At 42.3% G+C, this 72089-nt stretch overlaps 1 protein-coding gene across 1 annotated transcript; it reads left to right on the top strand.

Moving 5' to 3' along the window:
• Window positions 1-15964: 15964 nt before the first annotated feature.
• On the top strand, window positions 15965-54551 carry Rcl1 (RNA terminal phosphate cyclase like 1). The gene is made up of 9 exons (XM_090329722.1): window positions 15965-16168; window positions 25329-25400; window positions 28805-28980; window positions 32407-32481; window positions 34631-34755; window positions 38543-38668; window positions 40739-40895; window positions 44434-44537; window positions 54184-54551. Exons 1-9 carry the CDS (start codon window positions 16033-16035, stop codon window positions 54332-54334), a joined length of 1122 nt encoding a protein of 373 aa, XP_090185848.1. The 5' UTR covers window positions 15965-16032; the 3' UTR covers window positions 54335-54551.
• The last annotated feature ends 17538 nt before the right edge of the window (window positions 54552-72089 follow it).

Raw genomic sequence — 72089 nt, forward strand, 5'->3', positions numbered from 1 at the left:
GTTACAAGCTGTATTTCATCTTGCCACAATCTTCCTGGAGAAGAGGACCTGAATGAAGGTATTAAAGGAGAGAAAATTCTTGATTCTGTTCCAAAAGTGAACATACAAATGAGTCCGTTTGTTTAAGGCTATCTCTGAGATGCAGATCTATACTGGTTTTCTTCCTACTAACCTCTGGCCACTCAATTACTTCTTTGACCTTTACCCCTACCTACAGTCTTTCCTGCCAGTTCTAGCTCCCAGATACTTTTCTGATGATTCTTGTCCCTATTCAGTGTTTTTAGGTAGCGAGAAAGGCAAGCTAAATGACACATCATTACTTACTATAGGCACATATTCATTGCGCTTGTTGATGCTGTATCATGTGTTTTCTTGAAGGCAGGGTGCCTTGGCTGTTGTTTTTCTAGGGTTTCTTTGTGAGATTAGAATATAACAGGGACTGCAGAGCAGTTTTCTGTAATGTCTTTCAAGAAGGTCAGAGTTCTATGTACAGGAATGAATGTTATTTAGAAGGGTTCATTTTTTTTCAACGCATTACATGTTTGTTTTTCTATTTTTCCTTCCTCATCCTCTCTATTCCATGTCTCAAAACCTTTGAGGCTGCCTATAACAACCTTTGAAGTCTAGGGCAGAGGAAGCTGTCATCCCTGGCACCAGAAAACAGCAAATTGCAGAATGGACACAACACAGAATGTCACCATCCCTGACTACTTTCATCTTCTAGGACAGTGCCCCATGCTGTGCCTGGGGCCATGAGAGCCATAAAAGGAACAGCTGAAGAACACAGCGCTGGAATGCAAGGAGCAGAAGTCATGACATGGCTCTGGGCAGGGAGCCAGGAAACTTCCACCCTATGGGCCTGAGCTCAGTGAACCTGCTGGGTGAGGGGCACTGGTCCTCTCTGAAAGGCCTGAAGGTCATTCTGCTATTGCTTTGATGAATTGCACCCAACTTCCTTCTATTCATAGTAGGTCTTGGCCAACTCCCTTGTTGTTTACTCCTAGGTGAGCTTCTTCAGTGCTTTATATAGCTAGCCTGTGGATTTTCCTACTCTTCCCTGTTCTGCCTCTTTTTGAAATGATACATTCCATGTACTCAACATTTACAGGAGGCTGATACCTGTAAATCCTAGCTACTCAGAGGGTTGAGGTCTGAGGATCATGCCTCGAAGCCAGCTCTGGCAGGAAAGTTTGTCTTTTCTCTCCAACTAACCATCAAAAAGCTGGAGAATGGAGCTCAAGTGGCAAGTGCTAGCTTTGAGAAAGAAGGGGAAAAAGAAAACAACTAAGGGACAGTACCCTGGTCCCCAGAGTTCAAGCTCCAGTATCCGCATACATACAAATGCACACAAAAATTACAGATGTAAATTACTTTATCTGGCATTTTAATAGATGAAATTAAAAGAAGCTGCTAAGGAATGATGGGGGAGAGGGGACTCACTTCTGTAATCTTAGCTGCTCAGGAGGCTGAGAGGGGAAGGATCTCAGTTGGAGACCAGCGTGTCCAGAAAGTTCCAGAAATCTATCTCAAAAATAACCAGCAGGGGGCTGAGAGTTTGGCCTAGTGGTAGAGTGCTTGCCTAGCATACACAAAGACCCAGGTTCAATTCCTCAGTACCACGGAAATGGTGCTGAGGCTCAAGTGGTAAAGCTCTAGCCTTGAAAAAGTCCAAAGACAGTGCTCAAGCCCTGAGCTCAAGCCCAGGACTGGCAAAAATAAATAAATAAATAAAACATGGCTGGAGGAGTGCCTCAAATGTTACAGTGACAGCCTAACAAACACAAGGCTCTGAGTTCAAACCCCAGTTTAAAACGAAAAAGATAACTACAAAGGGATGAGTATGGTGGTGTGTAACTGTAATTATAGCTAGTAGCAAGTCAAAAATCAGGGGACTGCAGTTTGAAGGACACCTAATGGTCCTGGGATTAGTATGACTTTCTAATGTTAGTAAGATCTCATTTCAATTAGTAAGCTGGGCACGGCGTTGTTTACCTCATGTTCCAGCTGCTGGGGAGGCCATAGGTAAAACAATGGATTGAAGGTCTGAGGTCAGATATGGACAAAAATATAAGATCCTGCCTAAAAATAAATAAGTAAATAATGTGAAGAAAGGGGTAGGGGTGTGGCTCAAGTGGTATAGTGACTGCTAACAAGCTTGAGACCCTGTGTTAAATCCCAGTTCCGCCAACAAAAGAAAAACTAAAAACGAAACAGAGTACCCTGAGCTTTGCTTTGCTTCATTTTGAAAACTTAGCTCACTGCTCTGAAATGTGGCCTTCTCTAAAGTCCTAGGACACCAACACAATTCAGCCAATGTCTTTGACACTATCAAGGGATGGTTGTTCATTTGTTTTTCTAATTCCCGGCTGTCATTTGATAGCTCATTAGTCAATTCCATCTACGTTTGTATGTGTCCGAAGTCATCTCCAAGAGGAGTGAGATTTCTCTGCAGCCTCTCCTCCACTTCTGTGCTCTTGTGATGGAGGCCTTGGCATTCAATGTCCCCAAGGCATGCCATGTTGAGAGTGAAGATGGGTCAGGAAGAAACAAAAGAAAGACTTATCCCCCAGGAGAAAGATGAGCTCGACAACATGTGTCCTGGCTTCCATGTCATCTCTTCTATACATTGTGACACCTCTAGACAAGGAGGAGACACACGGAAAATTTCTCTCTCCCCAGATTTGATGAAAAACTACAAAGCAATTTGTACTTTTCATTTGCTCTTTTTTTCTATATAATGGCATCTATTCATTATGCTAGGTAGATGATATAGCCATACACACATATGCATGTGTAAAAACATTCTTAGGCATTTGTTAGAGCAATATTCCACTTTTCTGTGTCAATTTGTGCATTAATCTACCTCATGTTGTTACCATACAATGCTCGAGAGTGTTAACTTCATCACTGCAAAGAAAGTCACTGACTCGCAGCACTAAAGTTTGGGACATTGACAAAGTACCAACATCGGGTGAAGAGTTTCTAGTTGTGCCCTCCCATTGCAGAGGCATGAGAATGGCAAATGCAAGGAGGGAGAGGGAAAGTTGAGGAGAATAGAAGACAAAGAAAGAGGAGAGAGGGAGAGAAATGAGGGAAGAAGAGAGGAAAGGGGAGGAGGGAGAGAGAAATCATGCTTCAAAACCCCCTTATAAAGGCACTAAGCTCCCTCTCCTGGAACACGGTACTTGTATGGCTTAGCTGCTTCTCGAAAGCTCCATTTCCTCAAACCATCAAAGAAAACAATTAAGTGTAGACCTATAACTCTAGCACTCAGGAAACTGAGGCAGTAGGATCCTGAGTTTCAGGCTAGCTAGATCTACAGCATAGCAAATCCCTTTCTCAAAATAAATAAGTAATTTAAATAAAAGGCAGTTTTCAACACAAGTTTTTTAAGGGGACAAATATTAAAAATTCATTCATATGGCTGGGTGCTGGGGCGTCTTCCTTTAATCCTAGCTACTGAGGAAGGCTGAAATTTGAGGACCAATGTTCACAGGGTAACAAAGTCCATGAGGTTCTTATCTCTTATTAACCACCAAAAAGCTGGAAGTGGTACTGTAACATTAACCTTCAGCAAAAGAATTCAGGGATAACACCCTTGCCCTTAGTTCAAGCCCTAGGATTGGCAGATGCATATGCACGCGGACACACACACACACACCATTAAAGTAATTTAATACCCAGGAACCTAGACCTTAGTCCTTCTACCTATTTCTGCCCCACAAAGATTACAGCCATGAACTGCCGTGCCTGGTTCCACAGAAAACAACCTCTGATCACCATTCAAGCTGTTATCATTCCGTTATCAGCGAGGTCGTTCTCTGCCCCTCACCCCAACTAGTCACCACAGGTTCTAAGGTCTGCAGCTCCCCTCCACCCCCAGCAGTGAGCACCGAGTTGAGATGAATGAGTGAAATAGGCCAGGCCTAAAAAAGGACCAAGTTCAAATGCCAAGGCTGTTGTGATTCCAGGTGCCAGTAGATGGCGCTGAATGGACAGAAATGCTTCCACGTAGGGCTGGAGAGAGGAGGAAATGGTGGTGGTTTTACTGGAATTCAAACATCGATTGCAGCATAATTAAATACATGTTTTTCCCCCCTTTCTCAATGTGTCTGCCTTTCTCTCACTTGTACTGCCTTTCTCTCACTTGAACAAGAAAATGCCACGAAGGAGGCTGCGCACAGAAGAGGGATGGGTGGATCAGGAAAGGAGGGCATTTTTAATCATCCCTATTTCCATCCTCAGTAATGGAAAGTTGCTTGCAGCAGGCACTCCCTCTTGTGAAATTACTTCAAATGAGCGTGTCATTTCTGCAAGAGGGTGGAACCATCCTGTAATTTCTGTTAGTCAGCCACTGTTTCCTTTATGGAGTATCAGAACCACCCAATTAACCTTTTAAAATCTTCCTCCCCTACCCCTCAAACTCAAGTCTGCAAGCTTGACTGCCCTGAGCCAAAATCAATCCCCCCCCCCCCCCCCCCCCCGTCCTCTCTCCCTCCCTGCCAAATATAAGTAGCATGGCTAAAAGCTTGGGGCCCCATAGACAACTCCTCCTCTTTCCCACTCCCCCTCCCCCTCCAAGGGCATCAGCCTGCAAATGACTGATAGGACTGGCCTGGGCCACTGGGCAGATTATCAGGCCAGGCCACAGCCAGATCCTGAGCTGTTTTCTTCCTCAGCCACAGGTCCTAGAGGAGGAGAATAGGGAGGAGGAAAGTTGGAGGACACAAAGGAAGAGGCAAAAAAAGTCAGCTCCCAGCAAGGACCAGATATGCAGAGACACCGTGAAAACACACCACATTTAAGGGCAATGCATGGTAGAAATCGCTATCAAGTTGAGGACTAAGAATAAATAAGGGAGGAGGTTTTCCAGAGCAACAAGAGAGAAGAAACAGTCTGCTTCCCCTTCTTTTCCTTCCTTGAACAAACTACTAGGAAAAGCGATTAGATGAGGGCCAAGCAAAGCAGGCAGCCATGAGGGACTCAGAGTGAACTGTTGGACTCTCCCTAGAATCTGACCCACACTGAAGAGCCAAACATTTGGAAGGAGTCTGACATGGCTAGGTCAGAGTTCAAGTAAGCAGAAAGCGGACGTCCAAAGATGGGGATACAAATGTATTAGTGAGCACGGAATCCAAGTTTCTTCCTCCTGGCAAGCTGAAAATGAACTTAGAAGCTAGGTTCATCCCAGAGTTTTGGAGACTGAGATGGGAGGATCACAGGTCAAGGCCAGCCTGGGAAACACACTGTAAGACCTTGTCTCAACAAAATGAAACAAACTAAAAACAAGTAAATGAAAGAGAGAAAGAACAAAGGGGGGGGGTAAAAAGTATATTTGGGCTCAGGAATAACAGCCTGACTTGTTGGAGAATGCTACTGAATAACCTGGAATAGATTAGATGTATCTCTTAGAATTCAACGAGAGATTGAGCACAATTTGTAGGTGAAAAGGAGCCAAAGTACAGAATTTATAAATAGTTAAATGCCAGGCATGTTCTGTGTTTTCCTTTTTTCTTGACTTTACAGTGGTATTTGGTACAAATCACCCTCAGAAATGTTCTTTCCTTGGCTCCTAGAATACCATATTTTCCTAGTCTCCATTTACACACACCCCTCCCTCAGCTCCCTGCATTCTCCTGACATTTCTAGTTTTTCTTCCTTCTATTTGAGAGCTCTCTTTCTTTATCATCTCATTTAATGCTATGTATGTGCTGATTCCTTAATGCATGTATCTGTAATCTAACCTGCAACTAACCTCCAAGCCCAAGTTTATGTCTACTTGACACTTGGAGGTATCAAAATTAGTATATCAAACCTATACCTGGAATATCTCTGAGACATGTGTAGTCAGACATTGAGCTGACCCCACCTAATTCTTCTTTAGGATGTGTAATAGGCTTAACTTTTGTTTTTTAACTGTTAGATCTTACATGCATGCTGCCATTTTGACATGATGGCAGCCATCTTGAGTTGTAAGTACAGTAAATGCTCCCGAGTAACCCTTACTGGTTTTCCCTGCATGGTTTTCAACATATTAGAAATGAGCAAAACCATTTGGGTTGTATGTGGACCTTTCTGACCAGATTTTGGTGCCAGTTTCTGGCTCTTTGATAGGAGTGTAGGATAAACCAAGTTTTTCCTGCCTTGAAGAAAACCATTTTATGGTTTTTCAGGTTGATCATGGGGCTTGAACTCAGGTCCAGGGCACTGCCCCTGAGCTTTGTGCTCAAGTCTAGTTCTCCACCATTTTAAGCCACAGCTTCATTTCTGGTTTTTATGTTGGAAATAAGAGTCTACCTGGGCTGGCTTCGAACCATGATCCTTAGATCTCAGCCTTCCAAGTAGACAGGATTGCAGATGTGAGCCACCAGTGCCCAGCTAACAGAGTCACTTTTTAATGTCCCTATTTATATTCCAAATTATAGGCATCTACCTAGTTTAAGCTACCATCCAGGATGGTGCTCTGACAGCAAATAAATCCCCAGCAAATTGCTTCCTGACTTTAGACTCTATTGAGAACATTCATTATTCCTGAGACTTGAACCAGTTGGTCTGTAGACAGAAGTATATCATTAGCTCTTCTAGGCCTCTGGACTTTACCCTTGGATTAGAATTAAGCCATATACTTTCTTGAGTCTCCATCTTGCTGACACACCATGAAGTCTCAGAACTCGATAGCCCCCACAAATATATAGTGAGTCCTCTACAATATTATACTTTTCAAAAATTAGGGTACTCATTTGTCAGGGTACTAAATTTCCACTTAGGTGTACTTTCATTGTTTTCCAAACTCACTGTGTGGATTCTGAATATCTTTGGGGTAAGCCCTTGCCTTATACATGCCCAGAAGTTACTAAATGTTCTCATAAATCCTTGGAAATTTTCCTCAGAAAAATACACACACGTTGATCTTCCTTAGAATTTATTACAGCTGGTTGCCACTCAGTGGTTTCTAACTGCCTTGGTCCCAAAAATCACAGCTGAAATTAAGACAATAAGCCCATTGTTCTAATACTTCTCCCTGAAGGCAAAATTGGGGGATCTAGCCTTTTTTTGTTCATCTTATATATAGTCCCAGACCTAAGTTAGCCATTCTTCCTGCTCTGGTTTTGATCTCTGAGAGGACTGTCACCTCAAGTTGCATTACTATGCTAGAATCCCATTTTGCCAGCAACCAGCTTGGGAGATAGGGAAGTAGAGGGCAAGGGTTGAGAACAATGACTACTCAGTGGATTCTTCTGGGTTATTAGACTGAAGGTCTACCAGCATTACAAACGCACTTCCAGGTGAGTGCTAACTGATAAGAACCCTCTGGGAATAATGACACTGTAGAATTGTTTTTTTAAAAAATGGTATATTTCACCAATCAATGCTTTGAGTGGTGGTGTGTTCGGGTTTTACAGCATGAATAAGAAATAAGAAAAAGAAAGAAATAGACTTGAGACAGACAGAACATGCATGTGGGGGGGGTCGGTCATGGGGCTTGAATTTGGCCTGAGCACTGTCCCTGAGCTCTTCGGCTCAAGGCTACTAACCTACCTTTGAGCCAAGCCCACTTCCCATTTTCTAGAGGTTAATTGGAGATAAGAGTCTCAAGTCCTTTTGTGCCTGGGCTGGCTTTGAACCTTGATCCTCAGATCTCAGCTTCCTGAGTAGCTAGGATTACAGGCGTGAGCCACTGTGCCTGGCTCATTTTTGTTAAAAACAAGCGTAAAAGAATGCATACTGGGAGCCTGACACTGGTGGGTCACTCCTATCTCAGCAGTTTGAAGAAAGCCTGGGCAGAAATGTCAGTGAGACTCATCTTTAATAAACCACTCAGAAAAAGCTAGAAGTGGTTCTGTGACTGAAGTGGTGGAGCATAAGCCTTGAGCACAGAGAGCCTCAGGGACAGAGCCTATGGCCTGAGTTCAAGCCTCAGGACTGGAAAAAAAAAATCATGTTGCCTTCTGCAGAAAGCCAATAAAATTATACATTCAGAAGCCACACTCAAAGAAACATAGGCCCAAGAGTCTCCCTCATTTGTCATAATCAGTAGAAACCTTGGGCTCTCCTAGCAGAGATTTACAATAGAACAACATCTAGAGACATTAGGCCAAGTAGTACGACACTAAATGTAAGGACCTCCAGGATAAGGAAACAAAAGCCATATAATGAGTGACTGTTGTCCTAAATGTACTATGTTATCTCTCATCTCTTTTGCCATCCCTTGGTTAACTCATATTGTTACAATTTTCCACCTTGTTATCTGATATATTTTATATGTGCTTAATTGGTTATTTGAAATTGGATAGGGAAGGGGGGAATCAAGATAAGGGGGGGAGGGCCAGAGGGAAATGAGGACCATGTCATGAGAAAGGGTATCAATGTCTGTGAAGTTATGCATCTTCTATCTGGTGAATATAATGTAACCCTTCTATTAATCACAATAAAAATTATTTATTAAAAAATTATACATTCAGTCTTAGCTTATATTTTAAAACAAAGCTAACCTCAAAACTTAAAAACATTCAGTCTGCTCAGTGTGGAGGAGAGTGTGAAAGGATAGGGAATCTAGGTTTCTCTCTCTTTATTTTGCACTCTCTCTCTCTCTCTAAATATATGTATATATACACACACACACACATATGTATAGATAGGTAGATAGAGACACACACAACTACACACACATATATACCACAAACCATATATATATATATACCATATATATGTATATATACCACATATCATTATATATGTATATGTGTACATATGTACCACCTGTTTTACAAATCTTACAAAATTTTGAAACAAAGTTAAAATGTATAAATAAGACTCTAAAAATAAGAACTAGGATTGAACAAATAAATCAAACCCTAAATTGAGTAAATGTCATAGCCACAGTGACAGGACTATACTAAGTGCCTGGAAATTACAGTCCATCCCTTGGGGACTACATGCTAAGGACAAACTATTTTCTACAATCATATGGTTAGTGGAAGTTTTTGTGGTATTGTACTGAGCCTGTATTTTGTGGATTTTGTTTTTACCTAATGCAAAACAGTAATGATGTTAGAATCTTTGGAAACCAGGATTTTTTGATATGGGAAAGAAAAAAAATTACAGGATGCAAATATAGGAACAATAAGATTAATTTAAAACCTCAAATCTAGTGGCACTACCAGCTTATCGTATATTTTATCTTAAAGGAGAGGAGAATGTTCTGGTGCTGTTTACTGAAAAAGTCTTGAGATAAAGGTAAAGTAACAAGGAGTACCAGCTGGCAGTCCCAGATTCATCATTCCCATTAATAGAAATCAGAGCTTTGAGAAAAGAGACTGATTTCAGATTAGGAGAAGAAAAACATGAGCTAGGAATACCATGGCATTCACAAAAAGTATCAAGAAAGTTATTATGGAATACCAGAACCATACCCCCCTCAAAAAAAAACCTTAGCCAAATTGAAGAGTCTTCCTCTGGATAGAGGAGAAATAACTTGTAAGAATAAGAATATTGTGTCTTGAGGCATACCTCAAATGATAGAACACTTGTTTAGCAAGTACAAGGCCCTGTGTTCAAATTCTAGTCATACACATACAGAGCTGCAGTATTTTAAAGAATTGAAATATTTAAAATATGTTTAAATTTGGGCTGGAAGCTTGGCCTAGTGGTAGAGTGCTTACCTAGCATGCACGAAGACCCAGGTTCAATTCCTCAGTACCACATACATAGAAAAAGCCAGAAGTGATGCTGTGGCTCAAGTGGCAGGGTTCTAGCCTTAAGAAAGTCCAAGGAGAGTGCTCAGGCCCTGAGCTCAAGCCTAGGACTGGTTAAAAAAAAGCTTAAATTCATGCTCATAAAGACTTAAATACCCCGGATCTCCAAAGGACTGGTTAAAAAAAAGCTTAAATTCATGCTCATAAAGACTTAAATACCCCGGATCTCCAAAGGACACTTTTGCACCATTATTTATTTTGGAAACTGGTAGATATAAGAAAAGGAATAAAGGAATAAACAGAGGTCTTGCTCCTCCCCTGCTTTTATAAGCAGTACTTTACAAACAGAAATGCCCTGGCAAGTAGAACTAGAAATAATCAAATTAGAACATTACTATTTTGCAACTTGTAATAAGCAGATGGAGCTAGTAATGATAATAAATGGCTAATCTCTCAACAATGAAGACAGACATGTCCATAATTTTAGAAATGAATGAAACAGTTGAGCTACAAATGTATAAAACAGAGCAAGCAACCCAGATCCTGATTCAACTGAACTGCAAAATAAAATGGAAAGCCCTTCTTATACTAACGGTATGTCTTCCCCTATTCTGTGTTGCTATAGCAAAATACCAGAAACAAAATCAAGCATAATGAAAAAGGGTTCCCTCAGCTCATATTTCTAGACCTCCAAAGACAAGATATTGGCTTCCTTTTGAGTCCTATGATGGTGGGATGGATGGCACTGCATTGTAAGAGTGGGAGCAGAGAGAGCCAATACCAAGAAGGAAAGCAAGAAAGCTGGGGAGAAACCAGACTTGTTCTTTTTTTTTTTTCATGATATTTGCCAGATAGATGGTGCATTAATTCCCATACATTGATACCCTTTCACATGTCTTGGTCTCCATTTCCCTCCCCCCTACCCTCACCCCCAGACTTGTTCTTAAAGAAACAAATCCAAGGTGTGGTGGCTCAAGACTGTAATGCTTGATATGTGGGAAGTGAAGGTCAAAGGATCATAGTTCAAGGCCAACCAGTTGCCACTTTCTAGACAGAGAGAAAAAAACCATGTTTGTGAGATTCTATTTTGACCAATGGCTAGGCATGGTGTCAAACTCAATCACCCAGTGACACTGGGAAACACAAATAGGAAGACAGTAGTCCAGGCCAATCCAAGAAGAAAGTGAGATAATATGTCAACATAACCAACCCACAAAAGAGCTGCCTGGATAACAAGTATGTGAGGCCCTGAGTTCAAATTCCAGCATCACAAAAACTTAAAAAAAAAGAATAAAGATGAAAGTTTCTTTGCCTATCTGGAGCCTTTTATGTTTAAGTACAAATTTTAGAAGGGTTTTTCTATTTCTATGAAGAATGTCATTGGGATTTTCATGGAAACTGCATTGAATCTGGAGATTTCTTTTGGCAGTGTGATCATTTTCATATTAGTTCTGCCAACCCCCACATAATGGGAGATTATTCTAGTTTCTAGTCTCTCTAATTTCTTTCTTTCTTTTCATTATAGTTTGTCTTGTACAGACCTTTTACCTCCTTGGTTAGAGGTGTGTGTGTGTGTGTGTGTGTGTGTGTGTGTGTGACATTAGAGCTAAATTTTAATCGAATGTGAGTTTAAATTCTTACATTAAATCAAAACCATGAAGTTACTGATTGGCTCAAAATGGTCTGAAGAACCAAAATTAATCCATAACAGAAACTTGGCATTAGATGTAAAGGCTCTATTTTATTTTTTTGAGAAAAATATACAAAGGTTCTATGAGAAAGCCAAGAAGGAGGGACTCAAACATTTCTAATGGCAGGCAATTTTCTTTTACTATTATTTTTTTTTAAATGAGAAATGGGCCAAAGGACTGTTGGGATACTTCCTAAAACCCCAAGACCTTGCTGTGTGGAAGCAGAATACCCCAGGTAGTGCACTTGTCTCCTTCCGATGAAGGAAGAGGGTGGGCATTCGCTGTGTCTTCTGTGTCTTATTTGTATCTTCATCATCCTTGGCATCATGTTTTGTTGCTCCTAGAATGATGGAAGAGTTGGAACAAAGGCATCCCATTTTCAGCTACCACTTTGCAAGGACATTTTCAAATGATTCGAGACACCTTAGGGAAAAGTAAATTAAGAACACACTGGTGACTGGCTACTGGGGCCTGACGCCTGTCATCATAGCTGCTCAGAAGGATGAGATCTGATGATCTCAGTTCAAAACTAGCCAGGGCAGGAAAGTCCATGGAACTCTTACCTCCAAGTAATTATCAGAAAATTGGTAGTAGAGCAGTGGCTCGGAGGAGTAGAGTGCTAGCCTTGAACACAAAGCTTTTAGAGACAGTGCCCAGGCCCTGAGTTCAAGCCTCAGTACTGGCTTACACACAAAAGCAAGAATTCACCTGTTTGTGACTAGTACATGGACTGCAATCTGCCATGTATGTCTTTTTCTTTTCTTTTCTTTGTCAGTCCTGGGCCAGCTCTGTCAGCTATATCTTCTGGTCCAGTTGTATCTAGATTCAGCATAATATTGACAGAGTCGTTGTTAAAGATTCTTCAAGGGTTCATTGGTGGTGTATAGACAGCTTTTCTCCCATCATCACACAATTGATGCCAGGCTCTGGGGTAGCTGGCTTATAAGCTACTTTGGTAAGAAGTAGCTACAGGCTTCAGACGGCAGGGGATGCTGGGTGTATAGGCTACTATGAAAGCAATTCAACCCCTGCTGACCTAAAGCTGAGGAAAATTGTCCTTGGTTAAGTTTATTCCTAGGGTTGTTTTTTTTTCTTCTTCTTCTTCTGGGGTATTGTATATAAAGGCTCTGTCGACTGGCATTTTCATTTTCATTTTATTCTAGGAATTTTTACATATTCCTTCTGGTTGCTTAAAAAAATCCATGATCATTAAAAAGTGTTTTGCTCAGTATCCATATGTTTGTAGTTTCTGTGGTTTCAGTTGATATTAATTTCTGGCTTTATTTCATTAGAATTGAATAAAACAGAAGAAATCATTTTTTGGTATTTTTAAAGACTTACTATGGGTAAAATGTTATCTATTTTGGAGAATGCTCTGTGAGCTGCTGGGAGAATGTTTATTCTGGGTAGATTATTAGGTAGACTATTCTGTAATGTTCTGTTAGACCATAAATCAAATTGAATCTGATCTATAATACCTTTTACTCTGAACTCATTGTCTTGTCTGATCCTCTCCTCCACAGTCATCTCATAACCACCTCCCACCCACATCCTGTGATTGCATATTCCCAAGTTCCCTGACTTGTATCTGTCTTCAGGTCTCCAAAGTGGTTCAATCTCAAACTCTTAGCCTCCTCTCAAGATGACAACTTTTTTTTTTTTTTTTGGTAGCACTCCTTCTTCTTTCAAAAGGTAGATTTCTTTTCTTTTTTATGGATCACAGAATTTGAACTCAGGACTTGGGCACTGACCTGAGTTTTTTCGTTTAAGGCTAGCGGTCTACCACTTTGAGCCACACTGGTCTTCTGGGTTAACTGGAGATAAGAATCTCATGGATTTTCCTGCTGTGGATGTCTTCAAACCATGATTCTCACATCTTGTCCTCCCAAGTAGCTGGGATCACTGGTGTGTCCAGGTATGGATTTCCTCTTTAATTCTAACGTGCTATGCAGTACTCATTCTTGCCAGACCAAATCCCTATATTATATTTAAACTGTGGGTTTCTCCTGTGCTAGGATTTTTTTTTTTTTTTTGCCAGTCCTGGGCTTGAGCTCAGGGCTTGAGCACTGTCCTTGGACTTTCTCAAGGCTAGCACTCTACCACTTGAGCCTCAGCACCACTTCCGGCTTTTTGTTATGTATGTGGGGTACCAAGGAATTGAACCCAGGTCTTCGTGCATACTAGGCAAGCACTCTATCACTAGGCCAAACTCCCGGCCCCCTGTGCTAAGATTTTTAATCTGTTGTTACCAGTGCCACCTGGATTACCCCATGGTTACAGCTCCCAGATTCTCTCATGGAATTATGCCCTACTGTGTACTTTTCTGTTTCCATTTCCCCATGCCTTTTAGCTCTCCTATCACTTCTTTCTTGATTTCTGATGCTTTTTTTTTCTGTCCTTAGAATATAGTCTCACCTTTGTTAACTTGACTCTCCTATTCACTGAGCTGCAAAAAAAAAAAAAAAAAATCTCCCTTGTGTGTGGGTGTGTGTGGGGTGAAGTGGTGGTGGGGTTTAAACACAGAGCTTCATGCTGGCAAGGTAGGTGCTCTACCTCTTGAGCCATACCTACAGCTCTTTGATTCTGTTTGTTTATTGTATTTTATTTTGTGCCAATCCTGGGGCTTGAACTCAGAGCCTGGGAACTGAGCCTGACATTTGTTCAAGGCTAGCACTCTACCACTTGAGCCACAGCTCCACTTCCAGCTTTTCGCTGGCAAATTGGAGATAAATCTCATCAACTTTCTTGCCTGGGCTGGTTTCATACCCAAATCCTCAGAACTCAGCCTCCTCAGTAGTAGGTTTATAGATTTGAGCCACACTACAGAGCAATGACTAGCTGTTTTGTTTGTTTGTGAGTCAAGGGGCTTGGACTCAGCCTGAGTGCTGTCCCTGAGCTCTTCAGCTCAAGGCTACCCTCTGCCCCCTGGGCCTAGGCATTGTCCCTGAGCTCTTCTGCTCCAGGCTACCGACCTACCCTAGAGCCACAGCCCCACTTCCGGTTTTCTAGAGGTTAATTGGAGATAAGAGTCTCAGGTCCTTCAGTGTCTGGGCTGGCTTTGAACCTTGATCCTCAGATCTCAGCCTCCTGATTAGCTAGGATTATAGGTGTGAGCCACAGCACCTGGCTTGTTCTGTTTGTTTGTTTGTTTATTTATTGCCAGTCCTGGGCTTGAGCTCAGGATCTGAGCACTGTCCTTGGACTTTCTCAAGGCTAGAGCTCTACCACTTGAGCCTCAGCACCACTTCCGGCTTTTTTCTATGTATGTGGTATTGAGGAATCGAATCAGGCCTTCGTGCATGTTAGGAAAGCACTCTACCACTAGGCCACACTCCAGGCCCCTTGTTCTGTTTATTTTTAAAGATAGAATCTCATTGTTTTGCCCAGAGAGGTGTGGACATGACTTTCCTATTTACACTTCCCAGTGTAGCTGGATTAACAGGTGTACTTCTTTGCTTGGATTTTTATTGGTTGACACAGTCTGAGAACTTTTTTTTTTTTTTTTTGCGTGAGCTAACCCGATGATTATAAAACATGCCTGTCTTACCATTTCTGAATGTTAGCGTCTGGAGTGTCACTTGGCTGCTCAATGTCTCTTAGGTTTCTGTCAAAATTCTAGCGAGGGCTGCAAAAGATTTATTGAAACAATTTAAATGAAGCTTTAGGAAGATGAAACGTCTCAGTTAGTCAAGTCCTAAATGGTAGGATACACTCAGAAGGTTACATTTATTTCTAACCCTGGAGAATCCTCAACGGGATTAAAGGAGAGCAAAGAAATAGGATTGTAACAAGTAAATGAACAAAAAGGCTGTGGACAAAGAGCTTCTCATCTCTCAAATATCCCCAAGGCTCATCCAAACCAGACACACTCCTAGGCTAGCCAACACCCGGTTTCTGCAAAATGCCCGAAGTAGGCTAAACAGGGACACTCCTCTGCACCGCCTAGGCAGATGCAGCTGCGAATCATCCTTCCTGCACGTGCCTGTGTATCAGAGATCGGCACCGAGCTGTCTCTGAGCCCCCTGCAGAATGGTTCAGCTAGGCAATTCCCATGTCTTCATGTTTATCTTGTAGACTGAATATTCTGTTGCCAGTGTATCACCACCGCACCCGATCAGCCAGCTCCGCGCCAGGGTTCCCAGGCAAGCGGGTGCGCGCCCCGCCTCCCTCCCACTTGGCGCGCTGTTGCCGGGGACCTAGGCTCCGCCCATTTCCACTACTGGCCAATTCAACGCGATCTTGGCACCGCCCAGCTCCAGCCTGAGCCAATGGTAGCACGGAACAGGCACCGCCCTGATCTTGAGATAACCAATAGAAAGCGTGTTCCGCAGCATTCGTCCGCCCGCCCCGCTCCCGCCCTCTCCACCGCAGGGCGGGGGAAGCAGAAGGCGGCCACTCGCTCCGCCCCGCTCCCCTCTGACCCCGGTGTCTGGTCTCTCCGTCTTCCTGTTCCAAACCACGTGGACGCGCGGAGGGCCGGCGGGGGCTGCGGGACTGAAGGGCGGCCGCCCGGGGCCGTCACGGTCGTCGCGGGAGGGGGGTGGGTAGGAGGGGGAGGTTGGCGGGGGTCGCGTCCCTCGTGCCCCATCCGAAGTCGCGGAGTCCCCGGGCTGGGGTGGTCGGTGCCTCGGCGTCCGGGCGCGCACATGGCGACCCAGACGCACTCCCTCAGCTACGCGGGGTGCAACTTCTTACGACAGCGGCTGGTCCTGTCCACCCTGAGCGGCCGCCCCGTCAAGATCCGGAAGATTCGAGCCAGAGACGACAGCCCGGGCCTCCGAGGTACCCAACCGGAGGTGGGCGGCCCGGGGGAGGAGAGGGGACCGGGAGGGCGGGGGCCGGCGCGCGGGGGAGGCCGTCGAGGGCCCCCGGGCGACTTCGGGGGCGCTGGTGGTAAACAGCTACACGTTTTCCAGCCTGACGTGTGGTGGCCACAAATCTCAGCTCCCTCTCGCGTCGCCTCTCAGTGCTTTTTCTTTTCTTTTTGCTTCAGCCGTAAACCTCACTCCAAAAGGAGGGAAAACGGTGTGTGGGATCGAAATGTGATCACGGAGCTGAGAAAAGGGCAGCGGGAGAGGGACGGGGAGGAGAGAAATACCACTGGTTGGCTCCAAAAGCAACACTGACCGCCCCTGCGCTAGCATTTCTTCTTGGTTGACCCTCGAGCCTCTCTCCTTGGGTGTGAATTTTAAGACTTAATATATATATATAAATATATATATATACACACACACACATATGTGTTATATAGTATCTGTATTTGTTTTCATCGGAGACTGTGATTGATAGACCCAGGAGAGAAGCTTTTGACATAGGTTTGTCACTTTGTAGGCCTACTTGTCTTCACTTCAGGAAAGCAAGACACTGTAGATTTTTGCAAGCTCACTTCTTGCCCCATAGAGGTAGAGACCAGCAAAATAATAATAATAATAATAATAAACCACATGTAAGTGTCAATACTACATCATAATAGCTTTGGTTTTTGGCTGGTCCCTGGAATGATAGGCCTATGTCTTTAAAAACTTATTACTGCTTTTTTTTTTTCCCCCCAACAGTGAGTGAATCATTTAAAAGGAAAAAAAGAAAACCAAGGGTGTGTGGTTAGTCCTAGAAATTTCCTTGGGTCAGTATATACTCAACTTTTCTCTGGCTCCTGTATTAGGTGGCTATCTGTCTGAATACATTTCTTTTGAATAGTTCTATTTTTTTCTCTTTCTCCCTCTCCCCTTCTCCCTCTCCCCCTCTCTTACCCTCTCACCCCCTCCGTCTCACTCTCTCTTTCCCTCTCCCTTCCTCTCCCTTCTTCCTCCCTTCCTCCCTTCCTCCCTTCCTCCCTTCCTCCCTTCCTCCCTTCCTCCCTTCCTTCCTTCCTTCCTCCCCCTGTCTTTTTGGTGCCAGTACTAGGGCTTGAATTCTGGGCCTAGGAGGTGTCAGGGAGCTTTTTTGCTCAAGGCTAGTGGTCTACCATTTTAAACACTGGTCCACTTCCTGCTTTTTGCTGATAATTTGAGATAAGAGTCCTGCAGACCTTCCTATTCAGGTGGGCTTTGAACCTCAAGTCCTCAAATCTAACGTATGCAGTAGGGAGTAGCTAGGATTCCAGGTGTCAGCCACCAGCGGTCTACTATTTCTGCCTTTCTTTAAAGGAAGGTAGACTGTCTTGTCAGTTGATGAAGGTAGAAGACTGGGCAGGAAGGAACCATGAGATCTCATGTATAGTGATGAGAGCCCTGATGACAGGAAAAGCTTGTCCATGTAATTCCTGTGCTCTACTACTTAAAAACTGGATGTGGAAAGCTGGGTGTGGTAATTAACACCTGTAATCCTAGCACTCTGGAGGCTGTGACAAGGATGCTCAAATATATGCAGCCTACCTGATCGATCTTCTCTTAGAAAGAAGGGAGGAAGAGGGAGGGGAAGATGGGAAGGAAGGAAAAGCTGAGCAAGTTAAGGAGAGACCACTAAGAGATGTGTGCAGTGTTTCTCCTTCACCATTTATCACTCTTTCTTTCAGTCTGGCCCTAGTGAAAAGTAATTGATTAGTTTTCAAATTGATATTTTTCATTTTTCAATTCCAGATTAATCTAGAGACTTTGTCCATAGAAAGCATACAAAAAGGACTTCTATTTTCTATGAACGCTGGGGAGGTTTTTGTTGTTATTTGAAATAGAGGTGCCTTAGGATGGAGACTTTTTTTTTTTAAATAACAAATACATTGCTATGCAATAGAAAGTTGTGAGCCCTTGGTAGCTTGATGTAAGATAGAACCAACAGGTGTGTTGCTAGTTGTCTCTTTTAGACTCAGATTATGAGAGTTGGAAACAACTCAGGTAATATCCAGTAAAATCTTCAGTGAAGTCTCTGGTCAGATAAAAGGATCACATCTCCCCAAAGTGCAAAAGCATCTTCCATGACGTGGACTTCAGGGGATAGGCCTTTTATGGGAGGTCTTCTGCCTTAGGACCATTCTTTCCATAAAACTTTATGGAACCTGTATGTGCAAGGTTTTTTGAAAGGCATGAGATATGCTCTTCAGGAGTTTGCCATCTGTGCAGGAAGAATTTGAGTAACTTAAAGTAGAAAAAGCCAAGTCTGGCTCAGGAACTCTGTAGAGTTCAGCGAAGAGACTTTCCTGTAAGTTAAAAAGGAAAACTTTGCGGATCTTTTTCTGTATTAATAGGTAGGATGGAGTGAGGATCCTGATAGGCGAAGGAAGCAGTTCTTAAGTAAAGATGTTCTTTATTTTCTTTATATCACCATGGTAAAAGTTGTCATGGTCATAACAGCTTGATGATTAGGAGTTTGGGTTTAGTATTAGACCTTGGATTGAATCATGGTCTCGCTTTTGCTTTTAGTTCTTGGACCTTAGATAAATCCTTAGGCTCCACTTCTTTTCATTTGTGTAGGGTAGGATTATGATGAAAGCTAATACTATTGTAGTGGGTGAGATGAGTATGGTGGGTTAAGCCTGTAATCCTAGCTGCTTGGGAGACAGAGTTAGATCACAGTTTGAAGACTGCCAAGCACAAAAGTTTTGAGATTCCATCTCACTCAGTGGCTGGGAGCAGTGCTGTACCTTTGTTATCTTGGGGAAGCACAAGTAAGAGGAACACAGTCCAGACTGCCCAGAGCATAAACTGAAACCCTACCTTGAGAGTAAGGAACACAACAAGGGGCTAGAAGTGTGGCTCAAGGAATAGAATGCCGGCTTTGCACACATGAGACCCTGAGTTCAATCCCTGGTACTGATGACTATTAGATGTAGTTTGTTCTTCCTGGGTAAAGTGCTGCTCTGATATCCTGAATCTGTTCCTGTTTCTGTATGGAAACTACAAAAATTTAAAGAGAATTTTATCTTTTCATTTAGAAGACTAGTTCTGGTTATTGTATGTACTTTTTATAATGCAGTAGTTCTCAGCTAGAGGTGTATTTGTTCCCCAAAGAACATTTGGCAGTATTTAGAGACCTTTCTGATGATCTCAAACAGAAGTGTTTTGCTACTGGCATCTAATAGGCAGAGACCAGTATATTGCTAAATATCCTACAAGGCAAGATAGTCTCCCATCATAATTCTGTTCAGAATGTCACTTTTGCTGCTGTTGAAAACAACTGTATTTTAGTAGTTAAAGCCTTTGTTTTCCCATATCCTTATTTAGGAATAGCAGCCTGTGGTATTTAGTAAGACAACTGACCAACAGTTAGGTGTGGTGGTGCATATCTATCTCAATAGGTAGGAAATTTGAGACATGAGTTCAAGACCAGTGAGGACCACATACAAAATGTGAGGACAGCCTGTGCAGCTTACTGAGAGGAGAGATGCTATTGCAAAGCAAATCAAAACAAAACAAAACAGTAGAAAACTGTGAGGAAGTAGATAGACAGGTCAGACTCAGAGTTCATGTCATTTGTTAAAGAAAACTATCCAGAGAGGTTGTAATTAAGATGGTAATTAAGGATTAGAGACTTGCTGGGCGCAGGGTCTCAAGCCTGTAATCCTAGCTACTCAGGAGACTGAGATCTGAGGATCAAGGTTAAAAGCCAGCCCAGGCACAAAAGGAACTGAGACTTATCTCCAATTAACCTCTAGAAAACTGGGAAGTGGGGCTTGGCTCAAGGGTAGTGTGGTAGCCTTGAGCTGAAGAGCTCAGGGACAGTACCCAGACCAAGTTCAAGCCCCATGACCCACCAAAAAAAAAAATTGAATATTAAAATTGATGCTGGAATACTTATGGCAGTTGACATATTCACATTGGGCATGGTGGTATACACCTATAATCTCATCCCTCTGGAGGCTGAGGCAATAGGGTCTTGAGTTCTAGGCCATCCTGGGCTACATAGTGAGAGCCAATTATACTGTATCATTATATTCTACTTGACATTAAAGAGGAAATGTCATTTTGCTGAAGATCAGACACCAAGATATAGATAGCTTCTGAGTTAAACATACATTGAGAATTCTGTCAGCTCCCAGTGGAGGCATATTTTCCTCGGTCTAACTTCCATTTTTTAAAGTAACCTTTATTATACTTTCCTCATCAGCATTATAAAGCACTGTCCCGAGTACTTCTGTCTCTGAATATCATAAGGCCCATGTCTTGAGGAATTCATTTGACTCACGGGACTGTATGGAAGGTCAAGTCTAAATAGAAAAGAATTCCATGAAAAAAATTGTTTCTGGGAACTGGAGAAGCAGTGGACTTGGCAAGCCCACTGGTTTAGATGCTATATGACTGAGCTCAAACTTGAGATCTTCCTGCCTCAGTGCTAGAATTGTCCTTTGAAGTGTTAGAATTACTGACAATCCTTGTTTTTAAAGTAAAGATTGCTAGGCTTTACTTTAGCTGACTCTTTAAGACATCATTCTTGTGTTTTATCCTTCCTCATCTGGGAAAGGAGGGGGGGAAAGCTCTGGGCATGGGAACTAGTATTTAAGGACTCATCAGGTTGAGGGTCCCAATAGTTAAAAGCATATTTAAATATGAGAACATTGCTTAAAATAATAACTGTGAAGTGGATATCTGTGTAAACTCCATCCAAGTTACAAAGTAGAACCTTGCCAGCTTTCATACCTGTCAACCACTGTTGGCTACCAAGTGGTAGCCATGTCCTCACTGAAGGCATGGCATGCACTTCAACTCTGTACCTTTATTACCTGTGTATTCTTTCCCTCCTTCCCACCCCCTGCCAGTCCTGGGCTTGAGCTCAGGGCCTGAGCACTATCCTTGGACTTTCTCAAGGCTAGAGCTCTACCACTTGAGCCTCAGCACCACTTCTGGCTTTTTTCTATGTATGTGGTACCGAGGAATCGAACTTGGGTCTTCATGCATGCTAGGCAAGCACTCTACCAATAGGCCAAACTCCCGGCCCACCTATGTATTCTTACACAACATCGCAAACTTGTTTTGGGGTCGGGAACCTCCTTTTTCCCTCATTTTTTAGATCTGTGAGATTTTCTACCCTGTGAGCTTTCTTGAAGGGGAAAGGGTCCACATGTAAGGAACGTGAGTGGGGAAGGAACTCTGCATCTTGGCTTAAAGAAGTTTTAGGACCTGGCTCTTACTATTATTTGGTGAATTTAAGATCTATTTTGTGCCACGTGATGGAGCTCTATTTTCACTGTTGGTAGGACTAAAACTAGCTGGAGTGTGGTTCTTTGAAATACTACATTGGAAATGCTTGTTGACTGACCTGGGATGGTCTTGTGAAGGCCTCTTTAGGTGTCTGTTCCCTTCCTATTCTAGTTCTTGTTGAGCATTTCTGACTGTTGATGCTTAAGTGTCCCTGTGGATTGCAAAACAAAGCAAAGCATTTCTAACATAATACTTTTTTTGCTTTGCTGGTTTTTCTGTCCTCAGCTGTAATGGGTATGTGTTTTAATTTTAGTCTGGATTTGTAAATATTTGTTCCTTTCTCATTTAGGTACCTAAAAAGCTTGAAAAATAAGGTCTTCCTTCCTCCCTCCCTCCTCCTTTCCTTACCCTCCCCCTTCTTTCTTTCTCTCCCTCTCTCCTTTTCCCTCCCCTTATTCCCTCCTTCTTTCTCTTCATCTCCTTCCCTTTCTTTCTCTCACTCCTTCCTTACCTCCCTCCTCTTCTTTCTTTTCTTTCCCCTCCCTCCTTACCTCCCTCTTTCCTACCTCTGCCTTTCTCTCCCTCCCTTCCTCCTTCTTCCTCCCATTCCTTTCTCCCTCCCTAATTCTTTCCCTCTTTCTTTGGGTGCAGAGTACCTTCTATTTACTATAAACCTAACTAGGTTGAAGTAGTATTTTGATGGAGATTATGTCTAGTTTTTTTCTTATCATCTTAAGGATATAGACTATTCTGTAGAAAAAGACCAGAGACATAATCTTAGTTCAGCTCAAAAGTGTAGTTGTCTTAAAAAATTTTTTGTAATGGGATTACTTATCCCACAACCTATTATATGCATATAATAAATGTCCAATTGACCAGCCAGTGATCTTAGTATATACAGTTACTCTGAATATGTTCCATGACCCCCATGACACTTTAAACTGTGTCTACATAGTACTCAGGAATTCCTTGTTTCATTATTGTTTTGTTTTATTTTACCTTTTTTCTTTCTTTTTTTTGGGGGGGGGGGTTCCATCGTGGAGCTTGAACTCTGGGCCTGGTCTCTCTTGAACTCTGCTGTATCTGAGCTCTTCAGCTCAAGGCTACCACCCTACCATTGAGCCACAGCACCACTTCCAGTTTTCTAATGGTTAATTGGAGATAGAGTCTCACGGACTTTAGTGCCCAGGCTGGCTTTGAACTGAGATTCTCAGATTTCAGCCTCCTGAATAAATAGGATTACAGGCGTGAACCTCAGTGCCTGGCTGCTTTTTTTTTAAAAAAAATTTTATTGTCAAGGTGATGTACAGAGGGGTTACAGTTACATACATGAGGTAGGGGTACATTTTTTTTGTTGAACATTGTTCTTGAGATGTAGCCTAAAGTTGCTTAGAACTCAACTATGTAACCCAAGCTAGCCTTGAACTCATGATCCTCCTGCTTCAGCCTCCCACATGTTGGAATTAAGCACCACTACACCCAGCTGTATTCCCCTTCCCCCATGCATACTTAATGATAGTCATCTTCTCTTTGGTTTGTCCAAATTTCTAGTGTCATACCCTTGTGCTCTGGGGATATTTTTAAGTAAAATAAAGATTAATTGAACAGAAGTACTGGAGTACCATGACTGAATCTGCTATAACTGAAGTGTCTCCTAAGTGGCAAATGGGTCTAGGAAGGATGTATGGTTTGGATAATGCTGGATAAGGAAAGATTCCTATCGTAGACAGAAGGGAAAGAAATGGTTTACTTCTGAAATTTTCCACTTTGCGGGAAAGTAAAATTAAATGGCAAACGTGGGGGAGTCTGTCCATTCCATTCTAGTTTCCTTAAAAAGAAGTGTTGATTAGGATCCATTAAGTGGACTGAAAGATCCTTCAGTGGGTCACTGCTTGTAATTTAAAACTGATCGTGCTTTTCTAGAAGCCAGTGTTTGGCTTCGTTTAGAAATAGAGCCAGGCACTGGTGGCTCATGCCTATAATCTAGCAACTTAGGAGGCTGAGATCTGAGGATCAATCACAAATCAAAGAGAGCCTGGGCAAGAAACTTCGCAACCAAACTCTGAATTCAAGCTCCATGACTAATGCGCACACACACACACACACGGGGGGGGGGGGGGGGGGAAGAAGAAGGAGGAGGAGGAGGGAGGGAGGGAGGGAAGAAGGGAGGGAGGGGGAATAGAGAAGATAGACTAGGAACAAGCTAATGGCATGATGTGGTTAAAGTATGGACTTAGTTTAAGGACAATTTTAGTCCTAAATCCTACCTGTCACTTGCTGGCCAGGGTAGGTTTGTTGATAGTGTGCACATGACATTCATTACCGATGAGGCTTAAATGACAGAAAGGCTTAAGTATTAGCCATTTTTATTTATTTAGTTTGAGGTCTAATGGAGTTTCTCTGACTTCCAACCTAGTGCTCTTTGCACAGATTGCAGAATTTACTTTGGCAAGAAGCCGTGCTAAGTGACAGACTAGGTAGATGAGAATTGTTTAGGTGACCATTGAGATCTGTGCTGGTTTATTACAGGAGGGGAACCTGTCTGGAAGTGTCAGGCAGTTCCAGTGTTCTTAATGACAGGAGAGCTGGCCTTCCTGTGCAGCAGTATGTGTGTGTATATGCACTGAGCTTGATGGAATATATGTCAGAGGACATATTATTTTGTTACAACCATTAGTTTGTCCTGTTCCATTTAATCTTTCAGAAAATAGATTCTCTTGCATTCTTGTTTCCTTCTTCCCTCCTTTTCTCTTAAAGAACAAGTACTTTATGCTGAACTGTCTTATTTATAAATGCAATTGAAGGAAGTTTGAACAACGAAGTATAGCCATTTTATATAAAGTTAACTTCACATAGTCTTCAAGTGAAGCTTATGATTAAGTTCGTTTTTTGTTTTGTGCATTTAAATAGAGTGGTGGACACTGGTGGCACACACCTGTAGTCCTGGCTACTCAGGAGGCTGAAATCTGACGGTCACGGTTTATAGCCAGCCCAGGCAGGCATGACTATGAGACTCTTATCTCACTCAAATTAACATCCAGGAAAACTGGAAATGATATAGTGGCTTAAGTGATAGATCACTAGCCTTGAGCAAAAAAGAACCCAGGGCCTGTCCCTATGGTCAAGTGCCACAATGACAAAACCTCATTGTTTTCTTAAAGGGCTTCAATATAATATTACTCTTACGTATTTGGGGGAGTGGATATTGTTGGTTGTGGAGCTTGAACTTGGGGCCTGTCCTGAGCTCTTTTTGCTCAAGACCACACTCTACCACTTTGAGCCATAGTGCCACTTTCAGATTTTCTGAGTAGTTTATTGGAGATAAGAGTCTTAAGGACTTTCCTTCCTAGGCTGGCTTTGAACCATCCTCAAATCTCAGGCTCCTGAGTAGCTAGGGATTACAGGTGTGAGCCAGCAGCACTCTGATGCAGCACCTTCTTCCTATAAAACAAAAAAAAACTAGTTAGAGAGTATATCTTCCTGTCTGTGAAGCACCATTTAATTTCTACTTAATGGCCTTCCATTTAATTTCCCCTTTCAATTTGGAGCGGGGGGGGGGGGTTAATTTAAAACTTAATTATTTTCTGCTGTTTCTATCTTATTTGGCCATCCTGAGGTTAGCATTCCATTAGGTTGCTGGTGGAGTTGCTATTTTGTGTGAAATATGAAAGCTGTAATATTTCTAGCAGTTCCACTAACCACATATTCTAGATAGTGCTTCTCACTGTTTCAGATTCCTCAGCCAATTCCAGAAGAAAACCCAGATGTGATGCTGGAAGTAACCTATCCTTTCCTGTAGACTCTGAACCAGATGTGCTGTCTGGAAATGATTCCTTAACCTCACACCAATGCATTTCTCCTTTTTCGCACAGATTTTGAAGCTAGCTTCATAAGGCTGTTGGACAAAATAACTAATGGCTCTCGAATTGAAATAAACCAAACAGGTAAGCTCATTTTCGTTCCAGTCCTGTAAACCCCCTCCCTTCCATTTCTCACTTTTTGGCAGCATTTGAACTCAGTCTTGTGCATTCCAAACAGATGTTCTACCATTTGAGCCACTCCACCAATTTGCTGTTTCCCTTTTTAGTGGAATAAATGCTGTATTATGTTGAGAATTTTGACTAGTCACTTTGTGCACATAAGCCATTGTCTGATAATACCTGTGGAAGTACCTTTGGGATTAACATGAGAAGTCCATGAATGAATAGTATAATTAAACTTATTAAAATACCAATTCAGGTGGAAAGGCCTAATTAGTTTCTACTGTTGTTATGTGATTGTCCAGAGGTTAACATGAAATCTCCCAGTTTAAGTGGCATTCACATGATTTAAGGAAGGCAAATAACTGAAATTTGTCAGATGACTGACAAGTCAGTACCTTTTCTTTTCTTTTTTTTTTTTTTTGGAGGATTGGGGAAGGGGCCCCAGGAACCTATCCTGGGGCTTGAACTGAGGGCACAGGTACTATCCCTGACTCTTTAAAAGTTTATAGGAGATGAGAGTCTCATGGATTTTTCCTGCCAGGGTTGGCACTGAGCCACGAGACATCAGAGTCTAACTATTCCTACTGAGTAGCTGAGTTCAAGCCCAAGTATTAGCACAAAAGAAAGAAAAATATGTATAGCATTTCAGCACTTCTCAAAGTCCATTTATTTGTGCTATCATATTGAGTTCTTACAGCAAATTTATATGTACTGAAATCTATTTTTTAAATACATTTGTACAAATAGATGCATAAAATGTGAAAATGCCTTCACTTCTCTTTATTTGTACTTTTAAAATATTATTGCTATTGTAAAGGTAATATTCAGAGGTTACAGTTGATAGGTAATGGGTACATATTTTTTTAACAGTATCACTTATTCCCTTATTTTCTCCTGGTTTTTCCTTTCTGACTGCCCTCCCTGACAAGTTGTATTATTTGTTTTTGACATAGTGGCTAGTGAGTATCACTGCTGTATTTTGTTCAGCCTTTGTCCCAACATTTCTGTTCTCTCTTGCCCTACCCCAAACAGAAATTTAGGTACAAGGCAAAAGGTACAGAAATAAAAAACAATGACAAAGGAGGATGTTTATTTCAATAAACATCATTTTATATGAGTATATACGTACAATTATTGAACGTTTGTGATCCTACGAATAACTTCCTTTGGACTCACTGTGAGTGTCTATAGTCCTGTAGAACTTACCATGTCCAGGTTTTTTTGTTTTGTCTTGTTTTTTTTTTGTTTTGTTTTGTTTTGTTTTTTGGTTTTTGTTCTTTGTTTTTTTTCATATATTTTTATTGTAATTAATAGAAGGGTTACATTATATTCACCAGATAGAAGGTGCATTAATTCACATACATTGATAGCCTTTCTCGTGTCTTGGTGCCCATTTTCCACCCCCACCCCTCACTTTGTTTTCCCCCCTTCCCTATCCAATTTCAAATAACCAAATACAAATATATTCAATATATCAGATAACAAAGTGAGATACTGTAACAATATGAGATAACCAAGGGACAGCAAAAGAGATGAGAGATAACATAGTACATTAAGGACAACAATCACTCATTATGTGGCTTTTGTTTCTATATCCTAGAGGTCCTTTCATTTAGCATCATGCTATATGGCCTTATGTATCTAGGTTTTGCTCTATTGTAAATCTCTGCTAGGAGAGCCCAAGGTTTCTACTGATTATGATAAATGAGGGAAACCATTGAGCCTATGTTCCTTTGAATCAGGCTTACTTTTTATTTATGTTTTTTTAAAGACCCTTCTGGGATAGCCAGTGTTACAGCATTAGCTTACATGGGCACCTGCATAGACCCAACCAACCCATCGATAGGATCATGCTTTTTGTGTTGTTCTGCAACCAGAGTTCTTTTCAGTAGCATGAGTACCTCAGAACTTTCCTTGCCGCTGGAACTAGTCTACCACCATACTTCTGTGGGCTTTTTGGGTGGGTAATAAATAATTGATGTAACTACTACTTACGATACACCTCTGTGTGTGTGTGTGTGTGTGTGTGTGTGTGTGTGTGTGTGTGTGTACGTCCTGGGGTATGAACTCAGGACTGGGCACTGTCCTTGAGCTTTTTCAAGGCTAGAACTCTACCACTTGTGTCACAACACCACTTTCAGCTTTTTCTGTGTGTGTGGTATCGAGGAATTGAACCCAGTGCATGTTAGGGACGCACTTTACCACTAGGCCATGCTCCTGGCCCTTATGATACATTTCTTATATTACAAGAGACCATGGCAAACTTCGTATGGTTGACTCTATGAACTTTATACCTGTGTTCTACAAGTCTCTGGCCTTTCTCATATGTTGGCTTCTTTCCTGGGGCTTGAACTTAGGGCCTAAGCACTGTCACTGAGCTTCCTTTGCTCAAAGCTAGAAACTTACCACTTTGAGCCACAGCTCCACTTTCAGCTTTTTGGTGGTCAGTTGGAGATAAGAGGCTCACTGACGTTCCTGCCTGGGCTGGTTTTGACTGCACTCCTCAGATCTCTGCCTCCTGAGTGGCTAGGATTGTAAATATGAGCCATGGGCACTGGGCCAAGAGTAAAAAAAAAACAAGAAAACAAAAAGTTCCTTAGTGATTAAGAAGGCAGATTATTTTATTTTCTGGTCATATATGCCATATGTAAGACCAGTAAGAAACTTTTTAGATGGTGGCAGAAGTGTGGTTCAATTGGTATAGCATCAGACTTGAGCTGAAAAAGCCAGCAAGGCTAAAAAGGCCTGGGTTCAATCCCCAACACTAGCACACAATTAAAAAAATATATAATCAGAGAAGAAAGTAAGTACAGATAATGAAGAACATCCACCAATGCCATGAAATAATCTGAGATCTTTCCATTTACTAATACTAAATTGAGATGACTACAACGAATGGCATGGAATGCCATAAAGTCCTGGCTTTTCCTGGGGATCTTGTTTGGCAAATAGAAAGTGTGAATACTCATTTCAAGGGCCTAGAGGATACAGGCTGCTGGTAGAATGATTTAAGACCACCTATGGTCAGCACTGAGATAGTGCCACCAGGAGGCGTGGGTACCTACAGGAATCCTGTTCTGTGCCCTGCTGTGACTTTGGCAACTTAGATGGCTTAGGAAGAGTTTTAATTTATTACTGTCTATTAAATTACACTCACGGTTTATTACTGTTACAGAGGCTTGACAGTAGTGAGTCAGCTTTTGGAGTGTGGCTCTCAGGAATGGCATTTTGAACTCAGTTGGATGCCCTTGTCAGATTTTCCTCTGGCAACAGCTCACTGCCTTCATTGCCTTGTGACACTTGGTTTTGTTCCTGCTGTATCTGCTTGTGTTTTTGTTTTTGTTTTTTTTTTCTTCCTCTTTAAGGAACAACACTGTATTATCAGCCTGGCCTTCTATATGGTGGATCTGTGGAACATGACTGTAGCGTCCTTCGAAGCATTGGCTATTACTTAGAAGGACTTCTTTGCCTGGCTCCATTTATGAAGCACCCATTAAAAATAGTTCTTCGAGGAGTAACTAATGACCAGGTGGATCCTTCAGTGAGTATTGAGGCCGAACTGTGGAGTGAGTCCCCACCCCCTTTTGTCTATTATTCCTTCCCAGTTTCTTAGTTTTGTTTTGAGCATGCTCTTTCTGTTTTTTACCTGACTCTTAGAGGTTAATGCACTTTAGGTGACTGGTAATCATCAGTTTGGGGAGGGTTGCTAGCATTCCATCAAGGCACCTTCCATTGTTATGTCTAGGAACCTTCAGAGCAGCTGCTGGCCATTTCACTATGTCTGACATGAAAGATGGCTCTGCCTGGCTGTACTGGGTGAATGGAGATTTCTCTAAGGTCGTGTGAGAGCTCAGGCTAGAGGGCAGCAGATCAAAGTTTTAAGTGGGAAATCATATTTCTTGGCAGTGCCACAGTATCATCTTTACTTATCCAGGTTTCAGTTATGAGCTCAGGGCCTTTCTTCATCTTTGGAGAGCGGTTTCAGAGTTAGAAAAAAGAAAAAGAAAGGCATAACGATAGGGAGCTTTGGTAGATTGTGGATATCAGTATGCTTCTTATTAAGCATGCTAAATTTTCTGCATATAGGGGGACAGTAGTTTAATATCGAATTGCAATTTTCATCTTAGTCACCACAGTTGATTTTGTGCCAGTCTTGGACATCCCCTAGGGAGGGATACTTCACGGTATGAGGAGGTGTAAAACTGACGGCCCTGAAGTCCTGAAGGAAGGGGAAACCTTGCTTTTACCACTGCAGACACATGTCGTGGCCCATAAAATGGACAGCTTCTGAGGTCACCTGTGAAGTGTGTAGTCCTACCTGGGATGGGCCTAGGAGTGGCCCAGTGAGCCCCAAGCTAAAACTGCTGTTCTTTACAAAGATACCCACTGAGGTCTAAAGGTAGTTAAGATGTTTTGTAGAGTTACCTCTATATTCTTGGAAAATTAACTGAGTAAACTCTCCCTTCTAGAATATTGAAAACAGTGAAATATCTGAAATTTTTATCCTTAGGGGAATGTTGCATGAGTGGTTTATAATTTTAAATTAAGTGATTGCTTTTTCCCCTTAGCATTTTCTAGATGGTTCCAGAAAATGGGCCCTTTGATTAGAAGTGCTGTGGTCCATTTTAAATTGCATGGTTTTTAGATCCATTTTTAGATTGCACGGAGTGCCATGTACCTTCTGTGATGGGAAAACTCGCACATTGTATCCCACTTTTATATTCTAATGGCCGGTAATCTTTAAAAATGGTTTTGATTGGCAGTTAAATAAGTTTTTTAAGTTTCACATGTTAACACAGTGACACATCACTTAAGTTCAAAAAAGGTATGTTTTAAGCACAGCATTAAAGAACAAATCTGGGGTTTTTTTGCCATCTGCATTTATTACTATGTGATTGAAATGATACCTGACTGTATAGCCTTGTTAAACATGCCCTTGAACTTCCCCTGCCTGTAGAAATAGAAATAATGCGTATTAGACTGGTGGTGTGTCTAGATAAAGAAGAACATCTTCATCCAGTGTTATCTTCACTTCAAGCTTCCTCTGTGGGTTTCCGGTCAGTTCATGCCCCTCGCTATGCTCTTCATTCAAGGATGAATACCAGGAGTGATTCTGACCTTAGAAAACTTCATTACCATACCATGGGCAGCTGTAAACACAGCTGGGGAGTGAGTAAGGCAGAGTTACCCTGGGTCCTGATAGAAGTATGAGAAAAAGGGCTGAGTGCCAGTGTCCTAGTCCATCTTCCCTCGTTTACTTTGCTATAACAAAATATCTGAGATTAGGTAAGGTATAAAGCAGAAACTCTTTTTCTCCTCCTCCCCCCGCTCCCCCTTCCTTCCTCCCTTCTCCCTTCTTCTTCCTCCTTCTTCAATACTGGGGATTGAACTCATTCATGGTCTTGCACTTGTTGGACAATTGCTGTGCCACTTGAACCATGCTTCTAGTCTACAATTTATTTCTTATACTTCTGGAGACTGGGAATTCTCCCAGATTCTGGTGAAAGCCTTTGTTCTGTGTCTTAATGTAGTACCAGGGTATCACAATGGTGAGACAAAGCATCCTTTTATCAAATGCATCTTTTTCTCAGGAGCCCACTTCCAAGATAATCACCTTAATCTATCTCTTCACAAGATAACTTACTGACATCTTAAAATTGCCACATCTTAAAAATGTTATAATGGCAAATATTTTTCAGCAGGAGTTTTGGAGCAGACCTTCAAACCATAGGGTTACTAGAGGAACGAAATCTACAGTCAGTAAGGGTGTGTAGGGTAATTGTGTGGAGATTGATTTAACATGGTGCACTCAAGATTATTACATGCAAGTTATATAAGGACTGGATATGATGTTCAAATAAGGATGAAATTGCTTAATGATGCATCAGAACACATCACTGTTAAGTGATGCTTGCTTAAATATGGGATGTAATTAGTTTTAATATTTAATTGAAATCTTAACCAGAAAAACAAAATCTTTAATAAGTTTTCCTGGTTACTATTCCTGCTACAACTGACTTAGTCTGAACATGTTTTCAGGGTTTTACAAGTTTTTATGATACTGGTTTATTTTCTGATACCTGTATATTTATGTAGAGCCTGTCTTCTGCTCTAAAGCCTTGTGGCATTATTATCTATTGAATTACCATCTTAGGATTATTGGCAGCTTGGAGACAAACTACAGACAAGGAAATTCAGTTAGTTGTGATTTTCTTGTTTGCGACTGGGCATAAATTAGCAGCAGAGCCAGGACGATGGGCTTGTCCTGTGACACCTGTCCACAGTGCTGCCTGATAGGTTTCAAAGGGAAATGTCCCATTCCTTAGGGAATAGGTATAGGAGTAATTCTCTTTCCCGGATGTAGTTCATCAACATTCATTGGGTTGTTGGGTATATATGATTGAAGTGTCATGTGTGTATCCTATGAGGAAGACCTAAGAAGTGAATAAGAAAGACATAACAGAAACAGGTAACACGGTCTGAAATGAAGTTGGGCATCTGTGCTCCTTCATGTACCTTGGGGTTTGTCCTCGCCGCATTCACCCTTACATTCACATAGAAACACCACCTGTACCTGGATCCACATTGAATACTTCATTTGGTTTGCCTAGGTTCAGTGTGCCCCCAGCTCTAACCATGAAAAGGGCATCTTAGAAAAAGAATAACTAGAGAAGAAAACGAGAACGAGCGAGGGCCAGGTCAGTTTTCTATGTGAATTAATCAGTGTTTTCCATGCTGTGCATGGTGCCTCCCATGTCTTCAAGGCAGGGCAGGTCCTTGTGATCAGTGAGGAAGGTGAGGCTGAGCGGCCCCCCAGCCCCTCCCTGCCTTAGGCCTATTCGGGGCAGAGCAGTTGAAAGCCAGCTTTCTTTCCTTCTTAACAAACTGTGGTTGCTCAGCCTCACTTGCTTCTGGGACTGTTTTAACAGTGTGAACTTCTTTTTTTCTTTCCTGTAATAATTTCTAGGTTGATGTTCTTAAGGCAACAGCGCTCCCTTTGTTGAAACAGTTTGGGATTGATGGAGAATCATTCGAGCTAAAGGTATGAGCTGCTGGCTTTCTGTATAAGTATCAAACGTTTTTTTAACTTATTTGAAAGAGAGAGAGAGAGAGACAGAGACAGAGACAGAAAGAGAGACAGAGAGAGAGAGATTTGAAGTCACCATTTATCAGAAGGAGAGAGAGATTTGAAGTCACCATTTATCAGAAGGAGAGGAATATTTGAAGTCACCATTTATCAGAGCACCCAGAACCCTCACAGAGCTTATCAACTAGACAAACCAGACACTACTGATTTCCAACTGAAGGGGACCCTTTAGTAGTAATGACAGCGGCCAACAACCATGTTATACTTTGTGGCATTTCCCTCCTCTTTACAATTCTTCAGCAACAAGAATTGGGACTCTACCGCCTCTCCAAGCATGTAGATCATCCGTGTAACATATGTTCAGGAGCTTCCAGTCTGGATGTTTCTAGAAACTGCAGTATTTCTCACCTTGTACAAGTAATATAAATACTTATTAACTGTTTCTTATTATCTTAAAGGAATTGCCATGTAACAAAGCAGTTTATGAATATGATTAGCATGGTGTTTTTGTTGTTGTTTGTTTTTGTGTTAGTCATGGAGCTTGAACCTGGGGCCTGGGCATTGCCCCTGAGCTCTTTTTGCTCAAAGCTACCACTTTGAGCCATAGCACCACATCCATAAGTATTATATATCTTTTTTTTTTTTTTTTTTGCCAGTCCTGGGCTTGAACTCAGGGCCTGAGCACTGTCCTTGGACTTTCTCAAGGCTAGAGCTCTACCACTTGAGCCTCAGCACCACTTCCAGCTTTTTTTTTTTTTTTTTTTGCATTTTTTTTTATTGTAATTAGTAAAAGGGTTACATGATATTTGCCAGATAGAAGGTGCATTAATTCACGTACATTGATACCCTTTCACATGTCTTGGAGTATTAAATATCTTGATCCTTGTCACCCCTTTGAATATTCTCACTCATTGTTCCTTAGCCCGCCCCTTCCCTCACTTTTAATTTTGTAGAGTATAATTAAATTCTTGTCTACATTTTTGATTTTTGTTCTCTTCTTTTCTTCATCCATCTGCCCCTTATCTCTTTACTGAAAGGAAGAAAATCATATCAATCCATTATGCTAATACCATCTCTCTCTCTTTTTTTTTTTTTTTTTTTTGTATGTCCGTTGCAGACTTGAACTCTAGGCCTAGGTGCTATCTCTGAGCTCTTCATCTCAAGGCTACCACCCTACCCCTTGAGCCTCAGTCCCACTTCTGGTTTACTAGGGATTAATTAGAGATAAGAGTCTCAGTGATCTTTTGTGCCTGAGCTAGCTTTGGACTGTGATCTTCACATCTCAGCCTCCTGAGTAGCTAGGATTAAAGGTGTGAATCACTATGCCTGGGGAACTTTCTCTTTCTTTTTTTGCCAGTCTTGGGCTAGAACTCAGGGCCTGGGCACTGTCCCTGGGCTTTCTCAAGGCTAGCACTCTACCACTTGAACCACAGTACCATTTTTGGCTTTTTTCCCCTGTGTATGTGCTACCCTGGAATCAAACCCAGGGCTTTGTGCATGCTAGGTGAACACTCTACCACTAGGCCACACTCCCCACCTCTCCTTTTCAATTCATTTTATTTTTTTTAATTTTAAACTCAAAGCTAGCACTCCTGCCACTTAGCTACAGCTCTACTTCCAACTTCTTTCATGGTTAATTGGAAATAAGAGTTTTATGGACTTACCTCCCTAGGCTGGCTTCAAACTATGATCCTCAAATCTCAGTCTCCTGAGTAGCTAGGATTATAGGCATGAGTCACCGATGCCTGACTCAATTTATAATCTTAAACAGAAGAAATTTGGGGTATAATAGAGAGTTTTGATAGATGAGTGATTTGTATAGGAGAATAGTGCATTTCCTGTGGTTAAGAAACAGAATCTCCTGACAAACTAGGTTGAACAAACAGGTCCAGGTGGTGAAGTGGCCCATTTCTATAGGTAAAGAGGAAGCCTCTTTGATCTGCTTCCTCTTGCAGCTGATTTAAGACACTGCTGTTTTTGAAGGGCTTAAAAGAGAAGAGCCATGGAGAAACTTTCCCCAGTCTGGCATCCGAGGACTCCACTTTGCTTTGTAGTGCCCTTGTCTCACCAGCCCCTTCACCTCCCACTCTTCCATTTTGTCCAGATTGTACGACGAGGAATGCCTCCCGGAGGAGGTGGTGAAGTGGTTTTCTCTTGTCCTGTAAGGAAGGTCCTAAAGCCTATTCAGCTCACGGATCCAGGAAAAATCAAACGAATCAGAGGAATGGCGTATCCTTTGTATTGGGTTTTCTTCTTTTCTGTCTCATTCAGATGGGAATGACTCAATTAATAGCTTTATTTCTTCCTAGCACGGTTTCATTTGAGAGTATAATCTTGGGAATGTTTTTAAAACAGTGAGATCATAACTATGAATTCAAATATAATGCTTTATTTATGATTGTGTGTGTGTGTGTGTGTGTGTGTGTGTGCGCGCGTGCGCGTGTGCGTGCGCGTGCGTGCTGGTCCTAGGGTTTGTACTCAGGGCCTGGGCACTGAGCTTTGTGTTGAGGGCTATCACTCTACCACTTGGAGCTATAGTTCTATTTTTGGCTTTTTGGTGATTAATTGGAGGTAAGAGTTTCATGGACTTTCCTGCCTGGGATGACTTTGGACCTTATGGTTGTTGCCTTGTGTCCACCTTACAAAGAATTTCTCAATGTTTTTCACCTCAGTACCACAGGCTCTCCTGGAGGCTGGCCACTGTACTGGGGTAATTGCACCCTTCATTCCAAGTCTTGTGAAGGATCCTTTGAGGGTGCTCCCGAGACATGGCTGCTTTGGGGGTTTTGTAGAGGAGTACCTACAGTTTGGAAGACCAGTCACCTGGGCCCTTTAGGTACAGCTTGGTTTCTCCTGGCAATAGAATTGGAACCTTGCATCTATAAGAGGTGAGCCAGCATAGCCCACACCCCTCCTTCCTGAGGCCCAGATAGAACACCTGAACGATCCATGGTGCCTCTCACTGGTAGAAGCTTCCTCTCAGCTTGCCAGGAAAGTCAACATGCCACATTTGCTCAGTCTCCTGTCCAGAGGCCCAGCATTCCAGCTACTGGTCAGCAGAACTGCCCTCTTGAACAAGCACCTCAAAGGAATGTAGGCTGAATTATCACCTTTTTTGCCAGGTTTGGAGCCTCGAGGCAAAAAACCTCCCAGAGATCTGCCTTTGGAAAAGTCTTTAGTTTTATACTCTGTAGTACCCTTTTTTCCTTCTTTCCTCCCTCCCTCACCCCTTCCTCTCTTCTTTCTTTTGGTGTGAGGCTGAGTGACTGTTGGGGTAACTTGGTGACCTTTTTTTCTTTTTGTAAGAGGGCTCAAGTTGGGAGAACTGTGATTTTAACTGACACCCCCTTTCCCCCCCGCCCTCCCACTGCCATCTTTTCCCTCTTGAATTCTGCAGATTGGCTGGCCAGCATCTGGGAGGGAGTTGGTATTGGCTCCTTTCAACAGCTGGTATTGCACAGTAGTTACCTTTTATTAAATGCCACCCACTCTGATTTTCCCTGTTACCTAACAGGGGGGATGGGCAGGAGGGAGAAAAGTTTTATGGTGCTGTCCCAGAGCTCATGATTCCGTGCATAAATGTTAAATGACGAAGACAGAATAAAGGCTGAATAGGACGGTGCGTTGGGATTTTTTTTTTTCTCTTTAGTAGTACTAGAATTTGAAAATAGCAAGTCAGGTGGTCTACCATTTGAACTGTGTCTTCTTCCTCCTCTCCCTTTTTTAGTTTTAGTTATTTTCTGGATAGGGTTTCTGATTTTAACCTGGAGCTTCCTGGCTCTGGGCTGTGGTCCTCCCGCCTGTGGCCTCCTGTGTAAGTAGGGACCACAGGCACAAACGACCTTGCCCAGTTTGTTGGTTGAGATAAGGTCTTGACCTCAAACTGTCGTCCTTCTGGCCATCTCCAGAGTAGCTGGGATCAATGGTGTGTAAGTTAAGATTTGTTGGACAACCTGGTTTTCTTTCCTTGTCAGTCTCTCACCAACTCCCATGCTCTCCCTCTTCTCTTATCCTCCTTGGTTTCCCTGTCCCTGAAAGGGTGAAAGGAAGATTTCTTTTTTCTTGTTCCAGACTTGGGGTTAGGGGCCCAGGTGCTGTCTCTGAGCTTCTTTTACTGAAGTTCTACTACCTGAGCCATAACTGACATCTCTGCCCTTTTTTTGTGTGTATAGGAGATTGATCAGAGATAAGAGTTTCACAGACTTTTTTTTTTGTTGTTGTTTTTTGGCCAGGACTGACTTTGAACCATCTTTTGAACAATCCTCTGGTTTAATCCCTTCAGTGGTTAGGATTACAGGATTGAGTCACCAATGCCCAGTTGGAAGATGTGTTTTAAATCCAGATCTGTTGAATTTTTTTTTTCTTTTTTTCTAAGACTTGTTGGATTATCAGCAAATAACTTAGCTTAAGCTCTGCTGAGGAGAGTGGACAATGTCAGGCACCCACTCAGTCCAAAGGATCTGAGACCCCAGGACTGTTTGTCTAAATAAACTGCCTGTGGTCAAAAGTGCGGTTTGGACAGAAGAGGTGATGATGTAACTGGGCTCTTGTGTATTGAAAAAACCCTTTGCTCTTTCCCCATTGCAGTTTTGTCCTTTTGAGTCATGTCAAATATTTATCAAGCATTTGTGAGTATAAAAGTAAGAGTATTGGAGTTGTTAGGGATATTGCCATTCAAGCCCCTGCCCTTACAAAGTGTGTGGCGTCTAGGAAGAGCAAGAGGGAGGTGTGTGTAGGTGAAGGAAGACAAAAAATGGTAAGTTCAAGTGGAGATTGTACTGAGAGGTGAGAGAGAGGACTTCTGGGAAAAAGGAAGACCTGGGCTGGGAGAATTTGGGAAGATAGTTGGGTGGAAGAAGATAAAGATAATAGGTTGGGGTCAAACACTGTTGTCCACGGGGAGGTAGATGGCAAGATATAGGAGGCCACTACTCTGGGACAACTCACTTACCTTGCTTTTGTTAGTAAAGTGTTCAGGATATGTCCAATTGAAATGCTAAGTCAGGTTCCTTGTACATTTTTATTTCTCAGCTTAAGTGAAAAGTGTTCTTGATAGTAATTCTCTGAACATTTGTGTTGCTGTGGGAAGATTACACAAGACACACTTGCTGTGGGTCTGTGTCAGGGGAAAGAGACAGTCACTCAGTGGTATTTTTTAATTTTCCCGTGTAGGCAGCTCTTGACCATATGACACATTGCACACTGAAAGTGCTCCGTCTTTTTTTTTTTTTTTTAATTTGGCATGTGTTGTTGGGGAGAAACACTCTCTACTATATACTCAACTTGGTATAATGATTTCTCTAGCCTCAAATACTTGTTCCTAATAATCTCCTCCCTTTCCCAGGTGCCGTATTGTAGAAGTGCTAGTAGTTATCACTCTTCCTGACCATAGGTAGCAGATGAAGAAATCTGTATTACTCATACATGGAGTAATTCTTAAATAAATAAAAAATAGGCCCTGAATCTGTTTAGAACTGTATAACAGTAACTACCTTGATCTCTTACTAAATGTTTTCTGCTTTCTGGTGTGAACATACCAGGTTGAGACTGGCTCAGGTCTCCCAAGGGAGAGTGTATCCTGGCCTTAGGTTCTTATAGAAGGACTTTTCACTTGTAGCTATGGAACTGGACAGAGAATAGAAAGGTATTCTTGCATGTGGTAGCTTCAAAGGCAGACACCTGCAGAAAGAGGCAAGTGTCTTGCTATCTTCTCAGTTGGACAATCTCTAGAGGAAGGAAGTCTGGGTAGGAAGTTAGGGTCCAGGTTGAAGAACCTTCAGTTTATACTTTCCATTCTTATTTAGTTTTTCCCTCCTTACCAGGAGCACGTGGATTTTTGAAAATAATGAAAAGAAGTTGAGGGATGGTACTACAAAGTTAAACAATTACATACAGCTGGAATCTTATGGAATTCTAAGTCCTAGTTTGTTCTTGATACTTTGGCAAATCCGTGCTAGCTTAACAACTGACTTCTCTGAAATTTAAGGAACATTGTATCCTTAACTCTAGGCTATAGGTACTCCGTGCGTGTGTCACCTCAGATGGCAAACCGGATTGTGGAGTCAGCAAGGAGTATCCTCAACAAGTTCATACCTGATATCTATATTTACACCGACCACATGAAAGGACTCAACTCTGGAAAGTATGTATCTGAATTTTATTATCTCTATATCACATGACTTTCTACTTGAAGGTAAAACTGCCAGCTCAGAGGAAGAATGATTTCAGAAATAAACTTCCTTCTGACTTGTTGTTGTCACCAACAGATTATTATTATCATTTTTTTTGTGTGTGCTTGTCACGTGGAAAGTGTCCCAGTGGCTGGCACTGTAGGTTAGATCTTGAGTCTTGGAGAATTAAAACCTATTAATAAACAGTGCTCACTTTAAATCCCATTTGTCCTTTGATCCAAGAAAAAAATGGACTGTTCTACCCCAAGTAAATAAAGATAAAGAGGGGAAAAAAGTCCTCTTGTTATCTGATGCGAATCAACTTCCCTCTCTTATCTGTAGAAATTTCTAGAGAAAATTGTTCTTGCAGATTTAAATTTGGTTTTGTTAAAACTTTCGTTAAAACCAGGTAGGTGCTGGTGGCTCACATCCGTAATCCTAGCTACCCAGGAGGCTGATATTGTTCAAAGCCAGCCCAGGGATGAAAGTCCGTGAGACTCTGATCTCCCATTAATTACCAGAAAACCGGAAGTGGCACAGTGGTTCAAGTGGCCAAGCCACTAGCCTTGAGCTGAAGAGCACAGTGCCCAGGACTGAGAAAAAAAAAAGACTAAAGTTGAACCTGGTGTTGCTAATGTTACACACCTTTAGTCCTAGCACTTGGGAGACTGATGCATGAGGATGAGGAGTTCAATACCAAACTGGGCTTCAAGGCTTGATATACCTTATCCCAAAACAACAATAATAAATCAAACACTTAAAAACTAAACAGAAACTTAAAAAAAAAGTAGAGCGGATAACTCAGTAAAGCACTTGTCTAGCATGTATCATCTTCATCACTGAAAATATTAGAAAATTAAAAACATTTTTAAATAAGAAAAATTAAAACAAAAATAGAAAAACATGGGGCTGCGAGTGTGGCCTAGTGGTAGAATGCTTCCCTAGCTTGCACGAAGACCCAGGTTTGATTCCTCAGTACCACATACATAGAAAAAGACAGAACTGGTGCTGTGGCTCAAGTAGTAGAGCTCTAGCCTTGAGAAAGCCCAAGGACAGTGCTGAGGCTCTGAGTTCAAGTCCCCAGGACTGGCAATAAATAAATTAATTAATTTAAAAAACCTGATGATCTGTGTATTGCAAATGTCTATTTGAAGTTGTTAGGTTTTATCTCTGAAAAGTGAGAATTCCAGAGCCTGGGTTTAGTTCTTGTGAGTTAGCAACAAGGCAAGAGTGAAGGTGGGAGTGTTTAACTCCTGTGTTTTTCTTTTTTTTTTTTTTGACATGGGGAATAAGAAATGCATCTTTCTATTTCTCCCTTCTTTAATGTAAGTCTTTGCTAAAACTTTCAAAAAATGAAAAAAGAATAGAAATGAAGGTGAGGAGAGGGGTATTGAGTGAGTGAAAATCTTTGACCTTCGAGGCCCATCGGAAAGATAGAGATGATTTCAGACACATGGTAGTGACTCATAGTCCAAAGCAACAGAAAAGAGATATCAGAGGTTACAGTTGGGAAAGGATTTGTGTGTAAAGCTGGCCCTTTCTGTGGGCAGTACAAAGGTCAGTGAAGGGCCCAAACCTTTGATGACTTAAACATCAATAATATTTTTCTCTTTTGTTCATAGACATTGATAACAGTTGCAGCCTCACAGTTATTGTAAACATGATTTCTAGCATATAGTAGATGCTACAGAGATGGTGCCTGCTAATCTGGTCTTTGCTTTTCCTGCCCTCTTTGGCTTCAAGTCTAGAATTAATGTGTCCATTATTTTCTGTAGAGAAGATTACAGAAGGTTGAGGCGGAGGGAGGGAGAAGGAATAATAGAACAAGTAGTGTAAACTTAGCATCTCTCTTGAATCTGCCATATGTGTCCTCACTCAGCAGGCTGTATTTCCAGTGTAAACAGGTAGGCAGTCTGGTTAGACTTAATGTAACCAGAAGGGAGCCTTAAGATAAAATGCTGTCAAAAAGATGTCTGTCTTCGTTTTCTGTTTGCTGGTGTATGCCCTTTACCTACTCAGCATCTGAACCTTTGCCTCTATAGATCTCCAGGCTTTGGGTTGTCTTTGGTTGCTGAGACCACCAATGGCACCTTTCTCAGTGCTGAACTGGCCTCCAACCCCCAGGGCCAAGGAGCAGCAGTGCTCCCCGAGGACCTCGGTAGGAACTGTGCTCGGCTGCTGCTGGAAGAAATCTACAGGGTATGTCCTAAGCTTCTGCTTCGTAGGGGCTGGGAAAGGTACAACCAGGAAAAAGCAATCCAAAGTCTCATTCTTACTCGTCTCCAAGGACTTATCGTGTGCCTGTGCATTAAACACTTTAGTTGATTGAATTGCTCAGTAAGAAGACCTAGAGCAGGTAGTAGTAATGAAAGGGATAATGAAAGTGGTGATGAATAGAGGAAAGAACTAGGACAAGAGAATGAAGATTTAAAAAAAAACAAACCGGGGGGGGGGGTTGGAGGCATGGCTCAGGTGGTAGAACGTTAGCTGATGAGCAAAAGCATTAGATGAAGGGTTCAAATCCCAATCTCAGACAAAAAAGAAAATAAAGCCCCATTCTCCACTAAACCCCCAAAACAACCTTCAAAAAGTAGGTGAGCCGGATGCTGGTGGTTCATGCCTGTAGTCCTAGCAACTCAGGAGGCTGAGGGCTGAGAATCAAAGTTCAAAGCCAGTATTGGACATGAAAGTGTCTGAGACTCTTATCTCCAGTTACAACCAGAAAACTGGAAGTGGAGCTGTGACTCAGTGATTTAAGAAAAAAAAAAGTGTTGTTCTTGAACAAAAGAGCTCAAGGATAGCACCTTATGCTGAGTTCAAGTGAGAAGTGAGTGTGTGTGTGTGTGTGTCTGTCTGTCTGTCTGTCTGTGTTTTGGTACTGGGACTCTGAAACTTCTCACTCTTACTCAGCTTTTTCACTCATGGCTGAGGCTTGTTAATTGGTGATAGTCTCAAACTTTTTTGTTTGGGTTATTTTTGGGTCACAACTATAAGATCTCAGCTTCCCAAGTCGATAGAACCACAGATATGAGCTGGCTGCCAGCACCTAGCTCTTTTAAAATGTTTTGAAAGAAGCTAGAAATTGATTTGTGTATGATAGTTAACTCAGATAGGAAATGTCTTTAGGCTAGATTTTGCAGGGTTTTCTGGAACATTAGGAATGTCCAGGGGGGCAGCCCTGTGGTACAGTGCAATAGGGGAGCTTTGGAAAGAACAAGAACCTACTGGGTTAGACAAAGGCCGACACGACATTGAAGACAGACTTGAGCAGATAGCTGTCTTGTTTTTTCTGTGGTAGGAAGCAACTTAGGTCAACGGCTACCGGGCCACCATGTGTTAATCCATGTGTGCACCTCAATAATTGTGGTACCAAAAGTAAGGAAGGAATTGTGAGAGCCGGAGACACTAGCAAGATGAAGATGAAGTGGACTGAAAATGCAGTGCTCTAAGATCTTATATACTTTGTTCATGAGGATCACAGACCTTCTTCATAATGTCACATAGCCTGTTCCCTTTTTTGCCTTGGTTCTGCCTTAGGAAGGTAAAGCATTATCAACAGGGAAAGTCCAGGACAGGCTCTTAGAGATGGTTGTTTCTTTGTTCTGTGAGTGCAGAGCTCCACATTCTTCAGCTGAACTGTACTTGAGGTGGCTTGGAGAGTATATTTAATCCTTCCAAATCATCTTTATCCATGAGGCGCTGCAGAGACCACACATTTGCATTTATCTGTATATTTTTTTTGTAATTCTTACTCATCTCTGTCTTTGTCCTTTTTTTTTTTTTTTTTTTTTGCCAGTCCTGGGTTTGAGCTCAGGGCCTGAGTATTGTCCTTGGACTTTCTCAAGGCTAGAGCTCTACCACTTGAGCCTCAGCACCACTTCCAGCTTTTTTCTACGTATATGGTGCTGAGGTATCAAACCAGGTCTTTGTGATATGGTGCTGAGGTATCAAACCAGGTCTTTGTGCATGCTAAGCAAGCACTCTACCAATAGGCCAAACTTCCAGTCCCTGTCTTTGTCCTTTTCTTAAATTAGCAAGATTGTCTAAAGCTGCACAAGTGGGACTGTAGTTAAAGTTAAAGGGATACAATTGGCAACTTTGTTTTTCTTACAACCCACCCTTTGACCACTGATTCAGTTTATTAATTTGCTGTGGTCAAGAAAAGCCTGGCTCATCCATTTGTTCCTGAGACAGGCCAGTAACAGCCGGCCAGTCCAAATCAGTGACCTTGGAAAACACGGTGGTTGAAAGGTGGAATGAGAAAATGAATGCTTAGAATTAATTAAAGTGTCCAGGTCTGTTTAATATCTGTGTAATTAAAAATAGGACACAAAACACCAAAGATGAGCTGCCTTTGAAGCACAGCTGCAGACTTCTGTCTGCCTTTGGAAGACACTGGGAAGTGGTGGCGGAACACAATGTAATCTGCCTTAGGACATGTCCTGTCCCAGGTCTTGCGCAGTCAAGTCCACTGCAGTTTTTGGTGATACATCAGCTAGTTTTCTGATGCTAAATTTAGTGATGTTTTGGAAAGATGGCTAATAATAACTAGAAGTTTGTGAGTAAATGGTGAGAGGGTTGCTCTGACAGTTAATTTATGAAGTTTGTCAGATGCATGGGGTGGTATGTGTCTCTAGGTTCCTTCTTCCAGTTTCCTTTGCCCAGGTCCTCTGTCTGGCTGCAGGGACACTTCTGTCCTTTTTAAGTAGGTCTTAGGAGAATTGAAAGCATCATATTACAGGGCAGTCCAGTGGGGGGGAAGGGGGGCCCACACACAGCTGGAATTTGGGTTTTGTTTCCGTAAATAGCAGAGCATTAGCCTCAGGGTAAAAGGACAACCCTGTAGAAGGAACATGCAGTCTGGATTAGTTCATTTATTATTTATTTTCTTTAATTGAGGTCTTTTAAAAAAAAATTATCTGATTATATTTCCTGGGCCAAAGTTGTTTAGTCATTTACCAAACTTCCTTTGTGTGTCTATGTTGTCTAATTTAGTAAAAGGATAAAAGTGCTTCATGCTTTTATTGTTTTTTTTTTAATAATTGATACATGATGAGACATGAATTTTAAATGAGTATAAAACTCGATTCCTTTGAAAGTGCTCTTTGCTTTTTCCAAAGTTTTAAGCCTCTGACTGAATTCCTCCTGTTCTCAGGTTAACACACTCTCTCTTGCTTCTGTACCAGGCTTCCTGGAACTACCCTTTGGGTTCTATTCTTTTTACAGCTTTGCCTATTGTCCTGCTTTCTTGCCACCCCAACCACCCCACCTCAGACCTAGGTTATAAGGTTATAACCTAAGTAGAAATTGCTGTCTCCATCTTCACAAGGGAAGTTCTTCTCAAATCCTTTTGATCTAAATCTCCCCTAAATACTGATCCTGCGCTTATGTATTCAAGCCTAGCACTCTGCCACTTTTAGCCACAGTTCCACTTACACTTTTTAGGTAGTTAATTACGGGTAAGAGTCTCATGGATTTTCCTGACTGGGCTGGCTTTGAATCAATATTTTAAGATATTTGAATGTCTATAGTCATACTGATCTCAGCTGTGATAGTTATTATGATTAACCATTGGTTTTGCTACTTCCAATTAGTTGATACCAGGATTGTTCTCATTACTCTTTGTTCCATTTTACTTTTGCTTCAATGTTGTAGTCTGCTCTTCTGTAAATTCTCATATTCTCTTTCATTTTCTGATTTTTACAAAGATTAATTGTTGAAGTGTTTGTGTTTACAGGGTGGGTGTGTTGATTCAACCAACCAAAGTCTGGCCCTATTGCTCATGACCCTTGGACAGCAGGATGTTTCCAAAGTTCTGCTAGGACCACTTTCCCCTTATACGTAAGTTGTTTCAGCCTCACTGTTCTGTCCAGTGTCATTTTCCAGTTGTCCCAAACGACAAAGATGTGCTTGCTGCATGTGGTCTGCCATCTGATCACCTGCTTGTACTATTTACTAAGTGAGGCAGCAAATGCTACTGTGAACCTAACCTGGTGTTTAACACAGGGCCGGGGGGCGGGGGGGCTCCCTTTCTTTCCTCCTTCATCTGTGCTTTCAATTTGGTTCTTACTTTTGAAATAAGCTTCTGGTTCTAAAAGCTTAGGTTCATTTTCTGCTTTTTAACCTTTTATTGCTGTTATTATAAAGGTGATGTAGAGGGGTTATAGTTACCATCCCTCCCTTACCTGTCTCTCAGCTTTTTTTAAAGGCTGCAGTCACATATGCTGTGGTGATGGGCTTGTCCGTTTGCCTCAGATGATAGTGTATAAGCTGGCTGGCAGCGATGCAGAGAGACACGGTTCATGGTAATAATACTCCTGAACTGGTAGGAACATTTTAGATATGACTTTGGGGAATTTGATGTTAGCAGACATTGACTCCTGAGGCGTAAAAGCAAACCTGTCACCAGGTACCTGTGGCTCCCCCCTGTAATTCTAGTTATTCAGGAGGCTAAGATCTGGGGGATAGTTGCAGTTTGAAGCCAGCCTGGGAAAGTCCACTGGACTCATTTCTGGTTAACTATCAAAAAGGCCAGAAGTAGAGCTTGTAGCTCATGTGGTAGAGTCCTAGCTAGCCTTGAGCATTACAGCTCAAGGACAGCGCCCTTGCCCCCAGTTTAAGTCCCAGGACAGGCACCAAAAAACCCCCACCAAAACCAAAAAACAAATACTCTTCACAGACAGCAGCTAGTTAGGAGACTTGAGTTATAAAGAATGTAATGACAAGAAACAATTCCTATGGGTAGTAAATGAGTTGGCTAAAAGCAGCCTGCTTTAGTACAGATGTGTGTACTTGCATACATGCATATACATGTGCTCATAGACACAAGGTCATATACGTTGAGACTAAATGAAAGAAGCTCTAGGATATGGAAACAAGAGCTTTATCTTGTGTAATTGTTGTTCTTAATGTACTATGTTATTTCTCTTCTTTTGCTCTTATGGTTAATCTCATATTGTTACTGTACCTGATTTTGTTACCTGGTATATTGTATATACACTTATTTGTTTATTTGAAATAAGAAAGTGAAGGGGGAAAGCAAGAAGATGGGGGGGATGGGGGAGGGAAGTGGGGACAAAAAAACATGAGAAGGGGTAACAAAGTGTGAGAAGTAATGCACCTACTACCTGATGAATGTAACTGTAACCCCTCTGTACATTATCCCAACAATTAAAAATAAAATAAAAGCAGCCTGCTTTAGTACAGATGTGTGTACTTGTGCACATGTGCTCATAGACTTGCAGAAGGTTAAAGAACCATCTGGTGGGGAGCTGGGATTGAGGGAGGATGAGAAGGAAGGAGGACCTGGCTAGCTGTAAGACTGAACTGTCCTTTTTCGGTTATCATGGTACCGATGCTGTATACATGAAAGGTACAGTACTGTGATAACTGAAGAATGATGGTGCCATCACGTTGAGAAAGAGAAGCAGACTGGAGAGGCCATGCCATTGGGACCTGGAAACCAGGAAACATGAACATATTATTTTGGAGGTTTTATTTTGATTTTTTTGTGTTACGTGATGGGTGGTTTTTGGGGAGAGAATACCTTCTGTTAGCTGTGGGGAAGACTGGTAAGCAGTGTGTATCTCCTGATCACTGTGTAAGTATTTCACGGAAAAGGAAACCTAAAATTGAGCAATCCTAAATGGCACATTGACACCAATAGTTCAACATTGCTCAGACATGGTGGTGAAATGTTTGGGGAGCTGGTGAGGGCTGAGTACAGCAGCCCAAGTGTGGAGATTGCTTCCCCGTGGCTATCGCTAAAAGTGATGGGTGGCTAGGTTCCCAGCCTGGGTCCAGCCAGTGTCCTTGCTTCAGCTTTCCCAGGCTGTGCTTCAAGGACAGCAGAAGGCCTCATGGCCCAAGACAGCAGGACTTGCTGTCTTCAGATTGTGTGGTCTCAGGGCGCAGGCTTTGGCAGAATATCTTTCTTTCTTTCCTTGACACTTCTTTCTGCTTTTGGAGAGTTTTTCAGTTTGGCTCCAGGGCCTTTATATAATCTTTCTATTGAAGTCTGCAGTCTCACTGGAGCTGGTCAGGATGGAACTGGACAATTGTAAAGGCTCCTGTGTCCTCTTCAGCACGCTCTTCACCAAATGAATTGCAGTGTCTTTTCTTCTAGAAATCTAAAATTGCAGTATCTCTTGGGAAAATACTGGTCTGTTCTCAGTGGAGCTTTAGAAGAGTAGAACAGATCAAAGATTATATGTTTTAAGACTTTGTCCTTTGTCCTAGAACATAGACACATTGCTTTCTGAGGGCCTGTCACAGGGTGAAAAAGTATCCCCTTTCCTCCCCACCCCCACATGTGTGGGTATCCTGGGGCTTGAACAGAGTGCCTGGATATTTTCCCGTAGCTTTTTTTTTTTTTTTTTTTTTTTTTTGCTCATGGCTTGCATTCTACCATGGAGCCACAGTTCTACTTCTGGCTCATTGCTGGTTAATTGGAGATGAAAGTCTGCCCTGAGCTGACTTTGAACCAAGGCTCCTCAGATCTCAGCTTCCTGAGTAACTAGGATCCCAGGCACGTGCATCTCTTCTTTTTGGTAAGCCAGCACTTGGACATGAGAGAGAGTTACTTTTCAGGAAACCTGTATCATGTATTTGGGACCTTTTTTGCTCTTAATCATAGTGGAGGATTCTAGCAGCCCAGAGTGAGGAGGAGACAGGTGGGATATGTAGATGTAAGTAACATCCTGTTTATAAGAACGGTCCCCATTGCAGTGGGGAAACGGTGTATTCTACTTTGATTCCTTAGCTGTGGATATGAGAATCACATGGATTTTTATGTCAGATGTGGAACCTCATTTTTAAAAACAGAAACAAGACTTTCTTTGGTTTTAGCAAGACTGTATTTCTTCTGGCAGTTTATATTTGTTTGTATTTGTATAAATAGCTCATTAAATGTTTATTTACAGAATACTGGATTTTTTTTTTCTTTCAGTGTTACTTTCACGACTCACTGGAAAGTGTGGGTCTCCCTGTTTTCTTTTCCTATTTCTTCCTTTTGCTTTAGATGGTTGCAGTCAGTGATTCTGTATACTGTCCAAGAAAGCTAAGTTTTATATGTGAAATTCCTGAGGAAGGCCAGGGGAAGAATTCTTTTCAGGAGACTAAAATGATACTGGATAAACTTATTTTTGACAAGTCCTGTGAATTTTTGTAGGTGTTTTATAGTTGGTGATAGTGGTTCTACCCCTTGCTTTAAAGGCCTAAGTTTACAATTTAGGGATGCTTTCTACAGTTGAAGAATGCAGTCATGACATTCAATGCATATCCTATGAAACTAAGAAAATTGAAGGGATGAGATGGGTTAGAAGAATGAAAGGGTTAAAATGCATTGCACACCTATAAACTGATGTGGTGGATTATAACTTCCCTTTACAAATTATAGATATCTGTGTAGATAGATACAGATAGTAAAAATATAATTTAAGACAAATTAGTAGTAAGAAAAGTACACATTAACAAACATCCTCCTAAGTACCTTCAGAAATTGTGACGAGAGATGGTGGCTCACCATGCGTAGGCCCTGGGGTCCGGTCTGTTTCATCTTAAGTTCTAACTCTACCACAGAGCCTCAAGGGGGCTACTGATGTGGTGTTCAGCATCACCTTTGAGCCTCAGTCTCCTCTGCGTGATCCTGAGCTAAAATGAGCCCTCAGGTGCTCAGTGCTCTTGCTCAGCTTCTTCCTGGACATCTTACCCTGTCCCAATGTATTCTCTCAGTCATGTCACTTTGAACATGAGAAGGTAAACTTCCTTTGGGTGAATTCAGGCTGGAAGTCGGCTGCCAATCTGTCTGCCCAGCCATAAGAGAGTCTTCATTTCAAATTCTGCCAAAAATGATCTCTTCCAACTCTTTGTCGGAAGTCTAACATAAACTATGCCATTTTTCCCCCTTCATTTTGGAGCTAGTGCCCCCTAGTTAAACTGCAGATGATCAGAGCTTCTTGATCCACTCACAGGATGCTCGCCCGATTCAGTAGCTCTACCTTAAAATTTACAAAGACTGCAGTACCCTTGTTTCAGCCTAGAACATATTCAGCACATAGTGAAAGCAAGTGATACTCCTATATTTCTTTTGGAGTTTGAACTCAGGGCCTGAGTGCTGTTCCTGAGCTTTTTTGCTCAAGACTAGCACTCTACCACTTTGACCTATCGCTCCACTTCCAGTTTTCTGATGGTTAATTGGAGTCTCATGCATGGGCTTTCCTGCCCAGGCTAGCTTCAAAGCACAATCCTCAGATCTCAGCCTCCTGAGGAACTAGCTTTATAGGCATGAGCTACCTATACCTAGCATGGTACTCTTACTTTACAGTAAGAAAAAGAGCGGTCAGTGAGTTCCTGTCATGGTGAGTTCCTGGCTAAACTAGGCTACGACACCCAAGTGGCCCAACAGTATAGCCAGCCTTGTTCTGTTTCCTGTTGCCACTGTAACTGATATTAATAACTTCATTCTTAGAGATTAACTGGGGTTTGTTATCGATAAAGAAAATACCAGCAATATATTTTAAAGCTGCAGTGTGATGACTTGAGGGGGGGATACATCAAGTAGATTCTTTTCCTGTCCCCAGCTCTTGCCTCTTAGCCTCCATATACTTGATAGGCAGATGACCCAGACCTGTCATGATTTGTGTACAGGGGCTTCCAGAAAAGCTGATCTTATGATTGATCCCTCCACCCCAACATGCTTCAGAAAGGGACCTGGTGAGAGGCTGGGAAGAAAGGACAGAGCCTGGCAAGACCCGGGGAGGTGGGGTTGAGGCTGTTGTAGAAAGATCTGGGAGTTTTTTGTTGTTGTTTAATTTTTTTAATTTTTGCAAACGAATCACTTGGTCTTGAAAAATCAACCGTGGCGCATGTAGTTGTTCAAGTCAAGAATTAAAATCTTTCATACAGGAATGATATAGAAGCTCATCAGAGAAGCCATTAGATGCCTGTGTGGGTTGTCATCCATGGAAGGACAGCTTTGCTTTCAGTGTATGGTTCCCTTCCTGCTTATGTGGCCCTGTAGTTGTATCTAAGGAAGTGTGAATCTGAGGTCCATGGCATGGGAGGGACAAAACACCCAGTGTAGTGAACCTGGTAGATGAAGTACAGGGCTGCAGGTTACAGAGAAAGCGTATGATGGACCAGCACTGGACCAAGTTTTGTTCCATTGGGATTTAGCATCATTTGTTGGCTATTTCTAACCAGTCCTGGGCTTGAGCTCAGGGCCTGCATTGTTCTTGAACTTTCTCAAGGCTAGAGTTCTACCCCGTGAGCCTCAGCACCACTTCCATCTCTTTTTGCTATGTATGTGGTACCGAGGAATCGAACTTCGGTCTTCATGCATGCTAGGCAAGCCCTCTCTCTACCTCTGGGCCTAAGTGCTGTTCCTGAGCTTTTGTGCCACCACAGCTCCACTGCTGGCTTTTTTGGCAGTTAACCAGGGTAACTTTAGGTGTGATCCTCAGATCTCAACCTCATGAGTAGCTAAGGTTATGGATGTGAGCCACTGACACCTGGCACATTTTTGGCTTTTTAATATCTGAGCTCTAAGAGACAGAAAGTGAAGGGGCTGCAAGTGGCTTGGATGTGTGTATGTTTTCATTTCTCTGGGGATGAATCTCAAAGTGGAGTTACTCAGGCATGTGACTCCCTTGTTTTAACATTTCCAGGGGGGCTGGGAATTTGACCTAGTGATAGAGTGCTTGCCAAGCATGCACAAAGACCTGGGTTCGATTCCTCAGTACCACATATATAGAAAAGCCAGTACCAGTGTTATGGCTCAAGTGGTAGAGCACTAACCTTGAGGAAAGCCCAAGGACAGTGCTCAGCTCCTGAGTTCAGTCCCCAGGACTGAAACAAAACAAAACAAAAAACAACAACAAAAAGCATTTCCAGGAGTTACCAGATTGTTTCCTGTGGCATCTGTGCACTTTGCCTTCCTACCTGCAGTGCTGGAGTGTCTCATTTCTCTACCTCCCTTGTGTTAGCAGCTGGCTGTTGTATGAAATGGTAATCTAATGCTTTCTGATTTGTAGCTTCCTGGTGACAAAATGATGCTGAACTTGTTGTTTATTCACACCTTTGAGGATATGCCAGTTTAGATATCCTAGCTATCCTTTAATTTTTTTTTAAATTACTTATGAGTTACAAAAGTTTCTTGCTTTTTTTTTATTCCCTCTTTTGTTATTCTGCCTTCTGATGTTAAAGTAAGAAATTATACAGTTAAGAAACTTGCCTCACCCAAGGTACTAAGGATTTATTCTTATTTCTGAGTTTTATACTTACTTTTAGTTTCTCTCTTTTTTTTTTTTTTTTTTTTTGCCAGCCCTGAGTACCAAGGAATAGAACCCTGGTCTTCATGCATGCTAGGCAAGCACTCTACCTCTAGGCAAAACTCCCAGCCCACTTACTTTTAGTTTCTAAGTTATGTCTCTGAGCTATTCTAGTTAATTTTTTGTGTGTATGATGTAAGGAAAGTGCTAAATTTCTCTACCACTTGAAGTACAAATCCAGTCCCAAACTTCATTCTTTTTAATATGTTCTCATACCATTTGTTAAAGAGCTTGTTCTTCCCAATCAAACTGGCTTTATACATGTGGGTTTATTTCTTGACTGTCAGTTCTGTTCCACTGATTTGCATCTGTGTGTATGCATGGTATATATTTTGATGGCACTGGGGTTTGAAGTCAAGAGACTTGAGCTTGCTAGGCTGGCACTGTACCCCTGAGCCCTAACTCCAGCCCTATATATATATATTTTTTTTTTTCTGATTATTGTTGTGCTGGTCCTAGAACTTGAACTCGGGACCTAGACACTGTCCCTGAGCTTCTTTTGCTTGTGGCTAGTGCCCTCCCTCTTTAGTCACAGCTCTTACTTCTGGCTTTGTGGTGTTTAATTGGAGATAAAGAGTCTCACAGACTTTCCTGCCTGGACTGGCTTTGAGCCACTGGCACCTGGCTAGTTATTTTTGAGATCATAACCTTTTCTGACCATGATAGCCTTTGAACCATATTCTTTACAATCCCAGCCTCCGGGAGCCAAGATTACAGGCAGGAGCCACTCTGCTGCCCCCCAAATATACATACATACATACACACACACACACACACACACACACACACACACACACACACACACACACACACACACACACACACATATATAGTTGCTTGCTTGTTTGTTTTTTTGTGGGTCGTGGGGCTTGAACTCTGGGTCTGGGCGCTGTCCCTGAGCTCTTCAGCTCAAGGCTACCACCCGACCCCTGGAGCCATAGCCCCACTTCCCATTTTCTAGTGATTAGTTGGAGATAAGAGTCTCACATTCTTTAGTGCCTGGGCTGGCTTTGAAACATGATCCTCAGCTCTCAGACTCCTGAGTAGCTAGGATTACAGGAGTAAGCCACTACACACACACCCCACACACACAGTTTTTTTGTAGGGATCCTCAGGTAGCCTCCAGCAGAACAGGAGGCTAAGATAGGGAGAAAAATCAAGGTTCCAGGCTAGCCAGGGCAACAAAGGAGTCTTGAGACACCCATCTTAGCAGGAAACATGCTGGGTTGATAGTGCCCAATTGTCATCCTAGCTATAGCATGAAATGTGAATAGGAGGATCATGGTCCAGGCCAGCCACGCTAGAGAGAGGGGAGGGGTTAGATGGGAAGACCCAAAATAACTAAAGTCCTAGTTTGGGTGTTAGAGCACCTGTCTAGCAAGTGTTAGACTGTGACTTCAAATCCCAGTACTATTACAAAGGCTAAAGTCTCCCTCAAATGACGGTTCCATGTGCAGTTAAGGTTGACAACAAGGTGGCTGAGGTAGGGAGTTTGGCTAGTTTGATTGGGAGGCAGCATAACTTGATGTCTCTGTGTTGATGTACAGGTTGCCATCAATGTTTGCTGTCCTCACCTGCTAAGAATTGCCAGGAATACCTGTAGTAATAGAGGGTAGGGGAGTGGACATGTTTGCATGTGCTTTGTGATTCTGGGCTCTTCTGCGTGGTTGCTGTGTTCCTCCTGCGGGTTACAAATTGATCAGAACCTTCAGGAACCTGTGTTCATGAATGCTTCAGGTGAGTCTTTGGGTCACACTGAATAAGGGGGTACTTAGTTTACTGGGCCAGCCCATTAGAAGCTAGATGCCTGTACCACAGTCCATCCACAGAACTGCTATCTTCGGGTCTTTCGGGGTGGTGCCATCCTTCAGTGTTAAGACTAGATTATACGAAGCGCTGCCATGGATGTTTTCTGTGCTAGCCTGGAGTCCTATCCTGGCTATTTACTATTGTCCCTTGCCAAATCTGCTTGGTTTCTTTTAGCTCCCCTGGTTCTTTCCTTGAATATTGAACTTTCTCATCTCATCTACACCATTAGATTGAAATGTTCAAACTAAGGCTTTCCAGTTTCATTGTTTCCGTTAGCTGCAACAATGCCAGCATCAGCAATGCCTGTGGTTAGTGAGCACCCAGTAGCATTTGTTGAGAAAATTGAATTGTTGAGGAATGGATTTTTCTGTTTGATATTTGTTTTAGCATCAGAAATAGACAATCCTGCCTATCCTATTCTTTCTGTTCTGTTGGCTTTCTAGGTCCTTGAGCTTGCTCTGCGGGCCCTTGGCTCCTGACTTATGCCTCCTACGCTCTTGCACTGATTATTTTGAGTTAGGATCTCACTTTTTACCTGGCTCTACCCCTGGTTCTCAGTCTATTTTTTCTTATGTTTTCCATTATCAATGAATGACAGATGGCTTGCCACCATGCCAAGTTTCTCCTGTTGAGATAGGGTCTCATAAACTATATCTGAGATGGCTTGGAGTAATGATCCTTTCACTCTCAGCCTCCTGTATAACAGGGATGCCTGGCAGTTTCTTGGTTGGGGCAGGGAGTATATACCCAGCATGATATTTGTGAATCATGGAGAACAAATTGTCTTTTCATGGACCGCTCTAAATTATCACTATATTTAATAGCTATGTGGGACTAAATTGTTTATATGCCATGTGCTAAACTAAGTTTTCTTTAATTTAAACATATCTTGCTGCATTGTGTGTGTCTCTGCAAGCTGTCTCAGTTCTCTTTGAAAACTAGTAGGCTGTACATGAGCCATTGGTAAATCAGTTCTGATGAGAAGTTCTGGGTCTTGGAAAGGCAAAGCTTGGATTCAGAAGTTGGAAAAGACCAGGGGTGGTGGCTCACGCCTGTAATCCTAGCTTCTCAGGAGGCTGAAATCTGAGGACCAAGGTTCAAAGCCAGCCCAGGCACAAAATGACCTGAGACTCTTATCTCTAGAAAATGGGAAGTGGAGCTTGGCTCAAGAGTAGGGTGCTAGCCTTGGGCTGAGGAGCTTAGGGACAACGCCCAGGCTGAATTCAAGCCCCATAACCCACCAAAAAAAAGAAAGAAAGAAAGAAAGGAAAGTTGGAGAAGAGGAGGAAAACTTTCTTTTAGATTTGAATTTTGTCTTTTAAAATATTTGCTTTTGTTGTCATTTGTAGGATAGAATTTTTGCGGCATTTGAAGAGCTTTTTCCAGATCATGTTCAAAATCGAGACCAAACCCTGTGGTGAAGAACTCAAGGGCGGGGACAAAGTGCTGATGACGTGTGTTGGCATTGGTTTCTCCAACCTTAGCAAGACCCTCAAGTGACGCGTCCACAGGAGAAGGCCAACAGACACAGCAGAAGCTGCAGGGGACCCCAAAGGGATCACATCCACAGGCACTCATGCCCCGGACAAACGATATATGAAGGACTTTCTTGAGTCTTTACTAAAAATATCAGTATGCAAACACAGATCGAGGACATGTTGTTTTCCAGCTGTTTCTCCAGTGGTGATAATATTCCTTAGAGACTCAGTAAACTACAGAGCTCAGTCTGGAGGAAGGCTCACTAGGACAGTATCCCCACGCGTTTCTGTGCTTCCTCTAGTTCACATCCATCCTGGCTTTCTGTCACAAGGCCTTCATCTACGCCTGTGCAGCCTGTTGCAGCTCTTTCTGCAAGGACCTTTTTGGCCAAGATTTTCTGGCATAAGGACTATGTGCCACATTATATGGGATTTTATGTGCATCATGCAATGCTATGCAAATGTTAAACATTCTTCTTTTGTCTTGTGAATGGATTGTTTATCAATGACCATGATTCATTGTGAGTGTCGGGTGGGTGGCTGGGCTGGAGATGACAGTTAAGGATGTGTCTGGGTATTTTCTATATCACAGGTGTGCCACAGCTTTTCTTGGTAATAGTCCCATCATGCAAATTATTGTTACCACAAGAAAGTTGAAAAAGGGTATTTTTGTTCTTTTGATATTTATAATGAAAAAATATTAAATCTCTTCATTTACAAGTCTAAGGGGAACAGACTTCTTTAAGATAGTTCATGGCTCATTTTGAATAAGGTTCTGAGAGAGGATCTGGATTAAGATCTGCCCAGTAAGAGTGTGTGGGAGGACTCGAGAGCAAGGTATGGTTTACCTTGCCATCTAATAGCCTACATTCAGTCTGTGCAGAGGGAAAGGTCTAATGGTATCCTCTACCTGGGGTGACTTTGTCTCACCAGTTGTTCTTGGTATCTTTTTTTCTTATTAGTGGAAAGAGCTGATGAAAGGGTGTGTTCTTTGGCCAGTGGGAGTGTGGGAGGAAGCAGAGTTATAAGACTAGACCATTCTGAACTGAGGTACTTTGTGAAAAGCTTCCCATATTATGTTGGTCTTATATTGATTCATAACAAATGATCATAGACTTAGCAGCTTCATAACAATAGCTACTTAGCATTCCACTATTGTGGGGGTTAGAGCATGGATTCTCTAAGGTCTTAGCCATTGATTGATATTCCCTGTGAACCTTCGGTGGTAGGGATATGGTTCCATTCTAAGATAAGGTATAGCTTTGATGCTAAAGAGTGTGTGTGTGTGTGTGTGTGTGTGTGTGTGTGTGTGTGTGGTTGTCAGTCGTGAGACTTGAACTCAGCACTGTCCCTGAGCAATTTCACTCAAGGCTTGTGTTCTACCTCTTTGATTCACAGCTGCATTTCAGTTTTCTGGTGGCTAATTGGAGATAAGAGCCTTACAGGAACTTTTCTGTTCTGGCTGGCTTTGAACTAGGATCCTTACATCTCAGCCTCCTGATTATAGGTGTGAACCACCACCAGGTTTTTTGTGTTAGTTTTTTTTTAAGGCTTTTTGTATGCGGATGAGTCATTATTAAGGAAAGCTTTTGTTTCCTGAACTTCAGCAGAGTGCTATGGAAATAACAGGCTTGTGGGGAGGACAACTACCATGGAATCTAATCTGAACCTGTTATGGCCCTTTATCCTTCTTGAAAATGAGAATGAACCATCTGCCTCACCCACACTGGTGGTGAGGATTTATTAATTAAACACAATGGTTGTGATTAGGATCCTTTTGAGTTATTTAGTCTGTGAATATTCAGAGCAGCCTGCCACCTAGTAGGTTAATATCATCATGAGTCATAGGACTTATCTTTACATCTAGTACTGAAATGTACTGAGCTAGACGATAGGATACAAGCTTTGGCACCAGCGTGTGGTCAAACTGTCTCTTGACAACTTAGACAGAGTTAATAAGAAAGGCCTACAGGCATTTCATTGAAGTACACTGTGTTCTGTCATGGAGTGCTAGCATTGATCCAGTCTGGGCAGAGTAGAAAGCCTGCCTGACTCCAGGACTGTCAGGTCTAGAGCTCCGTGTAAGCCAAACTAAGCTGCAAGGAACTGCAGCCTTTCCAACAAGAAAGAAAAAGAAGCAGTGTGTCTCCTTGCCACTTGGGAAATGTTTGTCAGTCTACTTTGCCTGTTGCCTGTTTGGTGCAACATGGAATAGCATTGAACTGGGCTTGGACACAGCTAAGGTTCCTCTCTCACCCAAGGCCCACCTTTGAGCAAGTCCATCAGCCTTTTTGAATATCAGATGTGTTATTAGGATATGAGCAAAATTCACTGCCAAAAGTCTTGAAGAACAGGCATGCATACTGTGCAAGCCCTGGCACAGACCAGACATTCATAAACTGAGTTGCCTTGTTGACAGATGATGAAGTAAAAAAAAGATTGGTTTTTCCTGAGGCCAGAGATTTTATGATGAGGATAAGGAAGTCCAATAAGGGGTAAGTCCTAGGGCTTTGAATTTGGGGAGAATGTAGTTGCAAATGAAAAATGAAATAAGTTGGCTCAAACAGTATAGATTGTCTTAACTGAGGAATTCAAGGATTACATTTGACTTCAGGTTTAGCTTCATGGCAATTCACCTTTCTCCCTGCTCTGCAGCTTGCTCTCTTAAAGGTTACCCCTCTTCTCCAGTCACATCGACCTTTGCATTCTGCTTTCATGGCAGACCCATAGAACTCAGAAATCTACCAATACTTTGGGGAAAAAAAAATAGTTTTCATCCCCCAGAGTTGAGTCTCCCGTGCTGAACACTAATGCCCTTGTTGACCATTTCTAGAATCTGTTTAATAACAACAGCCTCATTTAAACTGAGAAATAAGTGACTTCTGCCTGGCGATGACTCACGCCTGTCATCCCAGCTACTCAGAAGGCTGAGCTCTGAGGATCAAGGTTCAAAGCCAGCCAGGCACAAGCAGACCTGAGACTCTCAACTCCAGTTAACCTCTAGAAAATGGGATGTGGGGTTTGGCTCACTAGTAGGGTGGTAGCCTTGAACTGAGGAGCTCAGGGACAGCACCCAGGCAAGTTCAAGCCCTATGACCCACAAAAAAAAAAAAAAAAAAAAAAAATCCTAAAGGAAGATCTGAATGCTTTCTCCAAAAGAAGAGAAATAGATACTCAGGTAGAAACAACAGTGGCCTACTACAGACTCTATTGCCGCATCCCTGAATATTCTCAGAGAAGGTAGTCACTAGTGCTGACTGCTGACCATTGTCTTTCTCCACCCAGAATCTTCTGAGCATGAAGGTTTAAAAAAAAAAAAGTTGCATAAGGTTGAAATCAATTTAACAGTGTCCAACATAGATCATTATAAGCCAAGTGTGGTAGCTCATGCTTTTAGTCTTGGCTTCTTTGGAGGTGGAGGCAGAAGTTGGAGGCCAACTGAGGAAAATTGTCACAACCCTATATCAAAAACAATGAAGCTGGGCACTGGTGGCTCACGCCTGTAATCTTAACTATAAAAGAGGCTGAGATCTAAGAGTCAAGGTTCAAAGCCAGCCTTGGCATAAAAGTCTGTGAGACTCTATCTCCACTTAGCCACCAGAAAACAAGAAGTGGTGCAGTGGCCTAAGTGGTAGAGCACTAGTCTTGAGCTGAAGAGCTCAGGGACAGTGCCCTGGCCCATGACTGACAAAAAGAAAAACAAACAAACAAAGGGGCTGGGTAGAAAGTCCAGATGATAGAATGGTAGCATCTATGAGGCAAAAGACAAAGTATAAATAATAATTTCTTTAAAAAAGAAATAAGCCAACAAGGTCACATGTGCCAAATGTGATCATTTTAGTCAGTGGTATTTTTGTTTTTAAAAGGAGAGCCTCACCTGGATAATAACCCACAGGTAGAAGTAGCCATGACCAAATGGAGCTGTGGAAGTAGCATATTTTCATCAATTCTAAAGCAAATAAAGACATAGGAGTTCCTTGTCTGCCCTACTCTGTACCTCAAAGCAAAGAGAACAAAATACCACACAAGCAACTTGTGATGGGGCCTTGGTTAAGGAGCCCCAGGTGGAGGGAGGGGGCCTGCTTGTTATGACGCCTGCCAAGGAGCTTGGACCTGGCCTGCAGTTGCTTTTCTAGCTGTGGCAACAGGATCCTGGACCAGACCCCTGGGTTCACCCTCCAAATTAGTATTTCTTTAGCAGTGTGGTGCTTCCCAGTGAATGTTCTGTGGACACTGGCATCGTGGTGTGTTTTTCCTGGAAAGGGCTTCACAGAGGTTTAGGAGCTGCCATCCCCATCCCAGGCCGGGAGAGTCACATTGTACAATAATGTGACCATTTCAAAAGCTCCCAATCCTCCCCACTTTTCAAGCTCACTTGTCCCTGAGATTTGACTCACCCAGAGAAAAAGTGTTAATGCATGTAGCACTTTTATTCTGTAAATGCTACTTGAGGGATTCCTGGCCTAGTAGGATTCTTACCCATAAGAATATATATTTAGAGAGAGAGAGAGAGAGGGCGGGGGGGGGCGGGAGTTTGGCATAGTAGTAGAGTGCCTAGCATAGACGAAGATCTGGGTTCGATTCCTCGGTACCACACATACAGAAAAAGCTGGAAGTGGTGTTGTGGCTCAAGTGGTAGAGCGCTAGCCTTGAGGAATGCCCAAGGACAAGTCTCAGGCCCTGAGTTCAAGCACCAGGATTGCCCCCCCCCAAAAAAAAAGAAGAATATATACATATATAGAGAGAGAATGAGAGGTTAGATAGATAGACAGACAGAATCACTTTTGGGTGGTAAGGGGGAACCAGTCCTGAGGTTTGAACTCAGAGCCTGGGCACTCTCCCTGAGCTTTTTCACTCAGAATGAACCTCAACCACTTGAACCACATCCCCACTTCTGGCTTTTTGGTAGTTGGTTGAAGAATCTAGGGATTTTTAAGTCTCCGGGGGTGTTTTCTGCCTGGCCTGCCTTTGAACCACAATCCTGAGATCTCAGCCTCCTGAGATTATAAGCATGGGCTACTGGCAAGTAACTTTTTTCTTTTTTTCTTTTTGAGCAAAGGTATCACTAGGTCATCCAGGCTGACTTTGCCTTGTGATCTCCTATCTCAGCCATCCTTGTACTAGGATTATAGGTGTATGTCACCATGCCTGCCTTATATTCTCACATTCTTAATTGGGATATTAAAAAAAAAAAACAAAAAAAAACCTGAGCACTTGTGGGGAGTGATGTGGAAAGCTGAGGTGCATAACTAACCCTTTTCTGGCCCTCTTGACTTCAACAGTTCCCAGATGTGAGTTTCAAATGCATAGCTGCTAACTGCATCCAGCCCTATTGCATTTTTCCCTTATCTTGTCTTCCTGGAATTAGAGTGGATAAAATGGGAATTTTCCCCCTTTATATGAGGATGATGATGATGATGATGATGATGATGATGATAATAATGATTGTGGATCATGGGGCTTGAATTTGGCCTGGGTGCTCTCCCTGAGCTCGTCTGCCTCTCAGTGTCTTCTTTCAACGGTGGAGTCCACGTGCATGCTTTGAACAGCTGTTGATCCTGAATGCCAAGGACACACTTCTGCAGCTCTTGTCAAACTGAGCAAGTGCTGGGTATATCCTGGGTGTTTTTTGCCTTTTAGGAGCAAAGAAGAAGAAGGAAGAGCAAAGGTTGAATTAGCCCTTCATGCAAAACCCAGTTAGGAAATAACCAGATGTTGGACTGTTGACCACTTACCTAAAAGCAAGGAGAGTGCAGGAAATGGAAAATAACCTCAGACTGAAAGAACGTTTAGTGAACAGTATCCAGAAGGCAGTTTGGGCAAGATGAAAGTCTGTGGTTTTGGAAAGCAGGAGGGTCAGCTGCTCCAGTCCCTCAGGACTGTCTACTTATCTTCTTGGCAGGATGCTAAGCACTGCAGAAGGACTGGGTGGATGCCAAGCAAACCATATACCTTGTGCATCTTGTAGGACTATGTCCCAAGTGTTTAAAGCTGCGGTTAAGATCATATGTGTCCATTTCAAAGCATTCTCCATCAATAGAGTCTGACCTATAGAAACAGGGCAACGAAACTTTAAAAAGAGGTCTTCATGATGTCTTGAAAAGATTGGACCCTGGGAGCTGGTAGGTTATGACTGTAATCCTAGCTACGAAGGAGGCTGAGCTCTGAGGATTGCAGTTCAAAGCCAGCTGGGGAGGACAGTCCATGCGATTCTTATCTCCAATTAAGCACCAGAAAACTGGAAGTGGTGCTGTGGCTCAAAGTGGTAAAGCACTAGCCTTCAGCATAAAGAGCTCAGGGCCTGGGCCGGGAGTTTGGCCTAGTGGTTAAAGTGCTTGCCTAGCATGCATGAGGACCCGGGTTCGATTCCTCGGTACCACATACATAGAAAAAAGCCAGAAGTGGTGCTGAGGCTCAAGTGGTAGAGCTCTAGCCTTGAGAAAGTCCAAGGACAGTGCTCAGGCCCTGAGCTCAAGCCCAGGACTGAAAAAAAAAAAAGAGCTCAGGGCCTGAGGTCAACCCCCACAACAGACTAAATAAATAAAAAATAAAGAAAATTGAAATGACTATTATGTTGTAATATGATTTTCTTCCAAGTAGTCATTTCTGGTTGGTTACCTAGCTCAGTCATGGGATTATTCTAGGAGATTCTGGAAAATTAGAAATTTGAGGCAAATACACACACACACACACACACACACACACACACACGGGAGTGATACTGGTATCTGAACTCAGGCCCTTATACTTGGCAGTGTAATTGAGCTGTATCTCAGGCCCTTTCTGTTTTACTTTTGTAGGCAGGGTCTTTCCGTTATGCCCAGAACTGGCCTAGGACTGAGATCCTTTTACCTATTAAGCCTCTGTGCTCAAGACTAACACTCTACCACTTGAGCCACAGCACCACTTCTGGCTTTTTGTGAGTGTTTTTTGGAGATAAAGAGTCTTGTGGGGACTATTCTGATCCAGCTGGCTTTGAACCTTGATCCTCCTATCAGTCTTTTGAGTAGCTGGGATTACAGGCATGAGCCACCGCCTCCAGCCCGTTTCTTTTTTTTTTTTTTTTTGGCAGTCCTGGGCTTGAGCTCAGGGCTTGAGCACTGTCCTTGGACTTTCTCAAGGCTAGAGCTCTACCACTTGAGCCTCAGCACCACTTCTGGCTTTTTGCCATGTATGTGGGATATCGAGGAATGGACCTGGGTCTTCGTGCATGCTAGGCAAGCACTCTACCACTAGGCCAAACTCCGGCCCCCAGTTTCTTTTTTGTAATCAGGATTCACTAATTTTTTTTTTCCCTTGAACCTTGATCCTTCTGTCTCTGCCTCTCAAGTAGCTGAGATTACGGGCATGAGCACTAACAGTTGATTATCTGCCAGTGTGTGAGAGGGTTAGGAGAGAGAAGCAGAAAACAGATGTCTGCTCTGTTACTGAGATATTCTCAATCATTAAAGTTCCAACTGGCAACATTATTCTGCTGACACAAACCAGTCATCCTTGCTTTGAGAATCCTGTTGCTTTCTCTCCTCAGGATATTCTTTTCCTCAAAGCTGCTGTCATTTAAGGTGGCCCAGAGTCTCTATTTGCTTTGCATTGTATGTGTCACTGCCTTATACATTTGAGCTCCCATACCCTGAACCATGGCTGATGCATGTATGTGACTAGTAGGTCAATCTCTTGTGCCCTTTCAAATGAACATTCCTTTCATGTCTCCCGTATTTATTCAGAGATGAGATGAATCCTTTGTGAGAATGGGGTAGAAAGTGCTGTCATACTTTCATTGGAAAACTAACTGCTCTGTGATCAAACAGAAGCAAAGCAGTGATTGTTTCTTATTCAGGGAGTCCCCTTAGAAATGATACATTTTGTAATTAAGTTATTTTATTTGTTTGCATGCACCTAAACATTCAGTGAAGCTGAAGCAAAAATAAGCATCACCCATATAGTAGTAGCATTCTCCACAGTGTGACAGAGCTCGGGGGATGTAATATATCGTGAGGGACTGCTGGGACCCGCTGGTGGCTTCACTGGAATCCATGGTACAGTGGAGCACTCTCTTGAATCATCACTGCAGAGACCACAGCTCCATGTCCGGCTTTGTGGTAGTTAACTGGAAATGAGAGTCTTGTAGACTTTCCCGATCTGGCTGGATTCAAATCCTGAACTTCGGATCTCAGCCTTCTGAGAAGCTGGGATTACACGTGTGAGCCATGGAGCCTGGCTTGAATGCACTGTTAGTGTTCAACACTGTTCACACTGTTAGCAAAGCCATCCACATCCCCCCAAAGAAAGTCCCCCACTCAGACTGGCATTCGTTCCCTATGTGGCACTCTCCATGGCAAAGCCATTTCTGGTGACCTTGGATGCCAAGGTTTCTCTAAGTGGTGATGACCTTGGTGTTGTGTGACCTTGTCTCACAGCGCCCACACTAAGACTGTAGGAGTGCTGGGGGCTTAGTCTGGGCTATGGGTTAAATGAGGAGGAAAGCTGGGGCTGGACAGGTTCCCAGTGGGTTGTGAGGAGAACCAGAGACTGGAGGCTGCTGATTCTCGCCTGAGTGAAGCTTTCACTGTACACAGAAGTTGATCCTGAGCCACTCCTGGCCTGTGACATCTCGGCCACCAAAATCTGTTCCAAAGGCAAGCACAATTGGATCCGAAGCGTAGTGCTGGCCTGGAGAAGTAAATCAAATCCCAATTTAATGGAATGGTTGCTGGGAAACTAATCAGTGTCCAGTATCCGACATTGCTTAGGAAGGGATGGTATTGTTTTCCTAAGATGCCCTTTTAGGTAATTCTTTCCTTGGGGGTAAAGTGGTTCTCCCTCCCTCCTCTTGCCACATCCATCCTTTGCTGAGGCTTGAAAATGCCCCCAGTGGCGACTCCCACAAGGAGCTGGCAAGCCATCTTATGCAGGCCACATGTCTTTAGGAGGTTGTATCTGATCTTTTCAGAAGAAAGACTCAACAGGATCAGTGCTTGAGTTAACAATTGCCAGCTCATCTTCTGAATCTGTCTTGCAGCTCATTGAGACTATTTCCCGAGGAAGCGGGCGGCTCCCAGCATGGGTGCCTTTGTCCTCTGCACTGGTGCTGTGCCACCTCATCTCTGTCTTCCATTAGCAGCCTCAGGAGGCCAGGCAGTCGCTCTGGGATCTTTTCTCCTGCGCAGTTCTCCTGGGGTTAGAGATGGAGTGTTTGTGCTTGCTTTACTTCCTGTCCAGCTTTCTGATTTTTCCTTTGCCATGCCCTGGGCTGGCCTTCCTAGAGGATGTGTTGGGAAGTGACACCCTGTATTAGATCTCATATTCATTGCTGAGATATAGGCTGGTACTGAGGCATTAGACGTCAGCTGGTGGGTGAGATTAGCAGGAAAATTATTTCAAAAATTCATTTTAGGTGAAAGTATGTTGATTACTTTCATGTACTACGACCAAAACACCTAAAGAATAACTTAAAAGTTCCCGGGCACAGTGCATAGGAAGCAGAGACTCCTCTTTGCAAGAGACCAGCGACCAGTTATAACCCTCAAAGGCCCAACTCTGGGCAATCTCTGCCTCCTAAAGCTTCCAGAACCTTCCAAAATAGCACCACCAGCTGAAGACTACATGAACCCATGGGAATCCTTTCATATTCACACAATAACATATGGCCCCTGTTCCCCACCTCATAATGTAAAATGTCTAGTTTATCTTCAAGAGTCCCCAAAGCCTTAACAGTTCCAATATGGGTCAAATGCCAAAGCACAGTTTTCCAGAACAAGATGGTGGATTTGAAATTCTCTATGTGCGGCCTATGTGAACAAGAGACCAGTAAAAATGGAGAGACTACATTCTGAGGTGACAGAGGATGAACGTTAGGAATTAAGGAACAGGTGATTAGACAGCTAAAGAGCATGGAGGAGTCAGGCGTGGTGGCTCACGCCTGTAATCCTAGCTGCTCAGGATGCTGAGATCTGAGGATCACAGTTCAAAGCCAGACCAGGCACTGAAGACACTAAAGACTGTGAGACTCTTATCTCCAGTTAACCACTAGAAAACTAGAAGTGGCGCTGTGGCTCAAGGGGATGGTAACCTTGAGCTGAAGAGCTCAGGGACAACGCGCCTAGGCCGAGAGTTAAGTCCCATGACTGCCAAAAAAAAAAAAAAAAAAAAAAAGCATGGATGAACAGAAAGGCAATGAGCAGAAAACTAAGAACAGTCCATAACATCAACCTAATCTTTTCATGGAATGGGTTGGGGTAGTAGGGAGCGATGCTGACGATGCTGTAACCTTAAAGTAACCTAGGCAGTCTTCTTGATAACAGACTAGTAGCTTTTGCAAGCCTTAAAACAGGTTGAGATGTTTGATCTGACTGACTGACTTCTCTTGGGTAGCCAGCTGAAGAAGAAATTCTTTGCCTTGATTCTATCTTGGAGCACCGTCTTGAGAAAGGGGATTGACCTGTTCTAGAAACTTAACAACAAGGATCAGTCATAAGTCAGGGATCCATGGGGGTGGGGGGGACACAGTATCTGGGGTGACCACTTGGGGCAGTCCTGGAGAAGGAGGGAGTCAGAGTCAGACTCACTGAGGAAGTTTAGCTAATCAGGAACCTGGGCTGTTAAGAGCAGGGAAGTTGGTGGTTCTGACCTCTGTGGCAAGGACACAGTACTGATCATTGCCTGTGAATGACTATGGAGACTGTAAAATCCCAGCCCATGGCTGGAAGATGAACTCAGCCTCTGGAGCTGCCTGGATGCAGTGTGTGGTGCACTGCCTGGCGGGACTGAGAGTTTTGAGCCCAGGTCTACCAGATGACTCAATTCCCACAGCGTCTTCTCTATAGAATGGATGGCTAATTGTTGGACTGTGAATATTCTGAGACTAGCCCAGCAGAGTTCTCTGTTCCCTCACAGCTTCCTTCCAGTGCAAAGCTCTGCTTGCTTTTTTCACTCTGATGCATGTGAGGATCATCCCTCAGCTTGCACTGGTAGGCCTCCAGAGTGAGGGGAACCTACTGGACCCATGGGTCATAAGTCTCTTTGATGTCAGCAGAGGCTCACATTATACTTTCAAGGGAAGTTGCTAAAGTAAATGCAACTCTGACACCAACTCACCCATAACTGGCTTTTTCCCTACAGTGGGAACAGAAACAAATTAGAGTAGCCACCAGCTAGACTCATAACCTCCTCACCTCAAACTTTGTGAATTTAATTGTGAAGAGCCCTGAAAGAAACAAGTTTCTCCAATGCTTTGCCCTTTTTTTGCTTTCCCTATGCCAGTCTTGGAGCTTAAATTCAGGACCTACCATGTATGATGTTCCCGAGCTTTTGTGCTCAAGTACTGTTTTACTAGTTGAGCCACAGCTCCACTTCTGGCTTTTTGGTGGTTAGATTAGAAATAAGAGTCCCACAGAGCCGGCGCACTGGCTCACGCCTGTAATCCTAGCTACTCAGAAGGTTGAGATCTTAGGATCAAGGTTCAAAGCCAGCCTGGGCACAAAAGGACCTGAGACCCTTATCTCCAGTTAAACCTCTAGAAAAATGGGAAGTGGGGCTTGGCTCAAGGTTAGGGCAGTAACATTGAGCTGAAGAACTCAGGGACAGTGCCCAGGCTGAGTTCAAGCCCCATGACTGCCCCCCACACACACACAAAAAAAGTGTCTCACAGACTTTTCCACCCAGACTTGCTGTGAACTGCAATCCTCGAGACCCAACCTCCTGAATAGTTAGGGTTACAGGTGTGAGCTACCAGTACCCAGCTTCTTTTTTTTTCTTTTCTAGAAGACTTTCTTCTTTTAACTATATTTTAAAGTATTATTAATTTAAGATATTGTTTATTTTATTTTATTTTTGTTATTATAGCTGTTTTGTTTTGTGCCTGTGCAGCAGCTTCATCTCACGGCCTTATATACTTCTTTAGCTATTTTGTTCAAGGCTGGCAGTCCACAACTTGAACCACAATTCTACTTCCTTAACTTTTTAAAATGTGCTTTATGTTTTTATTTTTATTCCTTTTGCATGTGTGTGTTTGTGTGTGTGTGTGTGTGCGTGAGAGAGAGAGAGACAGAGACAGAGACAGAGACAGAGAGACACAGAGAGACAGAGAGACAGAGATACATATATTTCCTTACATTGTAATCAGTCATAGGGCTGAACTCTGGGTCTGGACACTGTGCCTAAGATCTTCAGCTCAAAGCTAGTGCTTCACCACTTGAGCCACAGCACCATTTCCAGTTTTTTCTATGTATGTGGTACCAAGGAATAGAACCCAGGGCTTTGTGCATGCTAAGGCAAGCACTGTAACACTAGGCCAGACTCTCAGCCCTAGATTTTTAATTTTTTTAAGCCCTTTCCTCTTTTTCATATTCTTTATACTCTTCTCTTTCCTTTTCATTTAACCATGCTCATTTCTTTTTTCCCTTTCCAGATTTCTTTATTTCGTTATTTACTTACACTTTTAATAAAAATTTCACATCTGATTTCATTCCATACAATTTTTTCTACTTTCTGATTATTGATGTTGTGGTTCTTTTTCATCGTGTTTTATGTCTTTTATGGATTTTGTTGTTGTTGTTTGTTTGTTTGTTTGTTTTTGGTGATGTTGTTATTTTGATGGTTTGTTGAGTCCCGTGTAGGTGATACTAGGATGAACCCTCAAACTGACTGAGAAGGCTGCACATAGCCGGAAGACATGTTCATCCCCGCCAATGCACAAATTACAACGCAGAAATATAAGAAATATAAAAAGGCAACACAAAAACTCATGGATCTTTGCTGTCTGGGTGGAGTCTTGACGGCCCGGGTCAATGGCCAGTGGGTGCCAGGACCTCGGCCTGGACCTGTGAATGCTGCTCTTCTGACCTCACTGGGTTCTCTGCTGCAGACCAAATCTCAACTCTTGTGGCAATGTCTGTGCAATGTAACTTCCTGGGTGTCAGAAGTGTAGCATGTGTACCTGAAGGAAAGCTACACACACAAAGTGTTGAGAAAGGAACTCTGGGCCTTCTGACTGCTATGGAGACTCTGGGAGTAAGCTACATCTGAACCCTAAAAACAATTGTAATGTTACTTCAAGTCCTCTTAAAGTGTCAGTGGCAAAATGAAAGCAAGCATGTAAAGTATAAAAAAGCAATGTTTGTTTGCTTTGTCTGAAGAATATACCACTAATTATTGTGTCATGGTATTATTGTGTCGTTTACTATTTTATTACCACTTTGCATTTTGTGAAGTATTCATTGATTTTGAAAATCACAGCATACTCTAAGTCATTTCTTAAGAAGTTAATGCTCTTAATGCTTAAAAGGCTAGCATTGTTTGCACAAAAAAGTTGGTGATTCCCTTCCCTACATAGTAATGAAATTAATTCTATTGAGTAAATTTTTATTTCATTTAATAATTCAGGCTGCCAGAAACACTGTTTCTATTTATAAAAAATGTTTTTGTGGGTAGGGGGAGGGAAATGGGGATCAAGACATGAGAAAGGGTATCAATGTATGTGAAGTAATGCACCTTCTATCTGGTGAATATAATGTAACCCTTCTATTAATTACAATAAAATATATTAAAAAGTTTTTGTATATGTACCCTTGATAATAGATTTTGAAGAAATCATGTAAGATGATAAAGCATTTGAATGGTACATTAGATGTAAAATAAATACAGTTTAAAGAAAATTTAAAAAACTCATGGATCTTTGTAAGTAAAATCAAAATTACTGAAGCAATTGAAATGCCAAGGAGTTTAATGAATTATCATTGCCTTCAAAGAGGATTCAAATAAGCAGATGAATAAAGTAATAAATAAGTCGACTCAAGACATGGTTGGGAAATTCATCAAAAATTAAAGATTCTACTGGGCACTGGTGGTTCATGCCTGTAAGCCTAGCTACTCAGTAGGCTAAGATATGAGGATCATAGTTCAAAACTAGCCTAGTCCAAAAAAGTCCCCATGAGACTCATCTCCAAGTGAAGCTGTGTCTTAAATTAGTAGAGCACTAGCCTTGACCATAATAGCTCAGGGACAGAGCGCAAGCCAAGTTCAAGCCCCATGTCTGACAAAAAAAAAAAGTAAAGAGTCTGTAAAGAAGAAGAAGAAGAACATTAAAACCAGAAATCTTGGCAATCAAAACTCCATAAATCACACAAAAACCTCATGGGATGCATCACCAATAATATAGGCCATGGGAAGGAAAGAATGTCAGGGACCAAGGACAAAATTGAGGAATTATTACATGGAGATGAAATAAATGAGAGAAAAAGACATCATGAAAACAACCATTTTGGACTTCTAGAATATAATAAAAAGACTAGAGCTGCAATTCTGTAATACAGATGAGAGAATCAAGATATAGATTAAAGTGACAGAAAACTTAATGAAATTATAAAATTCTTCAAATATAGACAAAGATATGAATATATAAAACTATGAAGCATTTAGAGTTAAAAATAGAAATATCCACATATTTCAAGCATATGAAAAAAATAAAAAATATACTGAAAGGTACAAGAGAGATTCCAAGTTATGGGCTGAAAATATGACTTAGTGGTAGAGTGCTTGCCTAGAATTCCATTCCTTAGTACTACATAAACATACTGACAAGGTGAAGAAAGTCCTCGACCATATGCTGTCACTATCATGATACTATGAGGGTTTTTTTTTTTTTTTTTTTTTTTTTTGCCAGTCCTGGGCTTGAGTTCAGGGCCTGAGCACTGTCCTTGGACTTTCTCAAGGCTAGAGCTCTACCACTTGAGCCTCAGCACCACTTCCTGCTTTTTTCTATGTATGTGGTACTGAGGAATTGAACCCAGGTCTTCGTGCATGCTAGGCAAGCACTCTACCACTAGGCCAAACTTCCAGCCCCGATACTCTGAGTTTTAAGAAGCCCAGAACCCAGAGCCACAGACTGAATTCTCCCTCTGATATTGTGAACCAAAATAAATCATTAAAAAAAAATAAAAGCAAACACCCAATTCCTTGCAAAAGCAAACTTATAACTAGTATCGAATCTTGCAGCCCAGCTCTGAAGTCTAGAAAAACATAAATTAATGTATTCTAATCTCTAAAAGAAAATAACTCTAACCAAGATTATGTCCAACAAAATGACTGTTGAAAATCAGAAGAGAAGAGAAATAAAAACCTTCCATGACAAAGAAAGACAAAAGCAGCTCATGATCACTAGGCCATCAGTACAGAAAATACTGAAAGAAATATTATAAAATGAAGATAAAAGATATATGCAAACATGAGGGCTTAGGAAACAATAAATGTTAGCAGCGTAGATAAATCAAGATTCAAACAAGTTACCTGCTCGTGGCTCCCGCCTATCATCCTAGCTACTCAGGAGGCTGAGATCTCAGGATGGAAGTTCAAAGCAGATAAATCTGAGAGACACTTATCTCCAGTTAACCAACCAAAGTGGAAGTGGAGTGTGGCTCTAATGGTGGAGTACCAACCTTGAGTGCAAAAATTAAGTCAGAGTGTGTACAGCTTTGAGTTCAAGCCTCAGGACCAGCACATAAATAAAAGCAAATTAAAGAAAAAAAAGGACAAGTCAAACAATATTAACCTAGTCTTCTAAGACATAAGAGAAATAAATTAGTACATACATGTCAATAATAACCCTAAATATAAATGGTCTTGAAAAGACAAATGGAGGGGCCGGGAGTTTGGCCTAGTGGTAGAGTGCTTGCCTAGCATGCACGAAGACCTGGGTTCAATTCCTTGGTACCACATACATAGGAAAAAGCCGGAAGTGGTGCTGAGGCTTAAATGGTAGAGCTCTAGCCTTGAGAAAGTCCAAGGACTAAATATTGGCACTAAATATTTGGTGGAACCAATGTCCTAAAAAGAAGTTAACTGGGCACCAGTGGCTCATGCCTGGAATCCTAGCTACTCAGGAGGCTGAGATCTGAGGATCGCAGTTCAAAGCCACCTCAGGTAGGAAAGTCTGTGAGACTCTGGAATGATGCAATGGCTTATGCAGCAAAGTTCAGAGGTAGCACCCAGGCCCTGAGTTCTAGCCCCATAACTACCACCACCACCAACAATAAAAGATGTGCCTTACAAAGGGGTCTGAGACAACAGAATATTCCTGATCCCATGGTCTTCCTATAATCTGTAGTGGGCCACAGAAGTCATTGCTCACTTCTAGAGGGTCATAAATAATGATCAGTGACCTAATTATATCTTCCTACACTTACTACTTCAACACAATACAGTATGCCATTCCCATTGTAGAGGGGGCTGCATCAACCAAGGATTGATGATGGGAGCTGGAATAGAACATTAACATCAAACCACTCCTTCATCATTAACCTAGAGGCAAATCAGTCAGCACACTGGGTTCTGCTAGTTTTGCTATGGGCTTTCTACTCAGAATTACTCAATGAAGAGAAAGGACTAGGCCCTCTTCTCATATTCCTACAGCTGCCAGCTCTGGGGTCCTTGGCTCTAATCTTGTTTCCCTCCAATCCAGTCAGAGTACTTTGGAGTGACTTTGGAAGTGCAAATGTGATGATGAAACTTCTGAAGGCAGAGATGATTTGCAGTCTTCATTGTATCCTTAGCACCTAGAAGGGATTCTGAGTGGATATCCTGGGAAACTTCTAGCTCCAAATCAGGGTGTTTCCCAAGGTTTATTGCGTGAGTCCCACTGGAATTTAGAACGCCTTTGGCCATCATGGCAGATGGTGTATAGCTTGGTTATAAAGCAGGTTTATCGTACGATAGCCTAACCTTTAGTCACAACTTTCCAGGAAATCATAAGATTAAGGAGGAAAGAAGAATAGGAATGATAGGCTTAGGTGCCATTTGGAATTAATCTCATTTCTTTCATGTTTGTAACTTCCTTGTTAACTGAAGAGCATTTTCTCTTCACTTGCTCCCCTTCTCTGCACATGTCCCAATTCAAATTCCTGTGGGAGCCTCCCTCCTCCCCCATCACAAATTTTGCTCTTGAGAATAATTCATTTCAGGCACCCAAAGAAAGTGGCAGGGTTGAATGAATCTTCATATTTACAGCTTTGCAACTTTCCTAGATAGATTTGCATTTTTTCCCAAATAAGTTTAAGTAAATCTAATTACTAGGATACATAATAGAAAGATAAAGTGGCCAGGCAGAAATGGCTTACACCTGTAATCACAGTTACTCAGGAGGCTGAGCTGTGAAGATCACAGTTCAAAGCCTGCCAAAGCCAGAAAATCTGAGATTATCTCCAATTAATAAGCAAAAAAAATTTACAAGGAGGTCTGTGGCTCAAAGTGGTAGGGAACTGACCTTGAACACAATAGAGCAAGGATAGAACCTAGGCCCTGAGTTCAAGCCCCAGGACTTGCGCGCGCACGCACACACACACACACACACACACACACACACACACACACACACACACATAAAGTGAAAAAAAATACATTGAACAGTATTTTGAGTAAGGCGTCCTTAGTCTTTTCTCCCCATGATACTCTCCTCTCCTCCATTTTTTCTCTCTGGGCCTCATCATCTAAATTATTTCTGGTGTCTTACAACTTTGGGTTCTTTAAACACCACTACACTGCCCAACTCCACCCCACTACTTAATCAGAGGCCTGGTTGAAGAAGGGGAACTCTGAGTACAGCCCCAGGCAGGTAGACACTTTCTCATTGATGTTGCTGACTTGTTCCATTCCTGTTGGCTTTTTACTGCAGCAAATGTGCATCTTTAACCTGCACTTGAAACCAAATCTAACACCAAAATGTGGTCAGTACTCATGGAGGGAATTCCTAACTGGGTAGTGTGGGGGTTTCCATTCTGATATTTATA

This window comes from Megascapheus bottae, chromosome 3 (genome assembly GCF_031878675.1).
Source record: "Megascapheus bottae isolate mThoBot1 chromosome 3, mThoBot2.hap1, whole genome shotgun sequence".
Taxonomy (NCBI): Eukaryota; Metazoa; Chordata; class Mammalia; order Rodentia; family Geomyidae; genus Megascapheus; species Megascapheus bottae.

Excerpts from the sequence above, each read along its gene's own strand:
- Rcl1 (XM_090329722.1), top strand. The coding sequence starts at position 16,033 with ATGGCGACCCAGACGCACTCCCTCAGCTACGCGGGGTGCAACTTCTTA. Across the intron at positions 16,169-25,328 it reads CGACAGCCCGGGCCTCCGAG|ATTTTGAAGCTAGCTTCATA; the intron begins GTACCCAACCGG and ends TTTTTCGCACAG. Across the intron at positions 38,669-40,738 it reads AAAGGACTCAACTCTGGAAA|ATCTCCAGGCTTTGGGTTGT; the intron begins GTATGTATCTGA and ends TTGCCTCTATAG.